This window comes from Salvia miltiorrhiza, chromosome 2 (assembly GCF_028751815.1).
Source record: "Salvia miltiorrhiza cultivar Shanhuang (shh) chromosome 2, IMPLAD_Smil_shh, whole genome shotgun sequence".
Classification (NCBI taxonomy): domain Eukaryota; kingdom Viridiplantae; phylum Streptophyta; class Magnoliopsida; order Lamiales; family Lamiaceae; genus Salvia; species Salvia miltiorrhiza.
The window spans coordinates 42,725,116-42,796,810 of record NC_080388.1 but is presented as its reverse complement, the minus strand read 5'-3'; the positions used below and the strand labels follow the sequence as shown (position 1 = coordinate 42,796,810).

Sequence of the window (71,695 nt, the reverse complement as noted above, 5' to 3'; positions counted from 1 at the left end):
TATTTTCCAATTTTCAGTTTATTTATTTATTTATTTTCTGAAAATTTTAATTCCAGTTTATTTATTTTCTGAATTTTCAATTTATTTATTTTTGAATTTTCCGTTTATATATTTATTTATTTTCTGAAAATTTTAATTCCAGTTTATTTATTTTCTGAATTTTCAGTTTCTTTATTTTCGAATTTTCAGTTTATTTATTTTTCAGTTTTCAATTTATTTATTTATTTATTTATCTTCTGAAAATTTTAATTCCAGTTTATTTATTCATTTATTTATTTCCAGATTTTTTTTTGAATTTTCAGTTTATTTATTTATTTATTTATTTCCAGTTTATTTATTTTCGAATTTTAAGTTTATTTATTTATTTCCAGTTTATTTATTTTCTGAATTTTTAGTTTATTAATTTATTTTTGAATTTTCAGTTTATATTTATTTATATAATTCCATTTTATTTATTTTCTGAATTTTCAGTTTATTTATTTATTTAATTCCAGTATATTTATTTTCTAAAAAAATAATTTTCCAGATTTTCATTTATTTATTTATTTTCAAATTTTCAGTTTATTTATTTATTTAATTCCAGTTTATTTATTTTCTGATTTTTTAGTTTATTTATTTATTTATTTTCGAATTTTAAGTTTATTTATTTATTTCCAGTTTATTTATTTTATGAATTTTTAGTTTATTAATTTATTTTTGAATTTTCAGTTTATATTTATTTATATAATTCCATTTTATTTATTTTCTGAATTTTCAGTTTATTTATTTATTTAATTCCAGTTTATTTATTTTCTAAAAAAATAATTTTCCAGATTTTCATTTATTTATTTATTTTCAAATTTTCAGTTTATTTATTTATTTATTTAATTCCAGTTTATTTATTTTCTGAATTTTTAGTTTATTTATTTATTTATTGTCGTATTTTCAGTTTATTCCAGATTATTTATTTTTTATTTATTCATTTATTTATTTCCAGATTATTTATTTTTGAATTTTCAGTTTATTTATTTATTTCCAGTTTATTTATTTTTGAATTTTAAGTTTATTTATTTATTTTATTCATTTCTCGTTTATTTATTTTCTGAATTTTCAGTTTATTTATTTATTTTTCGAACTTTAAGTTTATTTATTTTCTAAAAAATTATTTTCCAGTTTTTAATTTATTTATTTTCGAATTTTCAGTTTATTTATTTATTTATTTATTTCCAGTTTATTTATTTTCTGAATTTCCAGTTTATTTATTTATTTATTTTCGAATTTTCAGTTTATTTAATTAAAGAGTAAAAAAAGAAAGAAAGAAATAGCTTATAAAAAAAAGAACACTTTAATAAGTCAAGACATTAAAATAATGTCAAATAACTAATGAAAGATTAGTAAAAGTACTCAAAATATATTAACACTACCCTTTTAGTCTTTTACACCACTTTTACACCACCTTTTTCAGCTTTCTTAGTTTCCGTGCCGACCATCAAATGGGTAGTTGATTGGTGGACGGAGGGAGTATATGTATATATATATATGAGAGAGCTAGAATAAAAACACATTTTCTTGTATAAAATAAGAACAATTTTCAACCCTTACATCATCAAGATCTACGATTGATTCATCACATTGTTGGATAAATTTAGGTCCTGAGTTCGAATCTCAAAGGTAGCGAAAAATTTATTTTTCGCAATTCATACAGTTACACAATCAATTCATACGTGTTCTACATAGAATTCATACATTTTAATTCGTTTATAGTTTATACAAAAAAATGTATTTTTATTTTAACTCACCCATATATATATATATATATATATATATATATATATATATATATATATGGAAAATGGTTCCACTGAGATCCCTCATATATGGTGAGATGAGATCTTAGATTGTGACTGATATTTAATACAGGTGCTGATAATATAGGTGCTGATTTAATGTATCATGTGGCTGATAATTGTCTGGAGGGAGAAAGTTTTACCAATTTTTTTAATATAGTTATTCAATGATATATACTGCCTTATTCATCACTATACATTGACTTATTCATTAGTCTCACATAGGGATGGCAGTGGATCTTGGACCCGGTCCAGATCCGTGGATCCAGATCCGTTTTTATGGATCTGGATCTCAATTTTTTGGACCCGACGGATCTGGATCTGGATCTCAGTTTTGAAAACGGATCTGGATCTGGATCTTGAGATTTTAGATCCGGATCCGGCCCAGATCCGACCCGTGGATCCGTTTTATTTTATATATATATATATATATTTTATATTTAGTTTACTAATAATATTAACTAAATTAAAAATAATAAATAAATTATATTCAAAAGAATAAAAACTAAAAGTAATTAGATAAAAGTATTTTGTGTTATATTTTTCATGATGGATATTAGATGTTGTTGATTTTGTGAAATTTTTTTAATTTAATTTAAAAATAGAAGATCCACGGATCTGGACCCGTGGACCCGCGGATCTGACGGATCTGGATCTGAATCTGGATCCAAAATTATCAGATCCACGGATCTGGATCTGGATCTGGATCTAGTATATGAAAAATGGATCTGGATCTGGATCTGGTATTGGCCAGACCCGGTCCAGATCCGGCCCGTTGCCATCCCTAGTCTCACATCTCACGAAAAATAGCAATCTCACTAGAACCTAACCTTATATATGTATATATGGATGAGTTAAAATAAAATTTGATTTAAAATATAAAAATATGAAGCTTTTTCAACCATTAGATCATGAAAATTTACGGGGAATTCATGATAATTAAACACTCATTTTACATTGTTTTAACTTGTTAATTATATCATGCATATTGTGTTGGAATTGTGCACCTATGTGATATGTTTTCAGTTGATTTCGTCATATTTCGTTGATATTACGTTTAGGTACAATTTTGATCAACGGATGCAGATTTTTTAGTGTTTCAGAGTAGTATGAATAATAGCATGCATGTATGCGAGGGTCGAAGTGAAGAAAAACAAGACTGAGAATCGAAGAAACGAGCTAGAAAGGTGATAATGAATAAACGAATAAACTCGGCGACTGCCACGGGGTCGCCAAGTTCATGAAGACGCAAAGAACAATTCGAGGATCGCCAAACACACTAGAGGCCAGGAAACAACTCGGTGATTGTCGAGTTCATGAATAAAAACTGAAGCAACTGGGCTAGTTCATCCGATTTTAGCTCTAGTTCAATTTTGTTGATTGCATGAGTTTAGTTGAGTCTTTATATGTCCTATTATCAGTCTTTTATTTTTTATATTTTCCTAAGTTTGTTTTTATTTGAATTTGCATCATCTGCATATTCGCGGGGGTTGTTTCAGACTCCATTGCAAAACTTAATCCAACTCTCACAAGATTTGAAGAAATTCTAAATTGAATATCTTATGCAAGAATTCTGTAAGCAACCTCTGCAAATCACGATTCAAGAACTCATGGCTGCAAGAGATCACGTGTTTTTTCGACTTTACACGACAAGCTTATGAATTTTGATCAACGGATGCAGATTTTTTAGTGTTTCAGAGTAGTATGAATAATAGCATGCATGTATGCGAGGGTCGAAGTGAAGAAAAACAAGACTGAGAATCGAAGAAACGAGCTAGAAAGGTGATAATGAATAAACGAATAAACTCGGCGACTGCCACGGGGTCGCCAAGTTCATGAAGACGCAAAGAACAATTCGAGGATCGCCAAACACACTAGAGGCCAGGAAACAACTCGGTGATTGTCGAGTTCATGAATAAAAACTGAAGCAACTGGGCTAGTTCATCCGATTTTAGCTCTAGTTCAATTTTGTTGATTGCATGAGTTTAGTTGAGTCTTTATATGTCCTATTATCAGTCTTTTATTTTTTATATTTTCCTAAGTTTGTTTTTATTTGAATTTGCATCATCTGTGGTGAGGAGCAATATATGCAGAGTAGGGAGAGAGTACAAATCAGAGGAATCATTCCCATCAGAGGAGCCGTATGGGTCAGAAGAACCATTTTTACCAGAAGGATTTCATCCATCAGAGGAATGACTCTAGCCAGAGGAGTCATCCGCACCAGAGAGGTCATTTTTGACAGAGGAGCCCTTTTCTCCAGAAGAGTCATCCGCACCAGAGAAGTCATTCTTGACAGAGGAGCCCTCTTCTTCAGAGGAGTCATCCGCGCCGGAAAAGTCACCATCGCCAGAGGAGACGCCTTTACCAGAGACGACGTGTTTACCAGAGGAGTCCTTCATGCCAGAGATGTCAACATCACCAGAGAAGACGCCTTCGCCAGATAAGACATTTCCATCAGAGGAGCCAATAAACGCGCGGGAAGGTCTCCCGCGTATTATCGGAATTACCATTGTACCCTTCCATCACGCATGACGCATGCACCGAAGATGTTTTTACTATTTTACCCCTCTGCTTGTAAATCTATAAATAGGGCCCGAGCTCGTGTATTATTTTTTACGCTATCTCATACTTTCAAATACAACTGATATTTTCTCCTTTCGTGCAAGATTTCCGATTGTTCTTTACTCCGTCTTCTTCCAGTCATTACACTAGGTATAGTTCATGGTTTTTCTCCATAGTTTTAGGTGTTGGTTTCATTAAACACCAATCTGCATATTTATATTTATTTTGGGGTTATTAGCCTGTAAATACATGAACTTTTTATATTTTCTGAAATTTAACATGACTTTTATTTTTAGCCCACAAATACACGAACTTCACATTTTTTCTGATTTTTGACATGGACAAGAAAAAATTCTAATTTATTATTAATGTGAAGGCCGGTATACCATGTCATTCACTCTCTAATCAAAATAATGAATCAAATTACTCTATTCAAGTGCATATTTCGTAGTCCACGTCATGTATTTCGACCTCCACCTCAACAATAAATAGAGTTTTTTCATGTCGATGTCAAAAATCAGAAAAAATGCTAAGTTCGTGTATTTGTGGGCTAAAAATAAAAGTCATGTTAAATTTCAGAAAATATAAAAAGTTCATGTATTTAGTAAAGTGCCTGTGTTAGATTTCATTGTGTTTTTGTGATTCAATCCATGTAGATAAGAGATATTATGCTTGATAAATAAACTAAAATTGTACTATTTAGTTGCAGTAATATATTACTAGGATTTTAGTTATTAATTCATCATTTTGGTGGATGAATTCATGGTCCTAGATTTGAATTTCATAGAAAGCGAAAAATCTTAATTTATAAATTTATACATTTTCACAATGAATTCGTACTCATTCCACACATAATTCATGAGTTCTTCGTTTGTCTTTTAAAAGAAAACTACAAATCTATGAATTCTATGTGGAATATGTATATCGATGTGAAAATTTACAAATTCAAAATTAAAAATTTAACTCTTTATAAGATTTGAACTCAGGACCATGAATTCATCCAATAAAGTGATGATTAATCCATCGTAGACCTTCATGATTAAATAACATGTACATCGGGGATCGCCTGGCCGGTGCGAGCCCGGTGCCAGCGAGCCCTATAGCACTGTCGCAGGGAGGAGATGGGGGAGGGAAAGAAGCTGGAAGGCTCGAGTGCGGGCGCAGGAGAAGATATAGGGATTTTGTGGAAATAGCGAGTCATGTATGACCCGATTAGCCCTCCAAAAAAAAGAGAGAAGAAGAAAGCAAACATTCATCACGGTCGCGAAGCCGTTGGCAAATGACTTTATCGGGAGTACTTCGCCCCCGACCCTGTATTTGGCGACTTTTCGTATGCGTCGATCCTTGTTCTTGTGCATTGTAAGTGCAGTGGAGTCGAATCCTTACTTCCAACAGCGCGAAAACGGTATTAGGAGGACATGCTTCGCAACGATACAGAAATGTACGGTTGCAATTCGACAACTTACGAATGGAGGTGCCGCAGATCAATACAACAAGTATTTGCGTGTTGCCACATCGACGTCTTTGTTATGCTTGAAGAAATTCTGTCGAGCAATCGTCCACATATTCGGTGTAGATTATTTGAAAAGGCCGACTACCGCCGACTGCCGGAGGTTGCTTGCCTTGCACGAGGTGAAGCACGGGTCCCCCGGAATGCTAGGGAGCCTCGATTGCATGCACTAGACATGAAAAATTATCCGACGACGTGGCAAGGAGCTTACACCCAAGGTGATCACGGCGAGCCGATGATCATTTTAGAAATGGTTGCATCCCAAAATCTGTGGATCTGACATGTCTTTTTTGGGGTCTCTAGCTCAAACAACGACATCAACGTGCTCCAACAATCATATTGTTTAACGATGTTCTTTCGGGTGGTGCTCCGCTGGTGCACTTCGAGACTAACAGGTCACACTATACTATGGGCTATTACTTAACTGACGACATCTACCCAAATCGGCCAGCATTCGTTAAGAGTCCCCCATTTCCTTCGGACAAGAAGAAGAAGAGGTTCGAATTGATGCGAGAAGTTACAAGAAATGATATTGAACGAGCTTTTGATGTTCTTCAAGATCATTAGACTATTATCAGAGTTCGACTCGTCTATGGAAGAAGGAGCAACTCATCGATATCATGTTTGCGTGCATTATTTTGCACAACATGATAATCGAAGATGGAAAAGAATATGCGACCCAATGGGAAGACGAAGGGAACAACGAGGCATCGAGTAACACTTCTCAACCTTAGACGAATAGCAGATTTCCGTCGGAATTTCGTGCCTATTTGGCTCGGGACTTCACCCTTTGGGATAAACGAATGCATACCCGCCTTCAAGACTATTTAATCGAGCATATAATCGCATGATTTGGTCTAATAATATAATTTCTATAAATTATTGTAATATCTATGATGCACGGATTCTTCAAAAATTAGCACGTACGGTGAATCGGATTCTTTTAGGGTGCGATTCTCTCGGATTCTCGTCAGATTGCACCCGCTTCGCCACGTGGCGTATCTTTTAAAATAATTTATAAAAATAAACCGAATTCGCAAATTCTATAGGCGAAATCACGTATCTCGTGCACGAAAGGCCTACACAAGGTTATTTTGATAATTTTATTTTCAGTTATGCCTTATATATTGGACTAATAATATTTGAATTGTTATATTGTTGCTCAATTAACTTATATAATTGAAAATGCTTAACTTTTGGGTAAAATAAAATATAAATTACATATAATTAATTTAAGAAAATTTAAATTGTATATATTTTATAAGCATTATATATCATAAAATTTTAATAACGAGATGTATCTTTGCTGAATCGCACCCTATAATTTTTAAAAACCCGTATCCCCGTACTCGTATCGTATCGTATCGCCCCCGCATCCGCACCTCCGTACCTATGCAACATAGTGTAATATTTTTTAATTGTTGTACTTTTTTTTTAATTAATATAAGCTTTATATTTAAATTTAATGATTTTTTTGTTAAATTCAATGTTTAATTTAATCTAAAAATGCATTTAAGTTAAAGAGAAAATAAAGTAGGTTATGTTGAGAATGTTAAATGTGTTGAGAATTAAAAATTCGCGTGAACAATCACAAACAAGTCAATAATTTTGATGAACAAGTATTTTGGTTTGGATTATTTTGATGAATAAGTCAATAAAATTAAATACCCCACAAAATTTATTATTTTGTTCATTTATTTTCATTTCCCACAAAATATAAAATTCTCATCCTATATACATATATATGTATAGAAGGAATCACGTTAAAGATCAGATCAACCCTTCAATCTTGTAAGACATGTTTCGTCAGAGAGAGGGTAAATTTATGTATACATGGACAATATTCTTGTAACATCACATTTACCACTAATTTAAAAAGAATCACATGAAAGCTGAGATCAACTCATTCTAACGTCTTTCTCTAATACAACGTGGGCACTTACAATAAACAGCAGAGTATTCACTTTCACTATAAGCAACAACAACATGAGTTTATCTTCAAACATCAAATTCAACTGCATATCAAACGCTGCTGCAGTTTCACGACGACCGAGTCGAATGCGTTCGGCTCGAACCGTCTCTCATCCAATCTGAACTCTGGAAGCATTTCAATGGCCTCATCACCTGTGTATTAAATCCAACAACTTTACACTCAACATCAGAAAAAACAACACGACCAGCGACCAGAACTGGAAAACGAGGAAAGCAGGGGAATTACCTTCCATCTCCTTCTGTGGCCAAATCTGTTGTAGATGGCATCCAGTCGGGGAATGATTTGCTTAAACGTCGGTCTATCAGCTGGATTGTCGCTCCAGCATTCCTCGATCAAACTGTAAAGGGGTCAAAAGAGGAACCAAAAACTCCTCATCAATGTCGTATAGCAAGCAATAACTCCAAACGACCTTTCTATCAGGTCGTATCTTTGAAATCATGGTTTCACATTCTCAAAAAGCATTTCACACGAACAACAAAACATGATCAGATGCCGTGGAAAGAAATATGCAATGATCTGCAAAACAAGGTGAAGTTTATAGTATATGAAGAAAGAACTTACTGTTTCAATCCGTGGCCATAAAACTTGGATGAGGCTTTGAAAGGAGGGCGTTCTTTTTCGCAATAATATTTGGGAACTTCGTGGTCTTGCTTTGAACAGAATGGCGGATTTCCTTCAATCATCTACATTTAGTGATCGATATATCAAAGTCTACTAGTGAAAAACGAAGTCAGTCGAAAGAAGTATATCTTAACATAGTATCATCAACTAGAATGATACATAGTTCAAATTCAACGTGGTTTAGCGATTCGGCTGAAAAATATATACTTCAGCTTGAACGATATATTGTTATTTATCAAGCAAAAATATAACACTACTTATCTGAAGCATTACGGCCATTACCTCTTGTAAAATTAATGCAAACGAGAATACATCTACTTTCGTGTCATACTCTTCATTTCTGAAGACCTCTGGAGCTACATAACGACCTGTCAATGAACATACGATTATTCTAAGCAACCGATCATTGGTTTGAACGAATATTTACATTCGTCTCCTAGTACCACGCGTAGCAGTAATTTGAGATGAAAACTCACAAGAAGAATCGTGACAAGAAAGAGGTGCGTCTTCTTTGATTCTGTTGGCAAGTTTAAGAAGCTTGCTAACTCCAAAGTCGGCAACCTTTAGGTGCCCAGAGTCGTCCAACAAGATGTTCCTGTTATCGTGCTCGAACATATGAGCAAATGCTATGAGAAACTGATGGAACAGAACGAAAAACTTTTTGCAGTTGTACAGCATAATACTATTAATACATAAAGTGGGTGGAAACTACAAACTTACGAAGGTTCAAGGTCACGGTGAACAATTGCTCCGGATTTATTTTCATGTAGATAGTTCATTCCCCTGCAGACCAAATAAAATCGCAAGATGACTTTGCACGTCTTTAAATCAGTTTTTAGCGTAATTAACTTTCTGTTTGACTACATTTTCCACATCCCACCTAACTCCGTTTGGACAAAAGAAATGGTGGAACAGATAAATTGTGTTCGTATAAATATGACGAACCTGGCAATATCCATTGCAAATCTGAGAGCCGTTGCAGGTTTAAGCGAACCTTTTTTCTTCAGATATTCGTGGAGGTCACCCTGCGAGTTCATGGAGTGTACAATAGATTAACACAAGAATTTCGACATGCATAAGACAGAAAAATAGCGAAGCTTGCATTCATGTAAGACAACAGTAAAAGTGCATACTCCCAAAAAGCTAAGAAAATAAAATGAAAATGGTCTGAATGATGTTAAAGCTATAATGAAAAAACTCCCCAAAACTATGCTACTTCAGTAAATACCTTAGGTAAGTATTCTGTCACAATCATCATCGGACTACTCTGTGTTACAGCGCCAAGAAATTGTACAACATTCGGATGTCTGATTTTCTGAAGCAATGCAAGCTCATCCCTAAAAGCCGTGCTGCAAAACGCACAGGAATCAGACAACAGTAAGTGTCAAAACCTAAAAGCATTATCAAATATTTGAGGAACTCACACTTTGTCCTCATCAGCAATTCCTTCCCAAAAAGTTTTCACTGCAACTTTTGTTCCACGCCATAAAGCTATTCTATAGGTTCCCTGCCATGAAGTTTTCGATCATGAGGAAAACGTGAATGACTCGGATAAGAAAGAGAAATATATTGTGGTGAGAGTAGATGAAATACGAGGCCAGACTACTAGTTATTTAGTACTCCGTACTATATAGTATAAAGTCAAATGATAATGATCCGAAAAAAGTAGTTAAATAAATACCTTTGTTATTTGAACACTGCCATTGAAATCAAGTTCACTGGGATCAATCTCATATTCGGGCACCTCACGAGCATTTTCAACATGCATGGGAGCCATCTAAGGGGGGAAAAGCACGGCACATTAAACCCTAACCAAAGTAAGAGAAATATGACATAATTTTTTTTGTAATGTGGTGTGCATAAACGACTTACAAGATCCTTCGCACCATGCTTCTCCAATAGTTTGATTACACCATGATTTTTATAATGTATGGCATCTGCGAGCGGCTAAGAAAGAAAAGCACCTCAGATAGCAGAATCAGCAAAGAGTAGAAACAGACGCATTACATTCGTCTTTGGGCCTTTAAATCAGCACCAAGATCCTACTACACAATAAATGAAATAACTAGAAAAGACACTCATACCAATGATTTAGTAAGTTGAATTTGATATCAGCCTTCCAAATTAAAAGTTGTATACTGCAATATAACTCATTTTATCCGTAGCGATCATCTCAAAATCTATTATAACAATCCCTATTAGCATCCAATGTTTCATCGCATAAAATACAGAATGATGCATAGGCAGCAGCCTCTAAGATCGGTTTCATGCTCAAAAAGCTCGCAAATTTGACACAATCAAGAATATGTAAATCGATGCACAGAGTAGAGCAGCATTCCTAATGTATAGAAACTAACCACATAGAATGAATTCAACTTCTTTCACTATCATTCTTTTCTTCCAAATAGTAAAGACTATGTGTGTGTGCGTGCAAGAAAGAGATATAGGGAGAGTTCATTGCACACACCATCATCGCCACACCATCCATTTACTCTCTCTCTCTCACTCCACACACACACACACACATTGCAGCAAGGCAGCATGAAAGCAATCATCAGCACATCATCCATCTCTCTCTCTCTCTCTTCATACACACACATCACACGGCAAGGCAGCATGAAAGAAATCATCACTACACCACCCATCTCTCTCTCTTTCTCTCTCCGCACATACACATACATTGCACACCAAGGCAGCATGAAAACAATCATCACTACACCATCCATTTTGATCCATTCAGGCTCACAAGCCCATAGAGAAATGGCAAACAAGAACACAAACACAACACAGCTTAACTTCACACATGTGCATAAATCCACATCAAGAACTACCACATAAACTTAAAACATGCTTTGACTCTCGAGATTCAGTTTATACCATGCTTCCCCACCGATCACACGAATCCGCCTTAGCCCCATTTTCAAGTAGCAGCTGAGCAACATCATCGTAGCCCTGGCAAGCAGCAACATGAAGTGCAGTCCGGTGATCAATATCGCGGAAATTAACATCCACGCCGGACTCCAAGAGCTCCTTAATGCCATCCAAATCGCCCCCATTCACTAAATACATAAGCTTCAACCCTGGATCAATGTCAATCACATCATTCTCTTCCTGCTCCTCCAGATCATCAAGCTCCTCGTACTCCTTCTCCGGAGCCATCGACGATTGCTTCCACAGAGTGAACTTCGCGGGGGTTGTTTCAGACTCCATTGCAAAACTTAATCCAACTCTCACAAGATTTGAAGAAATTCTAAATTGAATATCTTATGCAAGAATTCTGTAAGCAACCTCTGCAAATCACGATTCAAGAACTCATGGCTGCAAGAGATCACGTGTTTTTTCGACTTTACACGACAAGCTTATGAATTTTCAAAATGGAACCCACGTCTACAGCTAACAAGAATGAAAAAGAAATAGAAGTTCAAAACCCCCAAATTACGTAAAAGAATCAGACTTTATAGCCTAAAATCAAATAAGCAAAAATCAACCACAACCTATTTAAACGCTCAACACTTTTTTGAGAGAGCTCAAAAGATGAAAATCGCGTGAAACCCACGAGCTCTAAAAACTTATGCAGCAAACGAAACTTCGCCAGGAAAAGGGGGAAAAAGCTTTGCAAGAACTCAACACGGAGAAGAAATGTGCATTTCTCTCTCTATATATATAGACACACGCTCTACTGTGTGCAGAAGACAGCGGGGAGATAGTTGGCTGAACAGGTAAAAGGGGTTGACAACTGACAAGTTTGAACTGGGAGAGGCGAGTGGCTTCACGCGCTGGGAAAAGCGTGTGAAACGGTTAAGAACATTTTTGAACCAGTGGAAAAACGTTTGTTTAATGATAGCAACTACCAAAGTCTAGTTGGCAACTTGCATCAATATTTATTTTAAATTCAAGTAGGAGTATTTCACAAATTTCATGCGATTGAAAAAACAAAATGTGAACGGATAATAGGTCGGCTTGTTCATATTTACACTTGTTACAAATTAACGTGTTTCTTTCCATCAAAATACATACCAAGGGAATGGATAATTTTACTCTTTTATCTTTAGTTACTAGTGTTATTATATGAAATTTTGAAAATGTAAATATTGGTAATTGATAACAAAGGTACAATGAAAAATTATAACATTAAAATTTAAAATGGAATAAATATTTAAAATAAAATTTATTTTCAATTAGATCATTTGCTTAAAAATGAAGAAAGTAGACTCGTTCAATTTGATTCCGACATATGAAATTGGGTTCGCAAGCAATTGGAAAATAGTTGATGTGGGATAGGCCTAAAACCTCCCTAAAAGGCGGCTCGATTGATATATGGATAGGGTCCACAGCTTATATTAAGTGTACATATGATGTTTTATTTCATTTGGGATGTCGTCATTTTCCCAATAAAACAATCTCGTGAAAATATAAACTATGTGGAGCTATATTTTCAAAGTGTGTTGAGATTTTCTAGATACTTTATCTTATTCTACTTTCATCAAGAATAGATTAACATTAAGTTTTGGAGTTTACGATTTTGTCATCTTTGATGATAAACATTCTTTTATTTCATATGTGGATTAGAACCATACAGTCACCCAAAACCGAATAACGTGTGATAGAGCACAACATTATTTCTCTCAAAAACTATTCAATAGTGGAGTTCTAATTACAAAAGTTTATTAAATTTTGTATTAATTACAATAGCGGAGTTTTAAAAATGAGGCCCAAGGGCAAGAGCTATCCGAAAAAGTTCGATTTTGAAAACCTACAAGAAAAGCGGCTCGATTAAGTGAAGTCGTCATTTTACCAACAAATTAAATGATAATGATAATGATGATAGTTTGGAGCATATGTATAAACTATATGGAGCTTTATTTTCAAATTGTGTCGAAAACTATTAAATATATAGTTTATCTTTTTTTTAAGGGAAATATATAGTTTATCTTAATTTACTTTCATCTAGAATAAACAATTGGGTTTTTAACTTACGATTTCGTCCCCTTTGATGATAAATGTTCTTTTATTTCTAAATCATTTGGATTTTGGATTATATACCGTCACCAAACCAAAAGACGTGCCATAGAGCATTGCATACATTATTTATTTTTCGGAAAGAGTTCAACAGTGGAGTTCTTATTACAAAAGTGTATTAAATTATAATAATATTTCTGTGGGCCATTCACTTTTTTGTTGGAGTATCATTATCATGGATGAAAATATATTTTAAATTGTTTTTGTTACCTTTGAACTATCGATTTCTTTATCAATTGTATTTTGTATCCATTTTTCAGCTTCGAAAAATTAATGTTGTTCACTAGATTGCCATATATAGTGTATTAAAAAAAAATAGAAAAATTTGACATGAATGACATGTCATTAAAAATTATTGAAAAATAAAAACGGTTATTGACGTGATATTTTCAATAATTTATAATATAATCAAGTAAAAAAATAATTTATAATATAATTGATAGTGCGAAAATAATTTAAGGTTTAAATTGAACATTTACCCCATTTTAAATAGGGATCTATAACCATTTCCCATTTGTTTCAGGCCCATTTTATCCTTAATGGAGACTGATAATGCTTAATCCATCTCCCATTATTAATGAATTCAATATAAAAAAGAATAACATTGAACCATATTGAATTGATAAAATATCAATTTATCTTCTAGCATTTGATTTTTTTTTTTTGAGAAGGCGAAGATAATTTATTGATCACATGAACATAGAATATGGAAATGACCCACCACAAACTCTGGAGGTTCATTCCAAACATGAAGTGAAGTAATATCTCGCGCCGCTTTTGCTAAATCATGAGCAATAGCATTGAACTCTCTCTTAATATGTCGAATACAAAAACCTGGAAGCATCGCCAAAAGATCACGACAACGTTGGGCAATGACACCAACCTCCGCGATATTCCTCTCCTTAGACCAAATAGCAGCACACGCCTCCTTACAATCCGACTCCAACTGACCCCTCTCAAAACCTAAATCTTTCAACCAAGATAAAGCTTCTTTTATACCGATGAGCTCTCCTTCTTTCACACTGCAGCAGCCAGGAAGCTTTAGTGACTTACCCCTGAGAAAATCTCCCTCATGATTGCGGAGAACGATTCCAATTCCCATCGACTGTTCGGAGTTGAAGAAAGCAGCATCAACACAACATTTGATAGATCCCTCAGGGAAGTTATGCCATGCAAGGCAGTTCGTCGAAGGTGCTGGATTCGAACGCTGAGTAGCAGATTTCTGTCGAGCAAAGAGCCAATCATCTCGACACCTAACATCTGTAATCACCGAATGGCGAGGAGAAGGAAATTTATTTTGCCAAACCACCACATTTCGGTCTTTCCATATCTGCCACAACACCATGCAAATTGTGGTTCGAGTTTCCCCCGTCAGTTCATCAATAATACGGAAGAGGGCTTGATAAAAGGACTCACTACCTTCGGCAATCAAGTTGATGGTAGCAGACAACTGACTTTCTCTCCAGCATGCTTCAGCGAAAGGACAATGAAAAAAGGTATGCCAAAGATTCTCATACCCTCCTCTACACGTAGCACACTCGCCTCCGACGTTCATCCCACGAGATAACAAATTTTTCTTCGTCGGGAGATTATTCCGGGCTGCTCTCCATAGAAAATGCTGAACTTTAGGCGGCACAACAATTTTCCACAGCTTACGCCAATCTCCCTCAACCCTATGTAAGTTATCCAACGTGAGAGAGCTAGCAAGCTTATAGGCAGATTTAACCAAATAACGCCCATTATCGTTGTAGTGCCAGATCAACTTATCATCTCCCGAGTTTGGCACCAAAGAAATACTAAGAATTCCAGCCGCTTCCTCCTCTCCCACAATGGAACGAATATAGTCAACATCCCAGCGAGATGATTCAGGTAAAAGCAAATCCTTCACCTTCATACCAGTTAACTCTGAAGGACAAGTTAAACCAATCTTGAAATTAGCTTTATTGTGAAGCCATGGATCATTAAAAACATGCACTTTAGATCCATCACCAATCCTCCACCGCACACCCCTTCTAACAAGGTCTTGAGCAGTACAAATACTTCTCCAAGCGAAACTCGGGCAATGTCCCACAGTAGCATGAAGGAAATCTGAATTCGGGAAATATTTTGCTTTTAAGACGCGGCAAACAAGAGCATCAGGTTCATCGAGTAATCTCCAGCCTGTCTTTCCCAACATCGCAATGTTGAGCAATTGTAAGCTACGAAAATCCATACCGCCTAAAGCTTTATCAACACATAGCCGTTCCCATTTCATCCAATTGATCCCCTTTCCTGTACCAGCCTAATTCCCCCACCAAAACGAGTTCATGAGTCGTTCGATGTCATCTGTGAGGCTAACAGGAAGAGCAAAGATAGCCATAGTATAGGATGGGATAGCTTGTGCCACCCCCTTAATCAAAATCTCCTTACCTGCTTTGGAGAGTTTCTTGCCATTCCAACTTTGAATGCAGGACCAAACTCTTTCCCTCAAAAAGCTAAAGATCTCGCGCTTCTTTCTGCCCAGTAAGGATGGAAGTCCAAGATATCTCCCGGTGTTTAAAGGGGCCGAAACTCCAAGAATATTAGATAAAGTCGACTTTTCCTCTTCCTGAACATTTGAACTGTAGAATATCCCAGATTTCTGATAGTTTATGGCTTGTCCAGAGGCAAGTTCATACGCCCCAAGCACCTCCTTTAAACGAGTACATTCGGCCGGGGAGGCCCGACAAAAGAATAGACAGTCATCGGCAAACATTAAATGTGAGATGACAGGTCCCCCACGTCCCATTTTGATCCCATGCATAGACCCTCTGTCCGTCTCGTGCCTTATCATAGCAGAAAGCCCTTCCGCGCAGAGAATGAAAAGATAAGGTGAAAGAGGGTCACCCTGGCGCAGGCCTCGTCCCGGGCGAATAGGTCTGACAGCTACACCATTGACGAGAACGTCATAAGTAACAGTTCTAACACATAAACTCATCCAACTTCTCCATTTTGCACAAAAGCCGAGCCTCTCCAAAACTGCATCCAAATAGTGCCAATCAACTCTGTCGTACGCCTTGCTAATATCGATCTTAAGAGCAAGAGAGCCATATTTACCTCGAACTTTCCGCTTCATTGAATGAATAGCTTCAAAAGCTATAAGGATATTATCTTGGATCATTGTCTCATCCACAAAAGCAGATTGAGACCGATCAATGAGAAGAGGCAGCGCCGCCTTAAGCCGGTTACAAAGGACCTTTGAAATTATCTTATAAACCACGTTACAAAGTGCAATAGGTCTAAGATCCTTCACCGTTGAGGGAGATGCAACTTTGGGAATAAGCGAAATCAAAGTGTGATTGAGAGTATCCGGAAAATACTCCTCATCCATCCATTTAACACATCTATCAAAGATATCGTCACCTATAACACCCCAAAATTTCTGAAAAAACTTAGGATTAAACCCATCCGGCCCCGGCGATTTGTCAGGGTGCATTTGAGAGATAGCATTGACAAATTCCTCCCGTTGAAAAGGTCTAACAAGATCTTCATTAAGGTTGGTATCCACACACGGCTGAAGTCGATAGAGAGCATGATGAAAATCAATGGAGCTGCTAGAATCATCAAACAATCTCTCAAAATAAAGACGCACCACAGCATGAAGCTCATCCACAGTATTCATCCAGCTGCCATCATCTTTCTGGAGCTGAGCTATCGCATTTTTCTTTTTCCGGGTAGACGTCATTGCATGAAAAAACCGAGTATTACTATCGCCATCTTTTAGCCAGTGCTGTTTGGCTCTTTGCCTCCAATGAGCTTCTTCACGGAGTAAGACTTCAGCTAAATCTTTCCTCACCTGGATCATCTTAGAAGTAGAAAAAGAACCGTTTCTCCCTTGTAGAGCCGATATCTGATTTTGCAGCTTATTCTTTGTACGATGGGCATTGCGGCGAGCATGTGAGGCCCACATAGATTGTCACGACCGGCCTTAATTAAGGATAATTAATCCGGGAAAACCATGACTGGGGAAGGGAAATTAAGAAGCGGGTTTAGAAAGGGTGCATAAAAGAATACTCAAAGAGTTTGAATATGCGTGAAATATTCCTTAAAAAGGAAAAAGGCATAGTTCACATAAACAGGGTACTCAAAGAACTTATACGCATTATATTCCTTAAAAGAAAAAAGGCATCGTTAGAGGCTTGAGTAAAACTTTATCAGAGTTTGCAACAGAAGGCGTAACTGAAATAATCAGTGTTTACAGCGGAAAGCATAACTGAGATACATGTATGAAGACATGTATCCTTTCTGAGCCTACTTTAGGTTCGACAAAAACTCCACTCAGCAACAACACTTCATCGCCCATCACAGCTCAACCTGCACAAACATATACATCGAAGGGCTAAGTACAAGAGTACTTAGTGGGCAGTTGCCAAGCATATAACATAACATCATTAACAATTTCACAATATCGCATAAGAGGCATGAGTTTCTTTCATATCCTTTGCTCATTAAACATTTCCAAATTCATAAATAGCATAAGGGCATTCTTCATCATCAATCTTCATTAACAAACATCGTGTCGTGGAGAAGGCCTTCCCCAACGAACACGGGCATCGCACCGTGAGGGGGAGCCTCCCTCAGCGGTCACGGCATCGTACTATTGAGGGAGGCCTCCCCCAATAGACGCTGTAACACTGGCATACTGGCATCGCGCCGCGAGAGAGGCCTCTCTCAGCGGACACGGGCATCGCGCCGTGAGGAAGGCCCTCCTCAGCGGACACGGCATCGTACTGTTGAGGGAGGCCTCCCCCAACAGACGCAAGCATCAATCACAGGCATAAACTTATCAGCGTAAAGCATTCAAGCGTAAATAAGCGTAATCAAGCGTAAATCATTTAGCGTAAAGCATAATAAAGCATACCATACTTGAAGATCCAATTTGCATTATAAAGCATAACACATGCATAGCATTTTATTTACGCGTAAGAAATTGCCCACCTGATAGCAAAGTTTTGCTAAGGTACTATAACTCCTTGTGTAGTTCTTACTCTTGCGCTTGACCTTAATCACGAGAATATAAAATAAGACATTGCCTCGAGGAAAATTCTTAATTAATGAGAAAGCGTAATTAACTATGCATGAATCTTGTATGCATGAACTAACATTTTCGAACGATATTCGGGGCATCCTACTATTTATCCTCGTTAATAGATTTAACTAACTTCTGTCCAACGCGGTCGAATAGAACTTTGATTCTTCCTTCCTCATCGGAAAATTCTAGCTGTGAAGTAAACCTCGCATTTGTACTCGTTCGAAATAAAAGAACTATCTCGGCTTTAATCGAGGTGGGACCTCATAGAAATTATCGGGCTTTTCGATAGAAACATAATTACTAACGTAACCTCAAATAATTAATAGGTTCAAAAGAGAGTAGCCAATTAATTAAATAAAACAGTGACTTTAATGAAATAAACCATGATAGCTTGCTTTAAAGTCTGAAGTCCAAAACAATAATTAATAAAATGGGCGGCTCATTTACTGAATACGAATCGGCTCACCCACTGATAAATAATTGGGCTCCATCAAAATTTGATACTGCTAGGCTTAGCTCAAAGAAGTAACTTCAGTTCAAGCTTTAAAAGAATTAAAGCCCAACTTAAGGAGTCTTCGACCCAAAACAATTAAAATAGGGATCCAAATAATAATTAATGTGGACTGTAAGAAATTAATCTTAGCCCAAAAAGGCAATTTAATCGGCCAAAATGATGAATTAAACTGGCCCAACGAAATATAAATGGGACTAGAATAATAGCCCATCATAAAATATGCATCAGCCCAACTCCTTAATTAAATCGAGCCCAATAGAATTAATGAGAAGGGCCAATTAAATAAAAGACTGGCCCAATTCGAATTTAACTGTGAAAGCCCAAGCAATTAAAATCAAGCCCGAACTTAAAAGTCTTTGGCCCACAACAATTAAAAGGTGAGGCCCAAATAAGAAAAGCCCAAACTTAATTAAAACAGCATCAAGCCCAACTCTCTCTCTCTCAAACTATCGGTCCCTCTTTCTCAAATCTCACAACCGACACACTCTCTCTCAAACTCAAAGCAGAACACGCTCTGCTCTTCTTCTCGATTCAAAGACCAGTCGATCGGCCCTTCCCAGCTCGCTCGGCTCCTCTCAAAATCCGGTCGGTTCCACCTACTCCGGCCATCCAGCCATCGTCTGCTATCACCGGCGTCATCTGTCGACGCGTCAAAGCCCTGGCGCCGTCCTCTTTCCTCCCTGCAGAGCCCCAAAATCGTGCCCTAGATTTCTGGAAATTGTCGCTGCTGCTCCTTCGCTCGGAATCCGGCGAGTCAGTCAGCGCCGGTCGCGGTGGGCGAGATTCTGGAGCGTTGCTTCTGCGTTCGAAACCCGGCGAAATCCTGTGCCCGGTTTGCACCCACCGCCGTTGGTATTTTGGGAATCGGCGGCTTCACCGCGATTCTGATCCAGAGCGCCGGTCGGATTTCCTTTCCTTGGCCGTCGCTGCTGTTATTCCGATGCAGACAAGACAACAAGAGTTCGCCGCTCGTCTTCTTTTCCCGCTCGGCAGTAGGTGGTTCGCTGTTTTTGTTCTCGGTGTTCGTCACGGCAACAGGGGTTCGCCGTCCCCTTGGGTTCGTCCGAACCGGCAGCCGGCACTACATCTTAAAGCTAAGTTCTCTAGTTTCATTCTATCTTATGAAATTTTGGTTTTCCATACTCCGATTATGCTTATGCTGGAGATTACACTAGGCATGATTTTGCTAGGTGTCGTAAGAAATTCTCATTGTTTTTGCCTTGTGTGAAAGTCATGGGTTGTTGATTCTATATGGATAAAAGATTATACCAATCGTCTCCTACTATGCTTTTCTAATAAACTGATCATATGCTTCATGGGAAATGAGGCGTGTAACAAAGAAGAAAGCATACTGATGTAAAAATACCTTGAATGTTTGTTCTTTTGGCTGTCTGTGCTGCTATGTTCAATAAGAAAGAGCTGAAATGAATTCCATATTTTGTTTAACAATTGCAGACTGAACTCAAGAAGAAATGGTGAAAGAGTTGGCCATTCTTACCTTTCTGAGTCTGCCAGAAGCTGAATCAAAATTCTTTCCCTTTGAGAGTTGGTACACGAAGAAATATATGAAGGAGAATTTGTTGATTGAAATTATAGAAGAAAGGGTTGTTGGCTAATAGTATAAAGTGTGGAGTTGGTGGTGATTACATAATGGGGATAGTTGGTAGTGAAGTGGAAGAGTAGGTGTAGTGGTGGGGAAGCAAATGGTGGTGGCGTGGAATGGAGTTGGTGGTCGGCTCTTTTCTCTCCATTCTCTACTTTTGAATTTTATCTCTTATTGACTAATGTGCCTACACTTGAGTGAAGGCATTAAGTGAGCCACGTAGAGTCCAATCCTTTGTAATATACTATTTAATCGCGTGTTTGAAATCAAATACTGGCTTCTGCTCATTATTCGTATATAAATTAAATACGTAGATTTAATTCACTTCACAAGCCATTTAATATCTAGATTAAATCCGTAGATTTAATCTGCGTTGCAGTCGGAATAATTTCTCGACTTCAAGTAGCACTAATAAATATAACTGCTTTTGTTTTTCGATTAATAAATAACATGACTTTGCTAAGTCAGTTATAACTTGGAAATAATAATTATTGAATGCTCAATAATCCTCGTCGCGTTTTTCTCATACGTTATAAAAGTATAAAGCTAAAATAATAACTCTGTTTCTGATAAAAAAAATCAGGACCATAAACTGGATTCATTTATAAAAATTTGCATTTACTAGTTTTAATCATAAATAAAAGAGCAGGCTACTACATACTACCCCTCTTAACAAAAATTTCGTCCCGAAATTTGCATATCTCTGCTAAAACAGTTCGGGGTATTTTTCCTTCATCTTGTCTTCAAGTTCCCGCGTAGCTTCTCTTGTCTGCGGTGTCTCCATAAGATTTTCACTGATGTGATTGAGGCTGATTTCGCAAGTGTCCACGTATTGCTGGCAAGGGGGTGTGGGTGTTCTCAATTGTTGAACCTCGTTGTTTGTTGGGGCATTGCGTGGAGTAGTGACCCTTTTGGCCACAATTGTAACAACCGTTAGTCCCAGCTCGACAAACACCCCTATGCATCTTACCACAATTTGGGCAAGGTAAAACTCCTTTCCGACCTTGGTTACCCCTAGTTGGCTTGAGGTTAGTCTGTGTCTCGTACCTTGGTTGAATAAACTGTTCGGCCCGTTCCTTTTCTTGCCACACTTTCTTACTATTCTGATTGATATTGTCTTCGTTGTTGTCCCACTTGCGCTTCCCTTTGAGAGTATGTGAGGCTACTGGTGGATCATTTGGCATTGGGATAAATGGTGGGGCTGACTTGTCTGACGGCATTGCAGCTTCAACGTCAAGTGCCCTGTTCAGAGACTCCGTGTATGAGAGTCCTCCGTGGCTTGCTAGTGCCATCTTAATTTCGTACCGTAGACCGGCACAAAATTTCTCTGCCATCTTCTCCTCTGTGTCCACTTGTTGTGGAGCAAACCTAGACAGGTTGCAGAATTCCTTGTCATATTCAACCACATATTTCTTTCCTTGCTTCAACTCGTAGAACTCAGCTTCTTTCTTCTTCCTATAGCTTTTCGGAATATATTTATCATATAATCCTATCTTAAAATCTTCCCAAGTATAACTTGCCCATTGTTCAGGTGTCAAAATTTTTCGACGTGCTTCCCACCAAAAGTCAGCTGATCCTGTTAGCTGGAATGAGACGCAAGATAGGCGCTCCTCATCAGTACAACGTAGAAAGTTGAATATGCGCTCCATTGCACGCACCCAAATCTCAGCTTCAGCTGGTTCACTTGTTCCGTCAAACGTAGGTGGATTTTGCCTTAAAAAGAGTTCTTCGACTCTCCTAGTCGGGGGCGGAGGGGATGGGTTATGTCCTTGAGCATCTTGTGGTTCTTCGGGTACAGCGTTACGGTTTCTGCGATTGTTATTGTTTCTCGCAGGGCGTCCTCTCTTAGGCGGCATTTTGGTAGCAAAGATGTGCCAATTAGTACACTCTAGCATCATCTAATACAAGCCTCTAAAGAATTCTTGTACAGGTTAACTTATTCTAACTTGTAAACAAGTCATAACTCCAATGACAACATTGATGTAGTAAGCTTTAAGGGTCCTTAGCATCTCATTTCCATGAGTCATATCAATTCTTAAGCATATAATATCTCATCATCTAAACTGGATACTTAGGCATAAGTCATGGAGATTTATAGCGGCTATAAAATCATGAGCTTAAAAATTATTCTATACGCATCACTTATCTTGCTGCCTTCACTATAGCCACCAAAAGATACAATCTAATTTCTTCTATGTTTGCTTCTATGTTCTGTAGTAGTGGTGATCTCATAACTTAATAGCTCTATGTTCATATGGATTCATTCCATAGGCATACTTAATCGCGCTTGCGTAAATCATTTCATTCAATAACAACTTAACATGGCTATTGACAGTTACTCACTTTGCTATTACGATAATTCTCACTTTTTGTAAACATTAACTCAAAACTTGGAAGAGCTTACCATTCTGCTTCGTTGAGTGTGATGCGATGAAGTGCTGAGCTTTGTCGATTGAATTCTAGACACTTTAGTGATCCATTCTAAGTTTGGCTTAAATAAACTCTTAGGCTCAGAGCAAACGAACTGCTCTGATACCACTCTGTCACGACCGACCTTAATTAAGGATAATTAATCCGGGAAAACCATGACTAGGGAAGGAAAATTAAGAAGCGGGTTTAGAAAGGGTGCATAAAAGAATACTCAAAGAGTTTGAATATGCGTGAAATATTCCTTAAAAAGGAAAAAGGCATAGTTCACATAAACAGGGTACTCAAAGAACTTGTATACGCGTTATATTCCTTAAAAGAAAAAAGGCATCGTTAGAGGCTTGAGTAAAACTTTATCAGAGTTTGCAACAGAAGGCGTAACTGAAATAATCAGTGTTTACAGCGGAAAGCATAACTGAGATACATGTATGAAGACATGTATCCTTTCTGAGCCTACTTTAGGTTCGACAAAAACTCCACTCAGCAACAACACTTCATCGCCCATCACAGCTCAACCTGCACAAACATAAACATCGAAGGGCTAAGTACAAGAGTACTTAGTGGGCAGTTGCCAAGCATATAACATAACATCATTAACAATTTCACAATATCGCATAAGAGGCATGAGTTTCTTTCATATCCTTTGCTCATTAAACATTTCCAAATTCATAAATAGCATAAGGGCATTCTTCATCATCAATCTTCATTAACAAACATCGTGTCGTGGAGAAGGCCTTCCCCAACGAACACGGGCATCGCACCGTGAGGGGGAGCCTCCCTCAGCGGTCACGGCATCGTACTATTGAGGGAGGCCTCCCCCAATAGACGCTGTAACACTGGCATACTGGCATCGCGCCGCGAGAGAGGCCTCTCTCAGCGGACACGGGCATCGCGCCGTGAGGAAGGCCCTCCTCAGCGGACACGGCATCGTACTGTTGAGGGAGGCCTCCCCCAACAGACGCAAGCATCAATCACAGGCATAAACTTATCAGCGTAAAGCATTCAAGCGTAAATAAGCGTAATCAAGCGTAAATCATTTAGCGTAAAGCATAATAAAGCATACCATACTTGAAGATCCAATTTGCATTATAAAGCATAACACATGCATAGCATTTTATTTACGCGTAAGAAATTGCCCACCTGATAGCAAAGTTTTGCTAAGGTACTATAACTCCTTGTGTAGTTCTTACTCTTGCGCTTGACCTTAATCACGAGAATATAAAATAAGACATTGCCTCGAGGAAAATTCTTAATTAATGAGAAAGCGTAATTAACTATGCATGAATCTTGTATGCATGAACTAACATTTTCGAACGATATTCGGGGCATCCTACTATTTATCCTCGTTAATAGATTTAACTAACTTCTGTCCAACGCGGTCGAATAGAACTTTGATTCTTCCTTCCTCATCGGAAAATTCTAGCTGTGAAGTAAACCTCGCATTTGTACTCGTTCGAAATAAAAGAACTATCTCGGCTTTAATCGAGGTGGGACCTCATAGAAATTATCGGGCTTTTCGATAGAAACATAATTACTAACGTAACCTCAAATAATTAATAGGTTCAAAAGAGAGTAGCCAATTAATTAAATAAAACAGTGACTTTAATGAAATAAACCATGATAGCTTGCTTTAAAGTCTGAAGTCCAAAACAATAATTAATAAAATGGGCGGCTCATTTACTGAATACGAATCGGCTCACCCACTGATAAATAATTGGGCTCCATCAAAATTTGATACTGCTAGGCTTAGCTCAAAGAAGTAACTTCAGTTCAAGCTTTAAAAGAATTAAAGCCCAACTTAAGGAGTCTTCGACCCAAAACAATTAAAATAGGGATCCAAATAATAATTAATGTGGACTGTAAGAAATTAATCTTAGCCCAAAAAGGCAATTTAATCGGCCAAAATGATGAATTAAACTGGCCCAACGAAATATAAATGGGACTAGAATAATAGCCCATCATAAAATATGCATCAGCCCAACTCCTTAATTAAATCGAGCCCAATAGAATTAATGAGAAGGGCCAATTAAATAAAAGACTGGCCCAATTCGAATTTAACTGTGAAAGCCCAAGCAATTAAAATCAAGCCCGAACTTAAAAGTCTTTGGCCCACAACAATTAAAAGGTGAGGCCCAAATAAGAAAAGCCCAAACTTAATTAAAACAGCATCAAGCCCAACTCTCTCTCTCTCAAACTATCGGTCCCTCTTTCTCAAATCTCACAACCGACACACTCTCTCTCAAACTCAAAGCAGAACACGCTCTGCTCTTCTTCTCGATTCAAAGACCAGTCGATCGGCCCTTCCCAGCTCGCTCGGCTCCTCTCAAAATCCGGTCGGTTCCACCTACTCCGGCCATCCAGCCATCGTCTGCTATCACCGGCGTCATCTGTCGACGCGTCAAAGCCCCGGCGCCGTCCTCTTTCCTCCCCGCAGAGCCCCAAAATCGTGCCCTAGATTTCTGGAAATTGTCGCTGCTGCTCCTTCGCTCGGAATCCGGCGAGTCAGTCAGCGCCGGTCGCGGTGGGCGAGATTCCGGAGCGTTGCTTCTGCGTTCGAAACCCGGCGAAATCCTGTGCCCGGTTTGCACCCACCGCCGTTGGTATTTTGGGAATCGGCGGCTTCACCGCGATTCTGATCCAGAGCGCCGGTCGGATTTCCTTTCCTTGGCCGTCACTGCTGTTATTCCGATGCAGACAAGACAACAAGAGTTCGCCGCTCGTCTTCTTTTCCCGCTCGGCAGTAGGTGGTTCGCTGTTTTTGTTCTCGGTGTTCGTCACGGCAACAGGGGTTCGCCGTCCCCTTGGGTTCGTCCGAACCGGCAGCCGGCACTACATCTTAAAGCTAAGTTCTCTAGTTTCATTCTATCTTATGAAATTTTGGTTTTCCATACTCCGATTATGCTTATGCTGGAGATTACACTAGGCATGATTTTGCTAGGTGTCGTAAGAAATTCTCATTGTTTTTGCCTTGTGTGAAAGTCATGGGTTGTTGATTCTATATGGATAAAAGATTATACCAATCGTCTCCTACTATGCTTTTCTAATAAACTGATCATATGCTTCATGGGAAATGAGGCGTGTAACAAAGAAGAAAGCATACTGATGTAAAAATACCTTGAATGTTTGTTCTTTTGGCTGTCTGTGCTGCTATGTTCAATAAGAAAGAGCTGAAATGAATTCCATATTTTGTTTAACAATTGCAGACTGAACTCAAGAAGAAATGGTGAAAGAGTTGGCCATTCTTACCTTTCTGAGTCTGCCAGAAGCTGAATCAAAATTCTTTCCCTTTGAGAGTTGGTACACGAAGGAATATATGAAGGAGAATTTGTTGATTGAAATTATAGAAGAAAGGGTTGTTGGCTAATAGTATAAAGTGTGGAGTTGGTGGTGATTACATAATGGGGATAGTTGGTAGTGAAGTGGAAGAGTAGGTGTAGTGGTGGGGAAGCAAATGGTGGTGGCGTGGAATGGAGTTGGTGGTCGGCTCTTTTCTCTCCATTCTCTACTTTTGAATTTTATCTCTTATTGACTAATGTGCCTACACTTGAGTGAAGGCATTAAGTGAGCCACGTAGAGTCCAATCCTTTGTAATATACTATTTAATCGCGTGTTTGAAATCAAATACTGGCTTCTGCTCATTATTCGTATATAAATTAAATACGTAGATTTAATTCACTTCACAAGCCATTTAATATCCAGATTAAATCCGTAGATTTAATCTGCGTTGCAGTCGGAATAATTTCTCGACTTCAAGTAGCACTAATAAATATAACTGCTTTTGTTTTTCGATTAATAAATAACATGACTTTGCTAAGTCAGTTATAACTTGGAAATAATAATTATTGAATGCTCAATAATCCTCGTCGCGTTTTTCTCATACGTTATAAAAGTATAAAGCTAAAATAATAACTCCGTTTCTGATAAAAAAAATCAGGACCATAAACTGGATTCATTTATAAAAATTTGCATTTACTAGTTTTAATCATAAATAAAAGAGCGGGCTACTACATAGATAGAGACTCAGAAACCACCGTGAGCCTATTTGTGATAGAAATTCCATGGAAATTTAGCCAGCAGTCACGAACCACATTGGGGAGAACAGTCTCAAGACACCACTTATTCTCGAATTTAAATCTTCTAGTAGCAACATGAGGAATAAAACCCTTGCACTTCAAAACAAGGGGAAGATGATCTGACATCGGCGCTGTGAGGGAAGTGAGCGTGGCATCAGGAAATAAGTTTTTTCAGTCAGCGTTTGCCATTCCCCTATCTAATCTTTCCTCCACAAAGTTCTCGACCTGCCTCCCACGAGACCACGTGAATTAATAACCAAGCAGAGGAATATCATCCAGCCCACAATCCATAATGGCAGTACGAAAGCCAGTGAAAAGCCAATTAGGATGATTTGAATGACCACGCCTTTCTCCCGGGTCAAGAAGATCATTAAAATCCCCAATAATAACCCACAGAAGGGAATTAACAGAAGCAAGTCGTCGGAGAAGGTTCCAAGATTCTTGGCGCCGGCGTCTTTCGGGAAAACCATAAAAACCAGTAAGCTACCACACCCCATAATCATCCGAGACTTGAATATCTATGTGGTTCTGAGAAAAGCCAATAAGAGTGCACGACGAAGAGGAGCGCCAATACATGCATAGACCTCCACTTCTACCAACACTATCCACGGTGAAACAACCCTCAAAGTTAAGTTTCGACCGAATATCCTCCATACGATTGCGGTGAGAAAGAGTTTCACATAAAAACATAAAATCGGGCCTATGAACTTGAACGAGTTCACGCAACGTAGGAACCGCAAGGGGTTGGCCCATCCCCCTGCAGTTCCAACTAATCGTATTCATTGGCCCGGCCGACCCCGAACTCGGAGCCCTCCGATAGACGTTCTGGAGCATCGAAAAAATCCCCGGTAAGACCAGCAGGAAAGTTATCCGATGCGAGGGAAGAGTCAGTAACCATTGAGGAAGAACCACGACGTCGTTTGCGTTCATCAAAGAGAACCAGCGACGAACCATCAACCTGCATTGATTCATTTCCATGATTTTCGGAAGTAATATCTTGGAGGACCAGCCTGTGTGGATTTGGTGGGATAACCTTTCCAAGATTATAGGCAACCGTTATCGGGAGATTGGAATCCCGATTTTCAGCGAGCTTCCGTTTTGTTTCCGTAATTTGCGACTCGCTCACAACCCTAGCATCCGCCGCCTCCTTGCTAGGGTTTTCGCCGTCATCCGAACGAAGCCATTTGTCGCCTGCAAGATTCAAACTCCGCCGATCTGCAGCTTTGAGTCTAACTCCCCATTCCCTCGGTGTATCTTTGTTGCAGAAAAGATAAGTTCACAGTAACTTTCAGAGTGACCTAATCTCCCACAAAGGAAACAAAAAATATTGAGTCGCTCATATTTGAAGTTTACCGTAAAAGATGAGCCATCCTTATGCTTAATTTTCTTGAAACGCTTGAGAGGGTCATTCACCCTAATACCAACATGAATGCGCATATATTGTCGCCAGACACTTGAAGAATTGGTGCTATCATATTCAAGGAATTCGCCAATAAAGTTTCCCAGTAATTTACCAACTCCCGCCGTCAAGTAACCGGCAGGAAGATCATGAACTTGGATCCAAAAAGGTAGAATGTCAAGAGGGACAGCAAGAGGAAATTCACCTTTCTTCAGTCGGTGTAAAATCAGCGAAAAGTTCCCAAAGGACCACGGACCGCCTTCGAACATCCGCAACAAATCGTGCTCATGAAAGAACTGGAATATAAACCTTCCTTTGCCAATGTCCTTCACAAAAATCCCTTTGCCAGGCCTCCAGATACTGGCTAATCAGCTGTGCATGAGATTAAATTTGATTCCTTGGTCAGTAAGGAATCGTCCGACCAGGCATAGATCGACCGGGACAGAGGGATCTCCCGCGATCTCATCATCAAGGATCAGTTCATCCTCTTCATTTGATAGATTTAGAGCCGCCATCTGATCTTCCATGAACACGGAGACAGAGACACCACAGTAGAGACTAGAAAAAAACAAGGGTTCTCAACAAGGAGAAAAAACAAGGGTTCTCAACTAGGAGAAAAAAAATATATCACATGTTTTATGATAGGTATTCATTGATTAGCATAGGAGTGAGCAGAAACCGAACCGATAGTCAAAACCGAACCGAACCGAACCGAACCGTATTGGTGCAGTTCGGTGCCAATTCTATTGGTGGTCGGTTCGGTTCGGTTCCAAAATTCAAAAACCGAAACAATTCGGTTCGGTTTCGGTTCTGTAGTTTTGGTTCGGTTTTGCACCGAACCGAACCGACTAATATTAATATTTTATTAAATATTTATATTTTATAATATATTTAATTTTAGTTTTAACCTAAACTAAGAAACCCTAAGTCTTCCTTCCATAGTTCCATTCTCTGCGCGCCGCTCCCTCCCATTCCACTCTGTCTCTCTGCGCGCCACTCCCTCCCAGATCTTCCCTCCGGCCCCTCCGTCTCCGGCAGTCCGGCGATCCTCGTCCGCTGCTGCCGACTGCCGTCCTCGTCCCCTGCTGCCGACTGTCGTCCTCGTCCCCTGACCCCTGCCCAGGCGCGACAGCCCAGCCCCCGTCCGTTCGGCGACTCCTCAGCGCCTTCTTTGGCCTCGGCGCCTCCGTCCGGCGACTCCTCAGCAGCAGCCGTTTCCAACAAAAGGTAAGGTTTTTGTTTTTAGATCCTCAGCGCCTTCTTTGGCCTCGCGCCTTCTTTGGAAATTCTTCAATGTAAATCTAGTTATTTTAAATCCATTGCCATTTAAATTATTTGCAGTAAACAATAACTTAATTTCCTTATTAACTTGCGGCTGGGGGAAGGGATGGTGGGGTCAGCGCCATTAGTTAACAGTTTATTATGATGCTTAAATATTAAATAAAAGATAATAAACATAATCACAAATTGCCCAACATGCCAAAATAAACTGTTAACTAATGGCGCTGACCCCACCATCCCTTCCCCCAGCCGCAAGTTAATAAGGAAATTAAGTTATTGTTTACTGCAAATAATTTAAATGGCAATGGATCTAAAATAACTAGATTTACATTGAAGAATTTCCAAAGAAGGCGCGAGGCCAAAGAAGGCGCTGAGGATCTAAAAACAAAAACCTTACCTTTTGTTGGAAACGGCTGCTGCTGAGGAGTCGCCGGACGGAGGCGCCGAGGCCAAAGAAGGCGCTGAGGAGTCGCCGGACGGACGGGGGCTGGGCTGTCGCGCCTGGGCAGGGGTCAGGGGACGAGGACGGCAGTCGGCAGCAGGGGACGAGGACGGCAGTCGGCAGCAGCGGACGAGGATCGCCGGACTGCCGGAGCCGGAGGGGCCGGAGGGAAGATCTGGGAGGGAGTGGCGCGCAGAGAGACAGAGTGGAATGGGAGGGAGCGGCGCGCAGAGAATGGAACTATGGAAGAAAGACTTAGGGTTTCTTAGTTTAGGTTAAAACTAAAATTAAATATATTATAAAATATAAATATTTAATAAAATATTAATATTAGTCGGTTCGGTTCGGTGCAAAACCGAACCAAAACTACAGAACCGAAACCGAACCGAATTTTTTCGGTTTTTGAATTTTGGAACCGAACCGAACCGACCACCAATAGAATTGGCACCGAACCGCACCAATACGGTTCGATTCGGTTCGGTTTTGACTATCGGTTCGGTTTCTGCTCACCCCTAGCTTGAATCATTGTACTGATGAAGTTAATGACCACACCTCCTGGAGACCTTTTTATATATATATACTAGTACATTTGCCCATGCGATGCACGGCGAACATAGTTTTGCATCAAAATTAAACGATGTAGCGTGTGTATAGATTAAGCGATTATGGGTTTATGTCTAAAATCGAAGGTCTTGGGTTCGAGCTTCTGTGGCGCGACCTTTAAATTTCTTTATTTAATCATGTTAATTTATGAAAAATAAATAAATTAAATGATGTATCAAATAAATAAAAAATAAATATTAAATATAGTTAGAATATAAGTAAATGTAAAATATTTTTTCTTAAAAAATAAAATAATCTACATCAATTACTCAGTAAAGATCCTTAATTTTATTTTATAATTTTGAAAAGTATCATTTTTAATTTTCCATCTATTTGATGGAAAACTTTATTTTCTTCCTTAAAATTATAGAATAAACACATCGTTCAAATTAAAAGAAACGAAGAAACAATCAGAAAAGAGTTTTCACATCACAATATATAGTTTTAAAACATAAGTTAATCATGCATAAAATTAATTTTTTCTAAGTTAGCTCAATACCTATATCATCTTATTAGAAAAGCTTCAATTGATAAGTATGACACATCGTGGCAAAGAATCAATTTTTGTGACACATTTCTTGAAGGACTTTGTGGTGGAATACAATGCATCGAGGAAAGGTATAGGTGCAGTGCTTATGCAAAAGAATCAACCTATAACTTATTATAGCAAAGGTCTTTCTCCTTATATTGGTTGTCAATGTCAATGTATGCAAATAAATTGACGGCACTCGTTCTAACAGTGCATCATTGGAAAATCATATTTGTTAGGTCGACGGTTCATGGTGCGGTCGGATCACAAAAGTTTGCGCCACTTATTGACATAATATTTCACAGTCCTAGCTCAACAAAATTAGGCTGCGAAGCTCTTGGGATTTGATTTCAGAGTGGTGTATAAGGCGGGTGAGTTTAATAAGGCAGTTGATACTATATCACGTTGAGATGAAAAATGGGAATTAGTCGTGGTCTCCCTTCTTCATTGGGTGGACTAATCTACATTGCAACGAGAAGTTAGAGCTGATTCACCATTGTCCCGAATTGTTTCAACATTAGAAGCAGATCAGAGGAGTCTTAAACATTGTACTTTGGTCCATAGGTTGTTGTTATATAGATGGTGGTTGGTTATATCGTTCTTATTTGACTTGATTCCTAAATTCCTTGTGAATTTCATTTAACCCCAAGTGACGGTCATTTAGGCATTTTCCTTACTAATCATCGTTTAGCTTCCAAAGTCTCCAGCGGGGTTGTTGGCTCTTCTGCATATTCCTTAGACGATGGGAAGATAATGCCATGGTTTTATGTCAGGTTTGCCGCTTTTCTGAAGGGGTTGATTGTGTGTTGGTAGTAGTGGACCGATTCTTAAAATATGGTCACTTCCTTTGCCTTATGCCATCTAATCCATTCATGGTTAGAGTAGTGACTAAAGTTTTTACTTGCGAAGTGATATGTTTGCATGGCATCCCCACTTCTATTGTGTCAGACTGTGACCTCATCTTCTTAAGTTCTTTTTGGTGTGAACTATTTTGTTTGGACGATACTACATTGAAGATGAGTTAGGCATATAATCTGAAAATTGATGGCAACAATGGTGTTGAATTGCTGTTTAAAAATTTATCTTCATTGTTTTTCATCTGAAAGACTAAAGAAGTGGGGAAAATGGCTATCTTGCGATGAATATTGTCACAATACGAGATTGCACGAGCATAAATCATGTCGTTTAAGGTAGTTTATGCCAGACCTTCCACCTACTTTGTTGTGATTTTTGCTTTATGAGGTTCAAGTTCAAGAATTAGCTGATTCATTGCATGCTCGTGACGATATATTTGACCACTCGCGATTCCAACTAGAGTATGCACAACAACGTATGGTTAGGGAAGCAAACAAGCATCGTGAAGATGTCGAGTTGTAAGTGGGTGACCTTGTGTATTCAAGATTACGACCATATGAACAGTCGACCTAGTTTAAGGTTAGAAATTTCAAGTTGATGCCCAGTTTCTTGGCCCGTTCGAAGTTGAAGGTCGTGTGGGTGCAGTGGCATATCATTTGAACGTGCCACCAACTTATCGAATTCATTTGGTGTTCCATATTTCGCTTCTTAAGAAAGCTATTGGTTAGATCCAAGTTGAACCGACTTTATCTGAGGATTTCTATTATTGATCTTCCTTATTTATTGAAGACACTGTTGCAATGTCGAATGGTGGTTTGAGCAGGTCAGGTGATTGAACATGTGTTGGTTAAGTGGAACGGATTGAAGGTAGTATTGCAGCATCGAACGGTAGTTCGAAAAGATTAGGTGATTGAGCATGTGTTGGTTATGTGTTGATTAACTGAAACAAGTTGAATGTTTGAAGTTGCTACCAATTTGCCAAATTTATCTGGTGTTCTATATTGCGCACCTTAAAAAAGCTATTGGCAGGTGCATGCAGGCTGAACCGACTTTACCTGAAAATTTGTGATTCTCTTTATTTACCGAAAGTAATATTGTAATGTCGAACAATGATTGTTCGGGCAGGTAAGATGATTATAAGTTTCCATATTGCAACATCGGATGGTGTTTCGAGTAGGTCGGAGGATTGAACATGCGTTGATTAAATATAATAGGCTGAATAATATGCTCACAAAATATTTGGTCAGCCTACTATACATGGACCTAAGTATTTATAAGAGTTCACTATTTTGTATTTATCGGAGTTTTTGGTCTTTTTTAAACATTTTTAATTTGATCCATTTGTCTATAAATTTTTTATCACATTATGAATGACACAAATTTAAATAAAATATTTGATAGTAAAATATAAGTCCATTATAAATGTAATACTAAATTAAGTATAAATTTAAGTGATTATAAAGTGTAATAAGAATCACATCAATGACAAAGTTGTATAAATTCTACTATTATAAATAAAAAATAGCAAATCTTTTATGAATAGACTAAAGAAAAAAAAAATGTGGCAAAATTGTGTGGCCATATTATTATAAATAAAAAATAACAAATCTTTTGTGAACATACTCGAGAAAAAAATGAAAAAATTATGGTAACTTTTTCGTGATGGAGGGAGTATTATATCTAAACAGTTTACCGTAAGACTCGCTGTGAAGAAAAATAGTATGGTTTACTAGTAATAGTTGTAGAAGCCTTTTGTTCTTCTTACGCATTGCAGAATTTGGAAGATTCAACATATATCTCACTATTTATTTTTTTGTTTTTGCCTTCGCTCTATCACAAAAATATATCATAATAAAAGAAGTGACGATATTATACCAATAGAAAAAATATGTTGGGCACAAAATATAAATTACCCATTACATATTTTATTTTAAGGGTAATTTTATATATAAAGTATTACTCCCTCCGTTCCATTACAAATGTCTCATTACAAATATCTATTCCTTTTTTGGCAATATATTTTCTTTATACTTAATATTTAAATAATTTCCACCACCCCACTTTATCTACTTTCTACATATTTTTTAATCTTCGTGCGCAAAAATAATAAGACTTTTGTAATGAGACGGATGGAGTATATATTTATAAGAGCATATTAATTTATTAACTATTACACTAAATTTATTTTGATATATATATAGAGTGTGATTTTAGAGAGAACTACATTATTTGTGAGAACGTGAGAACCATCAAATCTGATGCATCCATCGTAAAAATTAATGCATTCGCTGTTAAAATTAATGCATTCAAAAAAATAAAAAAAATTACTTTCTTCAGAATTCGAACCCAGGTTCTGCATTCATCCAACAAGATGATGCATCCACCGTAGATTTTGGTGATTGAATAGCTAAAAATGATTCTTCGTTCTTCTTTTATGTAATAGTTCTTTCTTAAACCTCTCCCTATATATATATATATATATATATATATAATTATTAATAAAACTTATAAATAAATATCTTCTACCCAATAAAATATATTTAAAATAGCATATATATAATATATTAATTCATTAGATAGATACATTAAAATCCTATCCAATTTTCTTGTATATTAAAAGAACATCATTTATATACTCCCTCCGTCCCATTAAAGTTGGCAACATTTCTATTTTGGGTGTCCCACTAAAGTTGGCCACTTTCTAAAAATGGTAAAAGTTTACTTTAATTAAGTCAACAATTACTCACTAATTTGGTCAACAATTGTAGGCCACTTTCTAAAAATGTTAAAATTACTTTAATTAAGTCAACAATTACTCACTAATTTGGTCAACAATTGTAGGTCACACTCTATTAAAACATATAACACTCAATTTCTTAATCTCCGTGCCGAAACGAATATTGCCAACTTTAGCGGGACGGAGGGAGTACATCTTTCAAAATTCTACATAAATATATCACTTTTTCACTTACACATAAAATACACTTGTTTTAATTCTCGTGGCGAGGAAAAAATCTGACTTATAATAAAAGTGGAGAGTACTATATATATAATTGTAAATATATTTCAAACAGCTTATTAATGTGTAAGTTCATAAATTATCAACCATGAAAAAAAGATCCTTCACATTCTTTTCTATTAATATTACTATATATTGTAAAATTTATTAGAAACAATTTATTAATGTAGTACTAGTGTGCGATGCACACATTCTCGTAAATATAAACAGGCGAAGGACAAAAAATACATAATACATTTTCTTAAAACGACATAGCTGACCAAAAATGCCAGGCACATACAAAAAACCATATATATAGATGGACACCATATATACCTAATACTAGTATATAAACATTAAAATTATACATATAACAGCCTCAGACTTGATGATATATGGTCAAGGAAATGGGGCTATTTTGTTCATCTCCGTCTGCTCCACATCGATGAGGAACCCCTTACCATGCTGCTTCCAATAGTCTGCCTGCGGATTGATCCACTCGGCCTCCGCCACCTCAATCCTCGACCGTTTCATTGCATCGCTCGATATGTTGTACTTGGCATCCCTGCCCGCCACCAAATCCGCCTTCACCAACCCCTGGGGTGACATCATTAGGCTTGGAGGACCCATTGGAAGCTTATCACCTAATTTTGGGAAACCAACAAATATATGCTTACCATTTCTTCAAAAAACGCAATTACCAAGCAAGGAAAAGTCGAGAATACCCCTATCGGTCTGCCAGGTGCACCAAAACTTGCCATATGTCTTGGCCAGATTCTCCAGCTCAGGTTTCACGACCATCTCCGGGACCCGCGGATTCACCCACAGCCCCGACTTGATCTACACACCATCCAAAAAAGGTGATCATATCCCGCTCTCATATAATGATACTGATACTTTTTTTCATCAAAATCAAGAAAACCGGAACTCAACCTCATAGGCATGAGAATGCCACAACTTCTGCTCATCGGGAGGCAAGCTCTCGAAGAGGCTGTCGGATACAATATACTCCACACCTACACACACACACACACAAACTCAGAAAGCAAGCAAGCAGCATATATATAAGTAAATTAATGAAGATGTGGGTTACCGATGAGGCGGGCGTGGGCATGGTCGGAGTCGTAGACGGCGCACTGGAGGACGTCCTGGTTGAGGCGGGTGACATAGTGGTGGGTCTGGATCTGGCGAGACATGTCGTGGCTGTAGAGAGCGAAGGTGCAGACGTGCTGGCTCATCTGCTTGATGGGCGTCAGAGACTGCAGCATCTGCGCCCCTTTGTCCAGCATCTGCTGCTCCATGCTCATCGCCTTCCCCGGCGGCACCTGCTCCCCGCTTTTCTCCATCTCTTTTGCCCTTTGTGTCTCTGTGACAGAGCCGCATCACATCTATCATCTATGTATACGCATTCGCACATGCACAATGTCGTGACGTGGCGAGAGCTGCTGCTACGTGGCTGACTTTCGGGATCCTTTGCTGACACGTTTTTTTAAATGACCACGCTACCTAGCTAGTATTGCTTAATTTATTTGTGTCTATATTTCAGGTGATGTTTTGTTATGCTTTTGAGTTTAAAATAGGATTTTTAACATATTTTCAAGAAACTATAGTTAAGAACTATTCCACGATCCCATCAAGCAAGACCAAGTTGTTTTCGCCACGAAAATTAAGAAATTGATATTTTATGTATTAAGTGTTGAAAAAAATAATAAACTTGATTTATGTAGAGTATTCTAGAATTAACAAGAAACTAAAAGAAAGAAATAAAATATTAGATAGTAGATGAAATAAAATATAGAGAATTCTAGAATCTAATATTAAATGTCTAGTTAGCTAGATTATTCTAGCAAAGTTGGTTTGGCTAGATTTTTTAGGAAAGGTCGGTTTAGTAAACCGACATTAGACAACTATATATATGGACTTGTGGAGTTAAATGTAGTAGTGAAGAAAAAAGAAAAATTGGTTACTATTGTTAAACTCTCTCTCCAAATACACACGTCCACATCTTAATACACTAGTGCACTTACTCCAAAATCTCTCCAATTAACTTCTCCAAATTTCCTTTAGCCAATCAAATAAAATTCTCCATTTATATTCTTAAATTCCAACAAAGTGGTATCAGAGCCACAAGATTCTACTTGTGGTATGGCGAATTTACAATCGTTTCAAGTCCTCATGCTCAACAAGAGCAACTTCGACAATTGGAGCATCAAGATGAAGGCACTATTAGGAGCCCACGACGTTTGGGAGATCGTGGAGAACGGCTACGAAGAGCCGCAGGACGAGGCCGCACTATCCCAACAACAAAATGATAGATTGCGAGACGCGAGAAAGAGAGACAAGAAGGCTCTCTATCTCATTTATCAAGCGCTAGGGGACGATGATTTCGAGAAAATCTCGAACGCGAGTACCGCCAAGGAAGCGTGGGAGAAGCTCCAGAACGCGTGCAAAGGAGCGGAGCAAGTAAAAAAGGTACGACTTCAAACTTTAAGAGGAGAGTTTGAGTCTTTGCATATGAAAGAGTCCGAATCAATTTCGGATTATTTTTCAAGAGTCTTGGCGGTGTCTAATCAAATGAAAAGAAATGGTGAAAAATTGGAGGATGTTAGAATTATGGAGAAAATATTGCGCTCACTAACCCCAAAGTTTGAGCACATTGTGGTGACGATCGAAGAAACTAAAAATTTGGAGGAGATGACAATTGATCTCTTGTTGGGGTCGTTGCAAGCATACGAGGAGAAGCAAAAGAAGAAGCAAGAAATTTCAGAGCAACTTTTAAAGTTGCAAGTAAGCCCGAAAGAGAAAGAAGAAGGTCCGAGCAATGGCTATGGACAGTCCGGGAGAGGACGTGGTCAAGGACAAGATCGAGGCAGAGGCCGAGCACGTGGACGTGGTCGAGGACGAGGAGGCTTCGTCAACAATGGTGAAAGAAATGAGTTTACAAGTGGTCGGGGGAGGAGCAACCCGCAGTCGAGGTATGATAAATCTTCGATAAAGTGTTATAATTGCCATAAATTTGGGCACTATGCTTCCGAGTGCAGAAGTGAAAAAGTAAGGATTGAAGATAAGGCCAATTACGCCGAAAGTACAAATCAAGATATTGGTAGTGTGCTTCTGGCATATAAAGGAGAAGCTGGAAGACAAGATGACACGTGGTACCTCGACACTGGTGCTAGCAATCACATGTGTGGGAAAAGAAATATGTTTGTGGAGCTCGATGAGTCGGTAAGTGGCAACGTCTCCTTTGGTGATGAATCTAAAGTTCCAGTTAAAGGAAAAGGGAAAATTTTAATTCGCTTGAAGAATGGAAATCATGAATTTATTTCCAACGTTTATTACGTGCCCAATATGAAGAATAATATATTGAGTTTGGGACAACTCTTAGAGAAAGGTTATGATATTCACATGAGAGATTATAACCTTTCAATAAGAGATGGCAAAAATAATCTTATTGCCAAGGTGCCAATGTCTAAAAATAGAATGTTCCTATTGAATATTCGAAATGACATGGCAAAATGCCTGAAAGCGTGTTACCAAGATAAGTCTTGGTTGTGGCATCTTCGGTTTGGGCACTTGAACTTTGGTGGATTGGAGTTGTTGTCAAAGAAGGAGATGGTGAGAGGACTACCATCCATCAAACATCCCGATCAACTCTGCGAAGGTTGTCTACTCGGGAAGCAGTTCAGAAAGCCATTCCCAAAGGAGTCAAGCTCAAGAGCTCAAAAGCTACTGGAGTTGATTCATGCTGACGTGTGTGGGCCGATAAATCCAAGCTCCCTCGGTAAAAATAATTATTTTCTGCTCTTCATTGATGATTTTTCTAGAAAAACGTGGGTATATTTCTTGAAGCAGAAATCAGAAGTATTTGATGCATTCAAGAAATTCAAAGCTGCCGTCGAGAAGGAGAGCGGACGACAAATCAAGGCCCTGAGGTCCGATCGAGGCGGAGAATTCACGTCAAGGGAGTTTCTAGAATTCTGCGAAGCAAATGGAATTCGGCGGCCCCTGACAGTTCCGAGATCCCCCCAACAAAATGGAGTGGCGGAAAGAAAAAATAGGACAATCATGGAGATGGCGAGGAGCATGCTAAAGACGAAGAATCTGCCTAAAGAGTTTTGGGCCGAAGCAGTGGCGTGCGCGGTGTACCTATCCAATCGATCGCCGACAAGGAGCGTGTGGGGAATGACTCCACAAGAAGCCTGGAGCGGGAGAAAGCCAGGAATTTCCCACCTAAAGGTATTTGGGAGCAAAGCCTACGTGCATGTACCAGATGAGAGAAGGAAGAAGCTCGATGACAAAAGTGAAGCATTCATCTTTATCGGGTACGACTCTAAATCCAAAGGCTATAAGTTATATAACCCAGAGACCAAGAAAACAGTGATAAGTCGAGACGTCGAGTTCGACGAAGAAGGAGTATGGGATTTCAGCTCCAACGGTGACTTCACCTACATCCCACAGTTAGAAGAACAAAGTGCAGAAGAGCAAATTGGAGAAGTCCAACAAGAGCCAGTGACTCCACCAGCTTCACCAGTGCCAGTCACTGAAGACTCGCCACCATCTTTCTTAAATGAAAGAGCCACACCACGAGCAAGGAGTTTGGGCAAGATATATGAGGATACTGAAAGGTTAGAAGATCTTACCTTATTTTGCCTATTTGCTGACTGTGAACCTGTTAGCTTTGAAGAAGCAGCAGATAGTGAAAATTGGCGAGTTGCGATGGATGAAGAGACCAAAGCCATAAAGAAGAATGATACATGGGAGCTCGTGGCACTACCGAAAGGGCACAAGGCTATTGGAGTCAAGTGGGTGTATAAAGTTAAGAAGAATTCCAAGGGTGAAGTGGAAAGATATAAAGCAAGGCTGGTTGCAAAAGGATATAGCCAAAGAGCTGGAATTGATTATGATGAGGTATTTGCTCCTGTTGCTCGCTTAGAAACTATCAGACTAATACTCTCTCTTGCAGCCCAAAATAGATGGAAGATTTATCAAATGGATGTCAAATCAGCCTTCTTGAATGGGTATATAGACAAAGAAGTCTATATCAAGCAGCCAATGGGCTACGAGGTGAAAGGGCAAGAAGATAAAGTCTTGAAGTTAAAGAAGGCCCTATACGGACTAAAGCAAGCACCAAGGGCATGGAATAGCAGGATCGATAAGTACTTGGAGGAGAATGGTTTCACCAAATGCCCTCACGAGCATGCCCTCTACGTTAAAGTCAATGGAGAGGATATATTAATTGTGTGCTTGTATGTAGATGATTTGATCTTCACAGGAAATAATCCAAAGATGATTGAGGAGTTCAAGAAGGCCATGTCAAAGGAGTTTGAGATGACAGACATTGGGCTGATGGCGTACTACCTCGGCGTGGAAGTCAAGCAACTCGAAGATAGGATCTTCATCACACAAGAAGGATATGCCAAGGAAATTCTCAAGAAGTTCAAGATGGAGAACTGCTAAGCAATCAACACGCCAGTGGAATGCGGGATAAAATTATCCAAGAATGATGGAGGAGAAAAAGTGGACCCGACATTGTTCAAGAGCTTGGTTGGAAGTTTACGGTACTTAACTTGCACAAGGCCGGACATTCTTTATGCGACAGGACTCGTGAGTCTCTATATGGAGAATCCAACCACTACGCATTTTAAGGCGGCAAAGAGAATTCTTCGCTACCTCAAAGGTACGCTCAACTATGGCCTATTCTATTCAAGTACTGATGATTATAAGCTTGTTGGCTATAGTGATAGTGACTGGGCCGGAGACAATGATGATCGGAAAAGTACAAGCGGATTCGTATTTTTCATGGGAGATACTGCTTTCACCTGGATGTCGAAGAAGCAACCCATAGTCACGCTGTCAACATGTGAAGCTGAATATGTGGCTGCCACATCCAGTGTTTGCCATGCAGTTTGGCTACGAAGTTTACTGGAAGAGCTTGGATGGCCACAAAAGGAGCCAACAACTATTTGTGTGGATAACAAGTCGGCAATCGCGCTCTCAAAGAATCCGGTGTTTCATAATCGAAGCAAGCATATTGACACCCGCTTCCACTACATCAGAGAATGCATCGCAAAGAAGGAGGTCCAAGTGGAGTATGTGAAATCACAAGATCAAGTTGCCGACATCTTCACAAAGCCGCTCAAATACGAAGACTTTATCAAGTTCAGAAGTTTGCTGGGAATGACAAATCAAGTTTAAGGGGGAGTGTTGGAAAAAATAATAAACTTGATTTATGTAGAGTATTCTAGAATTAACAAGAAACTAAAAGAAAGAAATAAAATATTAGATAGTAGATGAAATAAAATATAGAGAATTCTAGAATCTAATATTAAATGTCTAGTTAGCTAGATTATTCTAGCAAAGTTGGTTTGGCTAGATTTTTTAGGAAAGGTCGGTTTAGTAAACCGACATTAGACAACTATATATATGGACTTGTGGAGTTAAATGTAGTAGTGAAGAAAAAAGAAAAATTGGTTACTATTGTTAAACTCTCTCTCCAAATACACACGTCCACATCTTAATACACTAGTGCACTTACTCCAAAATCTCTCCAATTAACTTCTCCAAATTTCCTTTAGCCAATCAAATAAAATTCTCCATTTATATTCTTAAATTCCAACATTAAGTGTGGTAGATGAAAAAGTAAAAAAATGAATAAAAGGTAAAAAAATTTGTTATTTTTAAAAATTGGTCTTGGTTCGTGGGACAGACCAAAAAGAAAACTTGATTTTGTTTCATGTGACGGGGGAGTAATATGTAATAAGGAAAATATCATCTACTTTAGTATACTTCTCAACTGAAAATAGATAATTTAGCACAAAACATATCACTTTGGAACTAAATACTTGTAGTTCTTGTAAAATCCATATGTTATGCCAAATGACGTTATTTCCATTTGACGTGAAAATAATAATAAAATAAAATAAAAAAGCGCACAATTTCACACAAAGTTTTGATCAACTTAATTATCCTATACCAGAAAAATGGATCTGCCCGAATTTGAAAATGAATTCGATTTATTAATTAATATTCCATCAGTATTAGTAAAAGTTAGTGGCGGTGGCAGAATGCAGAAAATTTTATCGGAGGGAGACTAGCTTTTGGAGTTACATAGTGTGTATATGGTAGGGAAAAATTTTGGATAATATATACTCCACATTCCAGACCCGGCCCGGCCCCATCACGCGGCATATATATTTCTGTTTATTCGGATAAAGAATGTAAATAAATTTCTGTTTACTCGAAAAAGAAAAAATATACTCCCACCATCCCATATTCTTAGGTTTGTTTTCCTTTTTTGAATGTCCCATTTATATAAACTTGTTTCCATAATATTTTTTTACTCATTTACTATTATATTCCTATTTAATTCTTTAATTTACTCACACTTTAATACATCATTAAATAATAAATATGGGCATATTAGAAAATTTACTTATATATTTTCATTTTCAATTATTTTTCTTAATCTTTGTAAATATCCCAATCAGCCTATCCATATGGGACGGAGGGAGTATATATTAACGGTGTTGGTGAGTCAATTTAATGGCGACGCAGTTAATACATTTAAAATTTAAATCCATTATCACACGATTTTTAAATTTTCTTCTTATGCGTTCAAAATTAAGAAAAAAAAAATGATATTAATCACTAAAATTAGTGTCAAAATCCAGACTTGTCGTATAATTGTCGCTTATACGTATATTAATATTAGAGGTGGTCTTGAGTACACCCGGGTTGACCCGTACTCAAATTCTGACTCAAATCGTGTAAATGACATTATTCGATGAAACAATGCGGTCGGCTAGCCATAATGAAGATCAAAACTCAAATTTTGGCCACTAATCTTTAAACTACAAAATCTGGCCATTAATTAGGCGGTATACCCAATTTGCCCTTTTACCCATCTCACGCACCAGATCTCAGCTTCCCTCCCCTCTCTCTCTCGGAGATCCGCGCCAAATCCGACTCGGAGTTGGTGGTGTCGAGAAAGGTCCGCAGGGCGGCGCCGCCACCGATGGTGGACGTATTCGCCGGAGCGGGGTTTGAATCATCGTCGTCGCCGATGGAGGAGGTCGGTCAGGTGGCGGAGGATGAGGCGGCGGCGGCAGATCTGATCTGATGAGGCGGCGATGGATCTGATCTGATGAGGTGACGGCGGTGGATCTGATCTGATCGTTGCGCCGCTTCCTCCATCGGCAGATCTGATCTTCACCTCCTTCGATTTCAGCCATCGACAGATCTGATCTGATCTGTGCTGCACGTATGGCACTAATAGTGCCATAAGTGCACACTTCCCCCTAGGGTTTAGATATTCCATTTAGGGTTTAGATTATTCATTTGGGGTTTAGATGTTCCATTTAGGGTTTAGATTATCCATTTAGGGTTTAGATGTTCCATTTAGGGTTTAAATGATGTTGTTGTTTCTGTATTTGTGCTGATGACCATTTTACTTAGTTTTATTTTGAATTTCGTTGGCACTTATGGCACTAATAGTGCCATAAGTGCCAAAATGACTATTTTACTTGGTTTTATTTTGGATTTTCGATGGCACTTATGGCACTAATAGTGCCATAAGTGCCTAACCCGACCCGGCACGCGACCCGCGTGCCTGATCCTACCCAGTCCGCCTCATTAAGGGCAAAAGCGTCCAAATCAATAAAAATGGCCAAATTTTGTGTTTTTTCAATGTGTGGCCATAAATTGTGTTTTATGCTTCATTTTGGCTACTTCAAAATTTTACTCTTATTCGATTATACAAATGACACTACATGTAATTAACGCTATTCTATTATATAAATGACACTGCGTATAAATGACACTATAACATTGTAAATGACATTGTGTATAATTGACACTATTTAAAAATATAAATGACATTTCCTATAATTGACACTATAAAATTTTAAATAATACTGTAAGATTGAAAATGACACTAACATTTTAAAATATTACAATTTCATTTATATAATTGAATATTGTCAATTATAAGCAGTGTCATTTGTATAACTGAATAGTGTCATTTATATGATTTGGGTCAGGATGCGGGTTTGGATTAACATACGGGTCAGGATGTGAATACAGGTCAACTCGGATGTACGGTACACCCCAATGTACAGGAGATTTTGTGTTAATATTATTACATGCAACAAGGCAGCAAAAACTCAATTTTTACAACATACAACTCCGACCAAAAAAATATAGTGTTAGTTACAATTTTTACATGATAATATAGTACATATAATGAACAAATATAGTTTGTGAATCACATCATCAGAAATGATAGCATGACCTTTGTTAAGCTACCTTCAACAGTTACTTATGAAGGTGTTGGTGGTTCGCTTCAGTTCCGATGCATCACGTCTCCATCCATTGATTTAGGCGTATTAGAATTGGATATTAGGCCCAATTTTACTTACAAAACCGGCTTCTAAGTGAAGGGATACCTATAAGGCGCTGGCTGGTCGTTCGCTCGACCAACTAGGCCACACCGATAGAGCTGAATATACATATCGCGGCTCGATCAATGTGATACGCTATCTCCACTGATCTCAGAAAAATCAGTGGCAAATGAGGAGAAACTCGGATTGATTCTAGAAGGCTCGATCCGATCTCCCGATGAGCTAGTGTCGATCCGACTCTCCTTCCGGAAGTTGTTCATGGCCTTCATCCTCGACTCCGTGCTCCCCTCCGCGACCGTGTCTGGTATGGCGAGACTCCCTTCCATCATCCGCACCGCCTCGGACATTGTTGGTCGGACGGATGGAGTTGCGTTCGTGCACAGGAGCGCGACCTTGACTACTCTCTCGACTTCCTTTCTGTCGACCCGAGATCCCAACCTCTCGTCGATTAGTTCGTCGATGTGCTTGCTTTCTTGCAGGTGGCAAGCCTGCAATGTTACATAGAGGCTCTAGATGTAAAAAAGCTGAGATCGAAGTAGCTCACGAGTAGCAAGTTATAGTAGAATAAAATGAGACGCTTCGTTGTACCCAGTCGAGAAGGCAAATGAAGTTGTGGCTTGGCATGTAGTTGCTGTTGCTCTTCCCGCTCACAATTTCCAGGAGCACGACTCCGAAGCTATAAACATCCGCCTTGTCGGTCAGATAGCCCCACAGCGCGTATTCGGGCGCCATATACCCTCTGCAAATGAGACGAGCAAGTACATTACACGGGCGAGCGAGCAAGCTACACAACAAAGTTTCCAATATAAGACGAACTCACATTGTTCCAGCAACTTTGGTGCTAATGTGCGTCTTCTCGTCCTCGTTGAGCCTGGCCAATCCAAAATCGGATATCTTAGGGTTTAGATCTTTGTCGAGCAGCACATTGGTAGCTTTGATGTCACGATGAACGATCTTCAGCCTCGATTCATCGTGAAGGAAGGCCAAACCTCTCGCGATACCAATGCAGATCTTGAACCTCATTGGCCAGTCGAGGATCATCTGGCTTTTGTTCGAATCTGAAAATGGTGCCCCGACATAAATCTCACGAGCCGAATTAAATCAATGAAACGCATAAAGACTTACCAAATAAGACATTAGCCAGGCTATTGTTCTCCATGTACTCGTACACGAGCAGCAGCTGATCGCCTTCTATGCAACATCCGTGCAGCTTCACGAGATTCGGGTGCAGCAAGCAAGAAAACATGCCAATCTCGTTGAGGAACTCACGATTCCCTTGCCTTGATCTCGACGACAGCTGCTTGACAGCAATCACAGTTCCATCCTGTAGCAGGCCCTGCACCACATTTTTTCTGTCAGGAGCTACGAAACACGAAAGAGCAACCAAGAAAATAGCAGTCGGTTTAGTAGAGCTAACGCGCCTTGTAGACTGGACCAAAACCGCCCTCTCCAATCTTGTTCGCCTCATCAAAGTTGTTAGTAGCTGCCCGGATTCGTTTCAATGAAAACGCAGCTGTCTGCAGTTCTAAACCTTCGAATTCTGTCCACGAAAATAACAAAAGAAGCAAGCCTTTAGAAATCATGAACGGATCGAACAATTTAACACGTGCAGAGTCTTAATGTTCTATTTTGTGGTGCTCGAAGCCTAGAGCGAATGCAAAACACTAGACCTTTATTTAGGCAATTACGAATTATTTCACAACGGGGAAATCGGACATCACCTTTTCCTAGGCGAGATCTGCGTTTCCAGAAACACTTCCACCAAAGGATGCCCATTATCAAGAAAATAGTGAAGGCAGCAATTACCGGACCCACAATATAACCAGTTATATTCTTCTTCTCGCCATCTTTACAAACCTTGAAATCTGCAGTTATAAGGAACAAAAATGTGAGAGAACTTTTCTTGGTTAAATCATACATTAGACGGAACGGATAGATCTCGTGCTTACGTGGATTTACTGAAATAGCTGATATAAGAGAGCCACAAACTCCGAAACTAGGAATCCGCTTAGTCCCGTTACTAGCCCAGTACAATCTGATCTCCAACGTACTATCACGCACCGTGGCATTGTAAGATCTAACAACGGGCCTTCCATTTCCACTAGCTTCATCTCCAATGTCAAAATCTTTCTGCACCAAATCGTTCTGAAGCACAAAGAGGATCAGAGAAGAAACACGAGCCACCCGGAGATTATCAAGTTTCATTTATGTGGAGAGACGAACCTGGATGTATATATCAAACGAGCGCCTTCCAAGACTGTTATACGTGTTGTCACTCGTGAACAGTATCTCAGCAAAGTGCAGGCTCACATTGTAACTCCCATTCTCGAGGCAGTAATGGAAGTATGTGAGAGAATGAGGATTGAGGCGTGCCGTGGTGTACAAGGCCGGGAGAGTTATGTTTGCCGTGGGTTGGATTACACGTGAGCTATCGGGAGTTTGTGCGTCCAAGAATTTTCCGGTGCTGATGAAGCCCCAATAATTGTCCTCACTTAAAAATCTTGCGGGATCACTTCCCATATCTCCTTCATACAAAACTCGTCTGCTGCCATCTTCGACAGTCAAGTCTAGACCACCGCAATTTACATGTAACGAACATTTGTCTGCCAGGTTGACATGAGGAAACTTATTCAAAGTTGGTATCAAGTGTGTATATCGATAAGAAAGCCACATAACGATACTAAAACGAGCTTTTATTCTAATCGTGCATAATAATGGCTTATTATCTTAGAAGGAAAAAACAAAGATGCACTTACATCTTGGACATTCTACATTCCTGATACATGGAAGCATTTGTTGTCTGTCGAAGGTTAAGCACACCAGTTAGCATCTGAATTCGAATTTATACGCTCTCATTCTACTAAGAGCAAAGAAAACAGACATTCATCTTACAGAATGTTCGCAGTTGACGAGCTCTTGAACAAGTTCACCCTTCGGTTCCTAATACCACCAAGCATTAAAAAAAAAAACAAAGTAAACATCAGATAATGATTCTTATCACGAAAATGTCAAGTCGTGGAAATTGTAATAAATTGATGAACAATGGGTACTCTACATGTTTGTTTGACAAGCAGGTTGATCAGGCCCTTGCCAAGTAAAATTGTTGTAAGATACATCGCTGCACATAAGCAGAATCCACAAAAAAAAAAAATGAGTTGGTTGCAAGAAAAACAAATATGCAGAGTGTAACAGAACCATACATGTTGCTTCCTTCCTTCATGAGTGCATCGGGTATATTTCCGCTCAGCATATTGCCAGTCACGAACCTATTGACGTATCATGCAGAGTGCACGAGTCAGAGTAATCAAGAAGGCAGAACGATCATTTTCTAAACAGCGGATGACAAAATATTACTCACACAGTTTTGAGCTTTCTTGCGATGTTATTTGGAATCTCCCCAACTAACTTGTTGAAACTGACATCCCTGAAAACATCACAAAATCGGAGAATAGTCAACAAGGAAGGACTATAAATGCCAAAAATCCTTTTTGCGTAAACAGTTGCATGCCCTAATAGTAAGATGCTATGCTTCAAAAACAAAAAAACAAAAAAATTTACTAAGAGCGATGTAGCAAATTCAAGTACAAACTTTAAAATTCAAAACAAATAATTAAAAAAGAATAACGGAACCAGAACTGATTTCCGTTAAAGGTGTGGAAGCATGGTTATGATGAAGAGCGACTCTTCAAGCATATAGAACTTACAATTCACAAATGTCATAACTAAGTGCATGTTTGTTATAGTTTCTTCGCAACGAGCCCTTTTCTCTTCTAATTTGATTTATTTTATCTAATTTCAAGGATGAATTTACTCTACGATCAAATTTTTAAAAAAAAATGAAGAATAAATGCAGATAAGCTGTCAAATATCGAGGAGGGACTCTGTTCATTACAAGCAAGACGAAAGACGCAAAACATCATGAGCCAGTGAGAAACTGTTAGCAGAGCAAATCAAATTTCTGCATATTCATATCGAGCCGTATATTGGTTACTCACAATAAATCCAGAATTCGGAGTCTTCTCCAGATATAAGCCGGCACTGCTCCAGAAATGTTACAGTTCCTCAACACCCTATAATCCAAGAATCAATCATATTAATAGCTAATTAATAAAACAGGATAAACAAATACATGAGGTTTTCTGACTACAACGATGCATTAAAGTATACAATGTTTCCAGGCCCGCGGCGCTTATCAGCAATGGAAAATTTTGAGGTGGGCTCCTTAAATCGCTAATTCTCCTGTATACATAAACTCTATCAGTCTAATAGATACCATTTAAGGGAAGTTGACCCGACTAAAACTTATTAATCCAGTGAACTCACAAATCGGTTAGCATAGTGAGAACGGAGATATTTGACGGGATGGGCCCCACCAGTCCACTTGACTGCATTTCTCTTCATTCAGCAGTTAACATTCAAAATTAGAACATGCACAACATATAAACATCATTTACTTTTTTTTCAGAAGTTAGGATTAGATTAAAGATCTTACAATCTCTGAATCTGTTTCCAGTTCTGAATGAAGTCGGGTATTCGTCCACTTAGACTGTTATCATTTATCCTACTGCAATTTGGGAAACGAAACATTGAGCATACAAATGGAAATCGGAGATGAGAATGGAAAAATATGGTATAAGCACTTACAAATCATTCAAATTTGTTAGTGCTGCAAAAGATGCTGGCAGATGCCCGGTCAATTGGTTGGAAGATAATATCCTGCAATTCAATCAACCACGGATTCATCGGCTTATGCATCATATTTCTAATTTAGCACAAAAGAAATTATGAAATATGAACTCTTACAGCGTTCTCAAGTTTATCAACTTCCCGAGATCAGAAGAAATAGTCCCCGAAAAATTGTTTACTTCAAGGTTCCTGATAAAATTTCATCAATAAACACTCTCATTAGAATAAGGCCAAGTATTACACATTTGATTGAAACAAAAATGAGAAATTGTGTAGAATACAAATGTAGAATACGATTATCAAGAGAAAGATACACGTTAAGAAAGAAATGTAAAAGTGCTTCTAAATAGTATTTTGGCACTAGTGTAGGCATCAATAAACGAACATACAAGTACGTGAGGGTAGTAAGGTTTCCCAGTCCCTTGGGTATCTCCCCTGACAAGCGATTTACAAGAAGAGAGCTGCAGCAAAATTCTGGCATTACTGCTAAAGACTTAAGAAAAGAGTCTGCAACGAAATTCTTGCATTCTAGAATTAGAGTTAAGTTGAAAGTTTAAGATATAGCATACATATTAGTCAAGTTTGTTGAAGCCCATTGTGATGGGATTGTGCCGCTGAGGAGGTTGTAAGCGAAATCACTGACAACGAAAGAGCTGAGTATATTAGGCAAATGATTAGGTACATAAATTGTTAAACATACGAGTAAGAAAGGTTCTTACACCGCTTGAAGGTAGGGAAGCTTCGTAATATTAATAGGAAGAACTCCAGGAAGATTGAGACTCTTAAGCACACTGCAACGAGATGGATTTTAACTCTTATGAACTAAACCATTAAGCTTCATATATCTTCCAACCGTAACAAATTTAATTCAGACCAGGCACTAAACGAGACAGGCATTCTGGAAGCTTACAAATAGCATTGTAATGAACATAATAACCTCACAAATAAAAGATTTCCCTAATTCTTTTCGTGTTGTTTGAAGCATCAAAATGCAGCCAGGCTATTGAAAACCGTAGTTTTTATTAAGAAAGCAATGGAAGCAAGATTGAATGAACTGAAAACAATGAAAGACTTGTGAGAGGATGGATTTTGGACAGAATTAGGAATGTGAAGAGACTGTGATGGCAACTTAAGGTCTAAAAGAACATGTACAAAGACACAATAAGCATCAGTACATGCAGAAACGGGTAGTGAAACCATACATATTGGTAATATGGCAGACAGTGTTGTTGTTGAAGTTGCAATTGCAATCAACATAATGCTCAGAATCAGTTGGGGATGTCGGGGAAATCCCAACCATCTCAATATCGCATTGATCACTGTTGAATTTCCAATATGTTGCACCCATCTCAGTGACAATTTGTTGAAGAGCAACCACTGAACAACACACACAAACAACAACAACAATAACAAAATGAAGATTACTATATTAGTGCACTAATCAAATTGAAAATTACTATGTTAATCCACAGATCAAGATAATGCTTCCTTTATCATATCATAAATCAGCCCAGGACCCACAATTCAACATCTCATAACTCTTCACTCTCTATCTAAACCAAACTATAATTAAACTAAACAAGAGGGAATTCCAAGATAGCACCCCAAAGATTCATTTTTTCTTGCATCCATCTTTTAATATTGTTAATGGGTCATTTTCAAGTTATCAAACAAAACTAAATTACAACAAACAACAAAATGAAGTACTATATTAGTACACCAATTACTTTGGAGGATTAGCCTTGATAGATAAAAATAGTAAGGCTAATCCCTTGTTTACTTTGATGGATTGGAACTTTGGCATATCCTAAGGCCCTTGATTATTTTTATCATTTAAGCTAGTTTTGATTGATTCTTATCCCATTGAAAGGGTGGGATTGAAACAATCCTAATTTTGAGATAAAAATACTCAATCATGCAAAGTAAACGCCCCCCCCTAATCAAACTGAAAATCACTATGTTAGTCCACTAAAACAAGAGAATGAGTCCTTCATCCATGTGCATTCGCATATCATACGTCCAAATAGCAAATCATCCCAGAACCCAAACCTCAGTCTAAACCAAACTAAACTAAACAACAGGGAATTTCAAGATAGCAGCCTAAAGATTTAATTTTTCTTGCAGCTCTCTCAATCTTGTTAATGGGTCATTTTCAATCAAGAAAAACTTAGTAAAGATATCATTTTTTTCATAAATGTTGTCTGCAAAAGCAATAAATAGCAGCCTAAAGATTTAATTTTTCTTGCATCTCTCTCAATCTTGTTAATGGGTCATTTTCAATCAAGAAAAACTTAGTAAAGATATCCTTTTTTTTTTTATAAATGTAGTCTGCAAAAGCAATAAATGGAAACTGCACATATTTTCAATAAACAAAGATCAAATTTCGGTTACCTTCTTCTTGTGGCACTTGTGATTGGGAAATTTTCACCAGCCCCAAACAACAAAAGGTAAGAACCCAAGAAGCAATGGTTTCTCTGAGACACATCTTCGAGCATCAAGAATTCTAGAATTTGTATACACTAAACATGTATTTATTGTATTAGGAATCGAAGTAAGTTAAGTTAAAAGGCCAATAATTTAGTGTGCAGTGTAAAAATCTGTGATTTGCTCCAGTAACTAACTGTATGGATGTGCAAATGTGGGAAGAGAAAAATCTTAAGACATTGAGAGCATTTAGTGTCGCATTCGTCATTCTTTTTTTTACTACTTTTTTGGCTACGTTTAATCTCTGACTCTGAGCCCTAAGTTCTCATAACTCTGTCTCTCACATACATACGTGTAAGGAACTTTTTTTCAAGTTGGATAGAGACACATGAATCTAATGTAACCGAACTTATCTATGTTTCTACTTTTAATTTTAAATGATTAGATATGCAAACTATGATAGAAAGTCTGATATGCAATTATTAATGGCCTAGAATCTCTATTCTAGTTTCTATATTAGAAAATCAATTACCACAATATTTTTAAGAGTCGGGAATCACACTCAAATAGAATTAAAGATTTAAAATTAGAAACTGATAACCTTTAATTAAGATTAATAATTAAATTTAGTTAAATATGGTCTCCACGCTTTTCCCATTGTCATTACATAAAAATTTGTTTACTTTTAATAGTCATGTGGCAAAAGACTAGAGAGAAGGCTCTGCCTTCTCTCTAGACTCCAATCTCACTCGCTCCTTCTTCAAACTTCCGCCAGAGGTTACTCCCTCCCTCACACGCGGTTGTTTGCTTCCCTTGTGCTTTCTTCTCCAAATCTCCTTCTCATTCATTTGGATTGGAGTATTTTCGAAATAAGGGAAAGATTCAAGAGGTGTTCACGTCATTCTGCTTTCTTCATCGGAAATGTTCAAAGGCATAACAGGTTTTTCTCTCTCTTCGATGGAGCTCTCTTCCATCTGTTTGGACTTCATCCGGCTGTTAGTTTCGTGCTGATATTTGTGTTTTGGGAGCGCCGGCAGACCCTCCATCCCACATCCTCGCGCGGTGAAACTTCACGCCGGAGGTAAGCTTATTGTTCGGATCTGCCCTCTCCATCTTCACCTTCATCAGCCTTTTGCTACTTGCTGTTGGTTTCCATTCGGTGGGAGAGTTTCAGAGTTCTGGCAGACCCCCACTCTCATCCCTCTCATGGCGATACTTCACGCCGGAGGTGCCATGCTTTAACTTCGGGTCTGCCCTCTCCTTTCATTGTCGTTTTACGAGTAATACTGCTCTTTGCCGACAATCACAAAGATTTGCAGAAGTTTGAAAAAGATGTTTCATGTGAGCTTCACGTTAAGGCATAACAGGTGGTCTCTCTCTTTGATGGAGGTTCTTCCGTCTGTTTGGACTTCATCCGGCGTTTAGTTTCTTGCTGATGATTGTGTTTTGGGAGCGCCGGCAGACCCTCTATTTTTCATCCTCTTTCGCCGGAGCTAAGCTTATTCTTCGGTTCTGCCTGCTCCTTTTTCGCCTTCATCCGGCTGTTCTCTTTTCGCCGTTGGTTTCCTTTCGTTGGAAGTACATCAGAGTTCTAGCAGTCCCCACTCTTTCCCCTCTTTTCATGCCAGAGGTGCCATGCTTTGTTTTCGGGTCTGCTATCTCCATCCATCGATTTGTAGGAGGAAAACTGCTCTTTGCCGGATATCATAAGTATAAAACAGAAGATTGAAGTTAGGAAAGGATTCATGTGCAAGAATCAATTCTCCGACAGTTCGCCGTAATTCAGGTTGAAAATGTCACAATTTCAATGCATGGTTGTGAAAATTCAAAAATGGGCGGCTGTGGGCGGCAGCAGACATTGAATTAAATTCATTACCTTGCGGCAGCAGTCAATGAATCCAATTCAATGCCTTGGATTACCGAAAAGTTGGCGGCTGTGGGCGGCAGCATACTTATTTTCAAATCAAAGCCTTGGATAACCAAAAGGGCGGCTGTGGTGAGCCTTTTGGTACACACCCACACAGTGCGCGCGCTCTATCCTTGCTCGGCCGTCGGGCCATATCTCTTGCGGCACGTTTGATACTTGTGTTTGATTTTGCAAACTTTATGTTCCTTGTTATGGCACCGTCCAAATGTTAAGGATGTGTCAAGTTTGTACTTTTCTATCCTTTTGGATTAGCTTTATCTTTCGTCCCCTGTTCTCACTTGAGACTTGGTGACTTGTACTCACTTGGGTTTGCCTAAGTTATTTTTGTACCCTTTTTTCGTTTTTTATATAAAACCATATTAAATAAAAAATAGTCATGTGGCAAACCATTCAACAAATATTTCAATTAGTTGGACTGATCATTCTAACAACCTTGGGAACAAAGTTTGACACTTTGTAGTTTGTTTGCCATGCACTATATGCTTAGAGAAACAAATTATCTATCAAAATCATCATCTTGGTAGTTTTGTTGCATCTCTTAGGGATGAAGTACATTGTAGATTGTAGAACCAACTTTTCCATTCATGACTAATAAAAATTTGTTTTTTCTCAAAAAAAATATATATATATTGAACGCCTAACAAATTCCTTCTATACTTTTTCCATTAAAAATATGGCAAGTTTTGTACTCCATTTGTCCCATTAAAAGTGGCCTGTATTCCATTTTGGACCGTCCCACTATAAGTGGCATATTTTCATAAATGACAAAGTTTAATCCTTTAAAAAAGTGTGGACCTTACCACTTTTAGGAATTGTCTATGCTGAACAGTGTTCACGTGAACACTGCCGTTAGGATTTTGACACGTATATCTCATTATAAATCAGTAGAGTTATTTTTTTACTAAACCAGACCGGTTCTTCACATTAAATACCGCCGATTCATGGAGAACACGGTTTTCGGTTTCTACCTATCCTTGTTTTCAACTTTTTCAAATTTGTGTTTTAAAACATTTGTCCTTAATATTCGTATCTGATATGTAAGATTTCCCCTTTTTTTTTCTTTATCTTTTCAAACATTAATTATATAAAAATATCAAAATGTCATTATTTATAAGATAGATTAATCGGTACAAAAAAAATATGTTAATCTAAATATTAATATTTTATTTAAAATAATGTATATAATAATAATATTAATTATCAACTTAATGTATAATAACCATCATTTAATATAAATATTTTGGGCTCTTAAAAGTCCAAATTATATTACTTTTAATTAAAAGTTCATATTTAAATAGCCCAAAGTTAATTAAAAAAATCAAGAAAAATACGAATAATATAAAAAGAAAAATATGACAACAAATAAATTTATATAAATCGTACACATAATTAAATAAATTTATATAATATTTTACATGGTTACACGGTATAATAGACCGTGCACAGTAACACGGTTACACTAGTACGCAGTAAACGATATAATTTGTTTTTTTTATACATTAAAATCATGGTTAATTACATGGTTTAATAGATCGGGCACGGTAACACAGTTATACTAGTGCACGGTACACGGTATAATAGTGATGATATCAAAAAAGCTATGATTTTAATGTACACACATTTACACACAAGTGCACGGAAAAATCTCTAATCGTGTACCCTAAACCCTAACCGTGAGCCCTAACCGTGACTTGTAAGGGAATGGCCATTGATTTGATGATTTGATAATTTTGTTGCATTTCCTTTATGGGTTTTGACGAAAATATATATGTGATAACCTTATGGTAATGTATGATTTTGAACTAATAGTCATTTGTTATTCATCACATAACATGATTACTTTTTAATAGGTGGAACTGTTAAGTAGTACTTACTACTAAGTAGAACTAAGTATTTCAATCAATTCGTGAAATGAACATCGTTTTGAAATAACAAGTGAATCATTTACTAACATTATAAATATAAGTAAGTTAAAAAATTATACTTATAATTTGATATTAATGAAATAACAAGTGAATCATTTACTTACATCTCAAATATAAGTTTAAAACTTATACTTATAATTTGATATTTTTTTAAATAACAAGTGAATCATTTACTAACATTATAAATATAAGTTTAAAACTTATACTTATAATTTGATATACATGAAATTACAAGTGAATCATTTACTAACATTATAAATGTAAGTTTTAAAATATATGCTTATAATTTGATATTTATGAAACAACAAGTGAACCATTTATTAACATTATGATATGCAGGTTCTCAAAAAAAAAAAACATTATGATATTCATGAAATAACAAGTAAATCATTTAATTACAAAAATATCACCAAAATTATACATATACTATGTAACCGTGTAATCATGTAACCATGTACATTCTTTCCTATACTACACCGTGTAACCATGTAACCATGTAACCATGTAACTATGTAACCGGAATCTCAAGGGCATATCATTCTTTCCTATACTACACCGTGTAACCGTGTAACCATGTAACCATGTACATATACTTGTGTAACCCTTCTTTCCTATTTAATTTCAATTATTTATATTTGTGTAACCGTGTACATATACTATGTAATCGTGTACATATATTGTGTAAATATATCATCACTAACATGTTTTTTTATATCCTTTATTATATATGCAGACAATTGAATGTATTTAAAATAATCTGCATCCACCACTTAAAAATATAAAAAGAGACTGTTAATTTATATATATATATATATATGATGAGGAGTAATATGTGTAGGGTAGAGAAGGGACATAAATCAGAAGAATCATGCGGAAAAATGGCCATTGCCAGAGAAGCCATCACTGCCAAAAGAGTCATCCTCGTCAGAGGAGTCATCTTCACCAGAGGAAGCATCCTCGTCAGAGAAGCCATCACTGCCAAAAGAGTCATCCTCGTCAGAGGAGTCATCTTCACCAGAGGAAGCATCCTCGTCAGAGAAGCCATCTTCGCCAGAGGAAGCATCCTAGTCAGAAAAGTCGTCAATACCAGAGAAGTCACTACCGCCAGAGGAGACGCCCTTGTCAGAGAAGACGTGCTTACCAGAAGAGTCACTTCCACCAGAGATGTCAACATCACCAGAGAAGACGCCTTCGCCAAAAGAGACATTTCCATCAGAGGAGCCAACAAACGCGCGGGAAGGTCTCCCGCGTATTATTGAAATTACCAGCGTACCCTTCCATCACGCAAGACGCATGCCCCACAGATGTTTTTACTATTTTACCCTTCCCTTTGTAAATCTATAAATAAGGCCCGAGCTCGTGTACTGTGACTGACGTTCTCTCATATTTTCGAATACAATAGTTATTTCTTTCGTGCAAAGTTTCCGATCAGTTACTCTTTCCGGCTTTCTCGACTAGGTAGAATTTTATGTTTCCCCTTTATAGATTTAGGTGTTGGTTACGTTAAACACCAACTGGCGCCGTCTGTGGGAAAGCTACTGAATTAAGACGTGAGGTTACGGTCGCCGGCGTACGCAGATCTGTAAATCCAATCGGATTTGCGGGCGTCGGCACCGATCGGTCCGATAATCCGGGCATCCAGCTGTTTTTAATCGACTAATTGCGTTTTCTGGGTTAATATATCGTTAATTTTCTATGCTCTGCGTTGATTTGTGTTTTGGGTGCATGAAGAAAGGTGGTGACGGGTGTAGAACATGAATCAGGAGAAATTTACGTTCATTTATCGTTTGATTGGGCTAGTTGTCTGCGGATAAGGGATTCCCTTGTAGAATTGATGTTTTCGTCACCGATCTAAGGTTTTGCATGATGAAATTGTGGTTTGATGCTCTGTTTTGGTTAATCAGTTGTTTTCTTATGGATCCCTGATATTTTGGGTTTATGCTGCTTGTATGTGGGTGTTTTGCGTGTTAATGTGACAATTGTGGACGATCTCCGTTTTTTCCTCCAATAATCTCAGAATTGTACTAATAAATTGCCGAATGTTATCCTGTTTTCGGTCAAGAGTGTGGTTATTACCGTTGATTCATGGGTTTGCATCGATAGTACGTCGATTAGTACTTTGCTTCTGTTGTGCTTGGTTTCGCGTTGTTAATCCGTGGGTTTTCTCCGTTCGAGGTTGATAATTACCGTTACTTCCTTTGCCTGGGTGATAAATCTTCGTTCTGTATCATTGGATCGGGGTTGATAATCTGTTTTTGTTACGATTGGTCCTGTGCCGGGGGTTTATAGACGTTTTTCGTTTAAGGGAGGGGGTTTATAGGTGTTTTCCATGTTTTTCGTGATTGATCTTCGATTTTGATGGTTGAATTGGGAAGTTATGCTCTGTTCCTGATATATTGAGGTTTTTTACTGCGGATCTATGGGTTTTTGTGGCTAATTTTCGATTTCACGGGTATTTATTGTCGCTGATGCGAGGGCTTTACCTCAGTAATATGATAATTAACACTTTGTCTTTGTTGTGGTGAGATTCATATTGTTGTTTTGTGGACGATCTTCACTTATGGGAAACGATTATTCATGTTCTCCATGTTTTCCTTGACTAATCTTCGTGTTATGGTAGTATTTTACATAATTCTTTCGTTATCATGTTTAATGAATCGTGCTAACATGTTTTCTGGTGGTTGCTCTGTTTGTACTTATTTCTGGGTATCTTGCGTCTGCTGGATTTTATTGAGGGCTCTGTTTTCTCAATCCATACTCTGGGTTTATTTCCCAGAGTGTAGAATTACTCAGAACTTTTTAACGGTCTTTGTACCGGTGCTCGGGATTCTTTATTGGGTTTCTTATATCGGAACTCCTATCGATAACGGAGGGTTTGTTCTTTCATCCTGGGGGTTGTTTCTCACTTTGTTTACATGTAGGTACTATGGGATCATCAGATGCTCACCGCAACTTGGAGAAAGAGTTCGACTCTGCTGCTCTCACCACCGAGGTGCCTACCTCATTGTTCACTGGCCTACAGGGCAATGCTGCCTTCACTGCACCACCAGGGTTTCAGGCTATCTCCGCCACGCCGTTGACAGGGTTGAATGCAAGCTTCCAGAGATCTGCTCTGGTGACTCCAGGATCTGACATGCCAGGTTTGACTCCCGCGTCTGGAGCAGGACAGCTTACGTTTGGGTCGATGGAACAGATGATGGCGTTGCTCCACTATTCTGCTGTGCGTCAGGCACTAGGAACTCCCATGCTGTCCGCTGTTCCCATTGTAGCTCCACTGGGGGAAGCGGCTACTCTGCAGGGTACTGAGGCCCCACCTCCCGCTGCCCAGGAGGTAAACACTTTGGCAATCAACAAACAGGTGGCGATGCCCTTGGAGGTGCAAGGGGATCCCGTTGACAGGGAAGTGGAAAGAAGACCAGAGGTGAGCCGTGTCAGGCTCAACAGCGTTGTTAGAAAGGAGAGGGTTGACGAGTCTGATAGTCAATCCGTTTCCCTTGTGTTCGAAGAAGAAAGACCAAAGGAGAAGGCACGGTTGAAAAACCAAGTATCCCAGTTAAAACATCAACTCCAGGATCTGGAGGAATCTTTGAGGGAGAAATCCCGGAGGGACGACAAGGGACAGAGATCAGAGAGGTCGAACAGAGGGGAGCGGCCGTACAGGGTAGAGAGGTCCCACCGTCAAGAGAAATCCCGATACACGGAAAGATCAGAGGAGAGGGAGCCAGAGTATTCCTCTGACAGACATGAATATAGAATTCACAAGCGCCATGCTCACGACACACCCAGGGACAGAAGGGAGCAGGGGAGGCACAAGGGGGACAAGAGGGCTAAGACTTCACGATTTCACCCCATCAACAACCGTAGTCCTTTCTCGGATGATATTCTGGCAGATACCCTACCCAGAAGTTACAAGCCCATCTCGTTGGATTACGACGGCACTACCGATCTGGAAGTGCATCTCAATCGGTTTGAGGGATTAGTCACATTACACATGTACACTGAGGGCATTAAGTGCCGAATCTTCTCCACCACTCTTACTGGACCGGCTCAGTTATGGTTTGGGACGCTGCCCCCAAACTCCATTCATTCTTTCGAAGAATTACAGACTCGTTTTTTACGTCAGTTCACGAGTTCACGAAGGGTAGGGAAGTCAGCCCTTTCGCTGATGGACATTAAGCAGGAGCAGGGAGAAACGCTACGGGAGTACACAGCGAGGTTTAACCTTGCCGCTCTGGAGGTGCCAGAGGCAGAATCGCAAATTAAAAACTGCGCCTATGTCAGAGGACTCAGGCCGGGAATCTTTTTTGACGAATTACAAATTCGACCGGCAAGAGATTTTGATGACATCATGGCAAGGCTGCCGGGTTATCTACAGTTGGAGGATGCCAAAATGGCGAGGAAGGTGGAAAATGAGAATCACAGGGTCAAGAAAGCTGAGGAAGCACCCGAAAGACAGAGACATCAAGATAGGGCCCCGTTCAGAGGGTTGCCTCCGAGAGTACTACCACCCCAGGGCGGAACGCCGCCCCAACAACAGCGCACTGTGAATGAGGTGACGCGGTTCACCGAGTACACGCCCTTAAATAAACCACAGGACGAAATTTTTCATTTAATAAAGGATCAGCCGTTCTTTAGGGCACCGGGAACCTACCGGATGGGGCCACCACAGGAGGGGCCTAACAATAAGTTGTGTGAGTATCACAATTCTTTCGGGCATTACAACCAAGACAAGAAGGCATCTTAAGCCAGGAAGGCGGGAGATCTAGGGTTTGAGAAGAGAACAGTTTGGGGGCGGCGAAAAAGAAAATAAGGGATTCTGAGCTAGGTCATGAAGGGGAGAAGGGTATATAGAGACGGTATTGGGCCTGAGAAAGGGGCCAAGAAGTAATGGGCTTATGCGAATTCATGGGCCAGAGAAGGGAGTAAGAAGTAATTGGGCCAACATGTTCATAACAGAGTATTGCACATGTCACCAGAGGGGGGAGTAGGGTGTATACCCGTAATCCCCAATTTTCAAATTCAAAAATAACTTCTCAACAAGTAAAGGGAAAAACAGAGGGATCACGCTCCAGCAGAGCAGAGGGAGGAATACTACTTAATCGTAAGCCGCGAAAGTTGGTTGTGCCATCCGGGCCCTCCATGCTCCGCGCAGAGGTTCCTGACAATCGTAAGCCGCGAAAGTTGGTCGTGCCATCCAGGCCTTCCATGCTCCGCGCAGAGGTTCCTGACAATCGTAAGCCGCGAAAGTTGGTTGTGCCACTCGGGCCCTCCATGCTCCGCGCAGAGATAGCACTTAATCGTAAGCCGCGAAAGTTGGTTGCACCCCCCGGGTTTTCCATGCTCCGCGCAGAGGTTGCTTTAACCGTAAGTCACGTAAGCTGGTCGCGCCCCCTGGGTTTTCCATGCTCCGTGCAGGGTGTTCCTGACAATCGTAAGCCGCGAAAGTTGGTCGTGCCATCCAGGCCTTCCATGCTCCGCGCAGAGGTTCCTGACAATCGTAAGCCGCGAAAGTTGGTTGTGCCACTCGGGCCCTCCATGCTCCGCGCAGAGATAGCACTTAATCGTAAGCCGCGAAAGTTGGTTGCAGCCCCCGGGTTTTCCATGCTCCGCGCAGAGGTTGCTTTAACCGTAAGTCACGTAAGCTGGTCGCGCCCCCTGGGTTTTCCATGCTCCGTGCAGGGTGTTCCTGACAATCGTAAGCCGCGAAAGTTGGTCGTGCCATCCGGGCCTTCCATGCTCCGCGCAGAGGTTCCTGACAATCGTAAGCCGCGAAAGTTGGTTGTGCCACTCGGGCCCTCCATGCTCCGCGCAGAGATAGCACTTAATCGTAAGCCGCAAAAGTTGGTTGCACCCCCCGGGTTTTCCATGCTCCGCGCAGAGGTTGCTTTAACCGTTAGTCACGTAAGCTGGTCGCGCCCCCTGGGTTTTCCATGCTCCGTGCAGGGTGTTCCTGACAATCGTAAGCCGCGAAAGTTGGTTGTGCCATCCGGGCCCTCCATGCTCCGCGCAGAGGTTCCTGACAATCGTAAGCCGCGAAAGTTGGTCGTGCCATCCGGGCCTTCCATGCTCCGCGCAGAGGTTCCTGACAATCGTAAGCCGCGAAAGTTGGTCGTGCCACTCGGGCCCTCCATGCTCCGCGCAGAGATAGCACTTAATCATAAGCCGCGAAAGTTGGTTGCACCCTCTCTGGGTCTTCCATGCTCCGCGCAGAGTGTTCAAGTTTGGATGGGAAGCAGCTTCGAGAGGAAGCAACTTGGATAGGAAGCAGCTCGGATGGGAAGTAGCTTGAATGAGAAGCGCAAAATCACTGACAAAGAAATTAACCAAACCCTCGTAAGAGGAGGCGGTGAAATCCCTATCATAAAGGTCAACCAAATCCTCGTCAGAGGAGGCGGTGAAGCCTCTACCAGAAGGGTCATCAGAATCCTCGCCAGAGGAGTCATCAGAATCCTCGCCAGAGGAGTCATCGGAATCTTCGCCAGAAGAGTCATCAGAATCCTCGCTGAGAGGAGTCATCAGAATCCTCGCCAGAGGAGTCATCAGAATCCTCGCCAGAGGAGTCATCCAAACCCTCGCCAGAAGAGTCAACGGAATCCTCATAGCAGAAATTAAGGCAACTCCAAGGGAGGGGAGCAGAGAGGCATCAACAACAATCATAACAAGTCAACTCAAATCAACAGGGAAAAGACGGAAATATAAACCCCACCTCAACAAGCAGCGAAAACAACACAAATAACAGAGATAAAAGAAGCAAGGATGGGAAAGAAATTTCATTAAAGCATGCCCAAGAAGCAAAGATGTACATCAAAAACCGGCGGTAAGTGTTCAGTTGGTACAAATTAAAGAGTTACAAAATTTTCTTTTGATAAAGTCAGGAGAGAAAGGGGGAACATCAAGAGGGAGGAACAGAAGCGGCTTGAGCAACAGCAGAGGAGACAGGAGCAGAAGCAGATGAAACTGGGGGAGGAACACCACTGGCAGAAGCATGGCCAGAAACGGCTTTCTCTGTGAACACGGGCAACATGCCTGCTTCCTTCACTGGGGGAAGACGAGTCCCCAAATCCAACAGCTTCACAGCCTCTTGAACATATAGGTTCTCATCTCGATACAGCTCAAACAGCTGGTCCACCGCGGCAGAGGAGGAGGCAGAGTCAGAGAAAGCTGAGGGGGCCAAGTCAGAAGGCAGGGGAGGCTCCATGCTGAATTGAGAAAATGACCGGGTGCTCTTGCCAGTAGGATCCCGCAGCCGGTTCACAAAGCGTGCCAGGGAAGCAGAAAAAGCAGGCATGTACATGGGCGCGGAGGGCAATGAGTCAGATCCAATCCCAAAAGTAAAATAGGGAATGGCCTTCTCCAACACTGGGTACCACCATTCCGGTTTCCTCGGAGAATTCGCAGGGATCCCCATCAATGCATTGATCTCCTCATCCTTGAGGTTATCCATCAAGGCTCGGAAATTCAAGGAAGCAAGTTGCTCCGGGGTAGCTTTCGCCATCTCCAAGGTTTTTGAGGCCGTACGTTCTATCATGTAGGCAAAGAGGGGCCCAAAATCCTCCAGGTATTCGGGAGTCTTTTTGAAAACCCCCAGAGTGCCTTCCAGCATTAACCCCAGGAAGTGTTGACCTTGCGGAGACAGGAAATACTCCAGGCGCTGATCTCGTACCCCCAAAATATAAGCGCGATTCTGGGCTTCTGCAGATGTCTTTTTCCAGTCGCGCCTGGCTCCTTTGTAGGCCTGATCATACTCCGCCTTAAACCTGGCAAGGCTCACATGGCTTTCTTTAGTTGTTCTGGTCAATTCAGAGACCAGAGAGGATTTCTCTACTTCTACTTGAGCTAGCTGGGCCTTCAAGTCAGCAATCTCCGCTTCAGCTTTACTCAGGCGTTCCACCACCCCAGCGACAGCATCATCACGCTTGGCAATGTCCGCTTGTTCTTTCTCTCTTTCTTTCTCTGACATTTCATAGTCATGAATGCATTTAACAGCCCCCCACATCCCCGACTCCACCTGCAAGAAAATAAAATGGGTTCCGACAAAACCATAAAAAGGTTAGTAATTTAAATTTTTTTTAGCAAAGAGTATAAGATGCAGGATACCTGAAGAGCCAACCGGCAGAGCTGAGTAGCTAAAGCCGGTCGGGACAGCTTCTCCATTTTTTCTTGGTCCTTTGAGTGGACACGAGCTATCAAGGCATCAATCAATTCCTGCCCCGATAAACTCGAAATTGGCCCAGGAACCAGATCCTCCGATTCATCAGCAGGGGGTACTACAGCTTTGCCCTTACTCTTTCCACCAGCAGAGGGGAGAACCTTAGAACCACCAGCTGACTTCTTAGCTGGCCCCTTGCCCTTGTCCCCAGCAGAGGGGAGAATCTTCACACCACCAGCAGACTTCCTTGCTGGCTCTGAAGATTTGCCGGCCTTTTTCAGGCCCTCCTGTCTCTCCTTCTCACCCACAGAGATTAGGGAGCCCCTCTTCCTCTTCTTCGAAAGCTCAGCAAGGGTGGCACCGGGAGTTGAATCGGGCGAAGGAACCTCATCAGTAATATCCACGATTTGGATATCTTCTTCACAGGTGCCAGCGGCATCACCAGTGCTGGAGCGTCTACCCCTATGAACAAGGGCTCCCGCATCAACTTCCTCCGCGTCAAATGGATGCGAGGCTCCCACATTCCCCTCTGGGATTTCAACTACAGGAGGAATAGGGGTCAGCGTGGCCCCAGTAGGCTGCTCCGAGGGATTTGGCCCGGAAGCAGAACCACCTGTGCCATGTTCCCTGCTGCCAGCAAGAGAGGGAATGTCGGGCAAATTGTCCCCACACTTGTGCCTCCAAGACATATCTGCAAACCAAAATTTCACAACATTAAAATCAGGGTAACAAAAGCTAATATGTTTTTTAATGTATATTTTTTACCTATTGATTTCTCTGGGTACAGGGGAAATAGACCATTGTATGCCAGAGATGAATTATTCTCAGCAAGGTACCTACAATCTAGGGGCTGGGCCTTGTTCATAGCATTAAGGTGGGCTATAATACTCTGGTCACGGGTAGAAGGGACCTCGGGAGAAGCCGGTTTGTAAGTAGTACGGAGCTTATGCCATTCCAACTCCAGAACGTGATAATCGCGCCAGGTGCCGAAAAGGGTGCGCACATAACAATAATGCTTCAGGAAGCCCTTATCGAAAGAATTCAAAGAGGAGAGAAAGGTAGTAGGATGTTTTGGATGGGCTGCAAAGCTATACAGGGGACTGCCCTGCATGCGAAGGGTCTGGGTCTGACAGAACAGTTTTGCGGTGTCCCCAACACCGTGAGCCCGGCATAAAACGTGGAAGGCATATAGCCTTCGGATAGCAGAAGGGGCGACTTGAAAGAAAGGGATGTGAAAATAATTACAAACATCGACCAGCAAGGTAGGAGGAGGGAGCCTTAAACCAGCATCTATCTGGGCTTTCCAAACAACTATCAACTTGTGATGGTGAAGGCTCTCGGGAGGCGTTGAATCCTTAGAGAAGGCCTCGAACCTTAAACTTTCAGGATGCCTACATTTGCTTCTCAATTTTTCCACCTCCGCGACACTAAGACGGGATGGAGGAACACTTTTGGGGGGTTGGGGGGTCTTCTTCCCCTTTTTCTTAGGTGGAGGGGGAGGGGGCGCAGTTTGAGATTCGTCAGAAACAGAGGGGGAAGGAAGATTTTCGAGATCTTGCTGCGAGGGGGAGGAAGATGAAGGGTCTCGGGCAGAAGGAGAAGGCGAGCGAGAGGGTTGAGGGATGGAGGTGCAGGCCATGATGGGAAATGCCAATCCTAGGGTTTCTAACACGCTCAATCAGAGCACCAACAGTTATACCACTACGCTATGATTAAATACAAAATTGCAGTGAAGAGGATGCGCAAGTTACCTAGGCCAGAGAAAGATGGATGATAAAACCTGGAGCGGAAGGGTCGCGGGAGGATGCCGGAACAGTGAGAAAATCGCCGGAAAATGCAGAAAAATCGTTCGGAAAGCTTGGAGAAGAAGAATAGTGAAAAGTGGGAGTTCGAATCGACTAAGTAAAATTGTACGCGGGTAACCACCAGTACGCGGGATGAACGACGCATGGCACACAGGAAACAATCGACGGATGAGGATTTCTACGGAGAAGACGAAAGGATGCAAAGATTAAAAAGTAACCTCGGGGTACGGGGAAAGTACTGTAGAACGAGAAGGCATTTAATGCAGGTGACGTCATCCACGCGGGCGAGTCCTCTGGCTAGTCGCAATACTCCAGAATGAACTAGCCAGACCAGGGAGGGTGGGAATAATAAAAATACCAGAGGGCAATTTACCGAGTCTATCTTCGCTTTCTTATAAAATTAGAGTACTTATGTCTTCATGATTTGCAGGGACCAAAGAAAACAGCATAGTTCTGGTTTTCACAGTACCCCACTGGTTGAACACGAAGAATACCCGGTTCAACCAGACCAGAGGGGGGAGTGGTTGATGAGGAGTAATATGTGTAGGGTAGAGAAGGGACATAAATCAGAAGAATCATGCGGAAAAATGGCCATTGCCAGAGAAGCCATCACTGCCAAAAGAGTCATCCTCGTCAGAGGAGTCATCTTCACCAGAGGAAGCATCCTCGTCAGAGAAGCCATCACTGCCAAAAGAGTCATCCTCGTCAGAGGAGTCATCTTCACCAGAGGAAGCATCCTCGTCAGAGAAGCCATCTTCGCCAGAGGAAGCATCCTAGTCAGAAAAGTCGTCAATACCAGAGAAGTCACTACCGCCAGAGGAGACGCCCTTGTCAGAGAAGACGTGCTTACCAGAAGAGTCACTTCCACCAGAGATGTCAACATCACCAGAGAAGACGCCTTCGCCAAAATAGACATTTCCATCAGAGGAGCCAACAAACGTCGGAAAGAGTAACTGATCGGAAACTTTGCACGAAAGAAATAACTATTGTATTCGAAAATATGAGAGAACGTCCGTCACAGTACACGAGCTCGGGCCTTATTTATAGATTTACAAAGGGAAGGGTAAAATAGTAAAAACATCTGTGGGGCATGCGTCTTGCGTGATGGAAGGGTACGCTGGTAATTTCAATAATACGCGGGAGACCTTCCCGCGCGTTTGTTGGCTCTTCTGATGGAAATGTCTCTTTTGGCGAAGGCGTCTTCTCTGGTGATGTTGACATCTCTGGTGGAAGTGACTCTTCTGGTAAGCACGTCTTCTCTGACAAGGGCGTCTCCTCTGGCGGTAGTGACTTCTCTGGTATTGACGACTTTTCTGACTAGGATGCTTCCTTTGGCGAAGATGGCTTCTCTGACGAGGATGCTTCCTCTGGTGAAGATAACTCCTCTGACGAGGATGACTCTTTTGGCAGTGATGGCTTCTCTGACGAGGATGCTTCCTCTGGTGAAGATGACTCCTCTGACGAGGATGACTCTTTTGGCAGTGATGGCTTCTCTGGCAATGGCCATTTTTCCGCATGATTCTTCTGATTTATGTCCCTTCTCTACCCTACACATATTACTCCTCATCAACCACTCCCCCCTCTGGTCTGGTTGAACCGGGTATTCTTCGTGTTCAACCAGTGGGGTACTGTGAAAACCAGAACTATGCTGTTTTCTTTGGTCCCTGCAAATCATGAAGACATAAGTACTCTAATTTTATAAGAAAGCGAAGATAGACTCGGTAAATTGCCCTCTGGTATTTTTATTATTCCCACCCTCCCTGGTCTGGCTAGTTCATTCTGGAGTATTGCCACTAGCCAGAGGACTCGCCCGCGTGGATGACGTCACCTGCATTAAATGCCTGCTCGTTCTACAGTACTTTCCCCGTACCCCGAGGTTACTTTTTAACCTTTGCGTCCTTTCGTCTTCTCCGTAGAAATCCTCATCCGTCGATTGTTTCCTGTGTGCCACGCGTCGTTCATCCCGCGTACTGGTGGTTACCCGCGTACAATTTTACTTAGTCGATTCGAACTCCCACTTTTCACTATTCTTCTTCTCCAAGCTTTCCGAACGATTTTTCTGCATTTTCCGGCGATTTTCTCACTGTTCCGGCATCCTCCCGCGACCCTTCCGCTCCAGGTTTTATCATCCATCTTTCTCTGGCCTAGGTAACTTGCGCATCCTCTTCACTGCAATTTTGTATTTAATCATAGCGTAGTGGTATAACTGTTGGTGCTCTGATTGAGCGTGTTAGAAACCCTAGGATTGGCATTTCCCATCATGGCCTGCACCTCCATGCCTCAACCCTCTCGCTCGCCTTCTCCTTCTGCCCGAGACCCTTCATCTTCCTCCCCCTCGCAGCAAGATCTCGAAAATCTTCCTTCCCCCTCTGTTTCTGACGAATCTCAAACTGCGCCCCCTCCCCCTCCACCTAAGAAAAAGGGGAAGAAGACCCCCCAACCCCCCAAAAGTGTTCCTCCATCCCGTCTTAGTGTCGCGGAGGTGGAAAAATTGAGAAGCAAATGTAGGCATCCTGAAAGTTTAAGGTTCGAGGCCTTCTCTAAGGATTCAACGCCTCCCGAGAGCCTTCACCATCACAAGTTGATAGTTGTTTGGAAAGCCCAGATAGATGCTGGTTTAAGGCTCCCTCCTCCTACCTTGCTGGTCGATGTTTGTAATTATTTTCACATCCCTTTCTTTCAAGTCGCCCCTTCTGCTATCCGAAGGCTATATGCCTTCCACGTTTTATGCCGGGCTCACGGTGTTGGGGACACCGCAAAACTGTTCTGTCAGACCCAGACCCTTCGCATGCAGGGCAGTCCCCTGTATAGCTTTGCAGCCCATCCAAAACATCCTACTACCTTTCTCTCCTCTTTGAATTCTTTCGATAAGGGCTTCCTGAAGCATTATTGTTATGTGCGCACCCTTTTCGACACCTGGCGCGATTATCACGTTCTGGAGCTGGAATGGCATAAGCTCCGTACTACTTACAAACCGGCTTCTCCCGAGGTCCCTTCTACCCGTGACCAGAGTATTATAGCCCACCTTAATGCTATGAACAAGGCCCAGCCCCTAGATTGTAGGTACCTTGCTGAGAATAATTCATCTCTGGCATACAATGGTCTATTTCCCCTGTACCCAGAGAAATCAATAGGTAAAAAATATACATTAAAAAACATATTAGCTTTTGTTACCCTGATTTTAATGTTGTGAAATTTTGGTTTGCAGATATGTCTTGGAGGCACAAGTGTGGGGACAATTTGCCCGACATTCCCTCTCTTGCTGGCAGCAGGGAACATGGCACAGGTGGTTCTGCTTCCGGGCCAAATCCCTCGGAGTAGCCTACTGGGGCCACGCTGACCCCTATTCCTCCTGTAGTTGAAATCCCAGAGGGGAATGTGGGAGCCTCGCGTCCATTTGACGCGGAGAAAGTTGATGCGGGAGCCCTTGTTCATAGGGGTAGACGCTCCAGCACTGGTGATGCCGCTGGCACCTGTGAAGAAGATATCCAAATCGTGGATATTACTGATGAGGTTCCTTCGCCCGATTCAACTCCCGGTGCCACCCTTGCTGAGCTTTCGAAGAAGAGGAAGAGGGGCTCCCTAATCTCTATGGGTGAGAAGGAGAGACAGGAGGGCCTGAAAAAGGCCGGCAAATCTTCAGAGCCAGCAAGGAAGTCTGCTGGTGGTGTGAAGATTCTCCCCTCTGCTGGGGACAAGGGCAAGGGGCCAGCTAAGAAGTCAGCTGGTGGTTCTAAGGTTCTCCCCTCTGCTGGTGGAAAGAGTAAGGGCAAAGCTGTAGTACCCCCTGCTGATGAATCGGAGGATCTGGTTCCTGGGCCAATTTCGAGTTTATCGGGGCAGGAATTGATTGATGCCTTGATAGCTCGTGTCCACTCGAAGGACCAAGAAAAAATGGAGAAGCTGTCCCGACCGGCTTTAGCTACTCAGCTCTGCCGGTTGGCTCTTCAGGTATCCTGCATCTTATACTCTTTGCTAAAAATTTTTTAAATTACTAACCTTTTTATGGTTTTGTCGGAACCCATTTTATTTTCTTGCAGGTGGAGTCGGGGATGTGGGGGGCTGTTAAATGCATTCATGACTATGAAATGTCAGAGAAAGAAAGAGAGAAAGAACAAGCGGACGTTGCCAAGCGTGATGATGCTGTCGCTGGGGTGGTGGAACGCCTGAGTAAAGCTGAAGCGGAGATTGCTGACTTGAAGGCCCAGCTAGCTCAAGTAGAAGTAGAGAAATCCTCTCTGGTCTCTGAATTGACCAGAACAACTAAAGAAAGCCATGTGAGCCTTGCCAGGTTTAAGGCGGAGTATGATCAGGCCTACAAAGGAGCCAGGCGCGACTGGAAAAAGACATCTGCAGAAGCCCATAATCGCGCTTATATTTTGGGGGTACGAGATCAGCGCCTGGAGTATTTCCTGTCTCCGCAAGGTCAACACTTCCTGGGGTTAATGCTGGAAGGCACTCTGGGGGTTTTCAAAAAGACTCCCGAATACCTGGAGGATTTTGGGCCCCTCTTTGCCTACATGATAGAACGTACGGCCTCAAAAACCTTGGAGATGGCGAAAGCTACCCCGGAGCAACTTGCTTCCTTGAATTTCCGAGCCTTGATGGATAACCTCAAGGATGAGGAGATCAATGCATTGATGGGGATCCCTGCGAATTCTCCGAGGAAACCGGAATGGTGGTACCCAGTGTTGGAGAAGGCCATTCCCTATTTTACTTTTGGGATTGGATCTGACTCATTGCCCTCCGCGCCCATGTACATGCCTGCTTTCTCTGCTTCCCTGGCACGCTTTGTGAACCGGCTGCGGGATCCTACTGGCAAGAGCACCCGGTCATTTTCTCAATTCAGCATGGAGCCTCCCCTGCCTTCTGACTTGGCCCCCTCAGCTTTCTCTGACTCTGCCTCCTCCTCTGCCGCGGTGGACCAGCTGTTTGAGCTGTATCGAGATGAGAACCTATATGTTCAAGAGGCTGTGAAGCTGTTGGATTTGGGGACTCGTCTTCCCCCAGTGAAGGAAGCAGGCATGTTGCCCGTGTTCACAGAGAAAGCCGTTTCTGGCCATGCTTCTGCCAGTGGTGTTCCTCCCCCAGTTTCATCTGCTTCTGCTCCTGTCTCCTCTGCTGTTGCTCAAGCCGCTTCTGTTCCTCCCTCTTGATGTTCCCCCTTTCTCTCCTGACTTTATCAAAAGAAAATTTTGTAACTCTTTAATTTGTACCAACTGAACACTTACCGCCGGTTTTTGATGTACATCTTTGCTTCTTGGGCATGCTTTAATGAAATTTCTTTCCCATCCTTGCTTCTTTTATCTCTGTTATTTGTGTTGTTTTCGCTGCTTGTTGAGGTGGGGTTTATATTTCCGTCTTTTCCCTGTTGATTTGAGTTGACTTGTTATGATTGTTGTTGATGCCTCTCTGCTCCCCTCCCTTGGAGTTGCCTTAATTTCTGCTATGAGGATTCCGTTGACTCTTCTGGCGAGGGTTTGGATGACTCCTCTGGCGAGGATTCTGATGACTCCTCTGGCGAGGATTCTGATGACTCCTCTCAGCGAGGATTCTGATGACTCTTCTGGCGAAGATTCCGATGACTCCTCTGGCGAGGATTCTGATGACTCCTCTGGCGAGGATTCTGATGACCCTTCTGGTAGAGGCTTCACCGCCTCCTCTGACGAGGATTTGGTTGACCTTTATGATAGGGATTTCACCGCCTCCTCTTACGAGGGTTTGGTTAATTTCTTTGTCAGTGATTTTGCGCTTCTCATTCAAGCTACTTCCCATCCGAGCTGCTTCCTATCCAAGCTGCTTCCTCTCGAAGCTGCTTCCCATCCAAACTTGAACACTCTGCGCGGAGCATGGAAGACCCAGAGAGGGTGCAACCAACTTTCGCAGCTTATGATTAAGTGCTATCTCTGCGCGGAGCATGGAGGGCCCGAGTGGCACGACCAACTTTCGCAGCTTACGATTGTCAGGAACCTCTGCGCGGAGCATGGAAGGCCCGGATGGCACGACCAACTTTCGCGGCTTACGATTGTCAGGAACCTCTGCGCGGAGCATGGAGGGCCCGGATGGCACAACCAAC

At 40.4% G+C, this 71,695-nt stretch overlaps 4 protein-coding genes across 6 annotated transcripts; 1 reads left to right on the top strand and 3 right to left on the bottom strand.

The window, feature by feature from the left end:
• Positions 1–7,699: 7,699 nt before the first annotated feature.
• Positions 7,700–12,313, bottom strand: LOC131013550 (integrin-linked protein kinase 1-like). 2 transcript variants are annotated; one of them, XM_057941669.1, is made up of 12 exons: positions 11,390–12,313; positions 10,385–10,459; positions 10,194–10,289; positions 9,937–10,019; positions 9,741–9,861; positions 9,458–9,537; positions 9,233–9,295; positions 8,989–9,107; positions 8,795–8,880; positions 8,453–8,574; positions 8,117–8,228; positions 7,700–8,042 (listed from the first exon to the last, which is right to left on the bottom strand). In XM_057941669.1, the coding sequence occupies exons 1-12, from the start codon at positions 11,720–11,722 to the stop codon at positions 8,019–8,021; spliced, it is 1,314 nt and encodes a 437-aa protein (XP_057797652.1). In that variant the 5' UTR covers positions 11,723–12,313; the 3' UTR covers positions 7,700–8,018. The 2 variants fall into 2 exon arrangements, with proteins under 2 accessions (XP_057797652.1, XP_057797651.1); XM_057941668.1 differs by having other exon boundaries at positions 7,700–8,022.
• Positions 12,314–35,461: 23,148 nt separating this feature from the next.
• Positions 35,462–36,809, bottom strand: LOC131013549 (oil body-associated protein 2C). The gene is made up of 4 exons (XM_057941667.1): positions 36,399–36,809; positions 36,239–36,321; positions 36,031–36,145; positions 35,462–35,949 (listed from the first exon to the last, which is right to left on the bottom strand). Exons 1-4 carry the CDS (start codon positions 36,649–36,651, stop codon positions 35,705–35,707), a joined length of 696 nt encoding a protein of 231 aa, XP_057797650.1. The 5' UTR covers positions 36,652–36,809; the 3' UTR covers positions 35,462–35,704.
• A 4,112-nt stretch (positions 36,810–40,921) lies between these two features.
• On the top strand, positions 40,922–41,500 carry LOC131013547 (secreted RxLR effector protein 161-like). The gene has a single exon (XM_057941666.1). The coding sequence runs from the start codon at positions 40,922–40,924 to the stop codon at positions 41,498–41,500; it is 579 nt and encodes a 192-aa protein (XP_057797649.1).
• A 2,916-nt stretch (positions 41,501–44,416) lies between these two features.
• On the bottom strand, positions 44,417–52,133 carry LOC131013546 (probable LRR receptor-like serine/threonine-protein kinase RFK1). Of its 2 annotated transcripts, XM_057941664.1 has the most exons (24): positions 51,781–52,133; positions 50,592–50,766; positions 50,109–50,180; positions 49,959–50,027; positions 49,779–49,850; positions 49,507–49,578; positions 49,348–49,419; positions 49,196–49,267; positions 49,027–49,098; positions 48,871–48,942; positions 48,699–48,773; positions 48,062–48,127; positions 47,904–47,969; positions 47,759–47,821; positions 47,596–47,643; positions 47,460–47,503; positions 46,927–47,306; positions 46,653–46,848; positions 46,425–46,568; positions 46,125–46,243; positions 45,829–46,039; positions 45,524–45,761; positions 45,292–45,442; positions 44,417–45,191 (listed from the first exon to the last, which is right to left on the bottom strand). In XM_057941664.1, the coding sequence occupies exons 1-24, from the start codon at positions 51,872–51,874 to the stop codon at positions 44,826–44,828; spliced, it is 3,009 nt and encodes a 1,002-aa protein (XP_057797647.1). In that variant the 5' UTR covers positions 51,875–52,133; the 3' UTR covers positions 44,417–44,825. The 2 variants fall into 2 exon arrangements, with proteins under 2 accessions (XP_057797647.1, XP_057797648.1); XM_057941665.1 differs by lacking the exon at positions 50,592–50,766 and having other exon boundaries at positions 51,781–52,107.
• Positions 52,134–71,695: the final 19,562 nt, after the last annotated feature.

Coding starts and splice junctions, on each gene's coding strand:
- LOC131013550 (XM_057941668.1), bottom strand. CDS start 11,722: ATGGAGTCTGAAACAACCCCCGCGAAGTTCACTCTGTGGAAGCAATCG. Junction 9,108..9,232: donor CACCGTGACCTTGAACCTTC/GTAAGTTTGTAG, acceptor GCACGATAACAG/GAACATCTTGTTGGACGACT. Junction 8,023..8,116: donor GCCACAGAAGGAGATGGAAG/GTAATTCCCCTG, acceptor TTTAATACACAG/GTGATGAGGCCATTGAAATG.
- LOC131013549 (XM_057941667.1), bottom strand. CDS start 36,651: ATGGAGAAAAGCGGGGAGCAGGTGCCGCCGGGGAAGGCGATGAGCATG. Junction 36,322..36,398: donor TGCCCACGCCCGCCTCATCG/GTAACCCACATC, acceptor GTGTGTGTGTAG/GTGTGGAGTATATTGTATCC. Junction 35,950..36,030: donor CACCTGGCAGACCGATAGGG/GTATTCTCGACT, acceptor TCCCAAAATTAG/GTGATAAGCTTCCAATGGGT.
- LOC131013547 (XM_057941666.1), top strand. CDS start 40,922: ATGGAGAATCCAACCACTACGCATTTTAAGGCGGCAAAGAGAATTCTT.
- LOC131013546 (XM_057941664.1), bottom strand. CDS start 51,874: ATGTGTCTCAGAGAAACCATTGCTTCTTGGGTTCTTACCTTTTGTTGT. Junction 49,579..49,778: donor CTTACTACCCTCACGTACTT/GTATGTTCGTTT, acceptor AAATTTTATCAG/GAACCTTGAAGTAAACAATT. Junction 46,040..46,124: donor GTTTTGGTCCAGTCTACAAG/GCGCGTTAGCTC, acceptor AATGTGGTGCAG/GGCCTGCTACAGGATGGAAC.